At 42.3% G+C, this 72,089-nt stretch overlaps 1 protein-coding gene across 1 annotated transcript; it reads left to right on the top strand.

The window, feature by feature from the left end:
- Window positions 1-22,268: 22,268 nt before the first annotated feature.
- Window positions 22,269-41,645, top strand: LOC126473814 (uncharacterized). The gene is made up of 3 exons (XM_050101123.1): window positions 22,269-23,089; window positions 37,626-37,961; window positions 40,778-41,645. The coding sequence occupies exons 1-3, from the start codon at window positions 22,450-22,452 to the stop codon at window positions 40,927-40,929; spliced, it is 1,128 nt and encodes a 375-aa protein (XP_049957080.1). The 5' UTR covers window positions 22,269-22,449; the 3' UTR covers window positions 40,930-41,645.
- The last annotated feature ends 30,444 nt before the right edge of the window (window positions 41,646-72,089 follow it).

The following is a 72,089-nucleotide window of genomic DNA, read 5'->3' as shown; positions in this document are numbered from 1 at the left end:
GAATCGGACAGTGCGCGGTTCCAGTATATTCCAAAAAGCCGCGCGTTAATGAGACTTTTCAGGTATTCATCTCTCGGGTTCTATTGACCACAGAGATAAAAGGTCAAGTGTTTTTGATGACCTCGTTCTAGGGGGACGACATGTGTGTGTGTCGGAAGAACGGACATATTGTAGTTATGCTGTAGTACAGGGTCAAAATTTAAACATTACACTCTTCCTCTACCTCAGGCAAATTGACAGCTCAGTTGGTTCGTTTGCATTTGGTGTGGCCTAGGGTGGACATTAGGCATCTTATAAGAGCACCAAATGTTTATGGGCAGCTCGTGAGAAAACCTCAGAGCCCATGATTTTTGGGTTCGAAACTTACCAAGTGTGGGGATAGACACACAGTTTCTATTCTTGGCAAATCGTCGAAATTTTTATCATATCTGGTACTGAGATTGACCGTACTTATCCACGTAAAACATGCTCTAAATAATCAGTTTTAACCAACGTAGTGAACGCATGTGGAGGGTTATACGGGTATAACATGGGTTCTGAGGTCATCAAACTACGACTTCAGTAACCATATTTTCAATAATAAACTTTTACGATTCGCTGTCTCTGTATAATATTCGCTTTACCCCTGTACATCCACGCCCAAAGTGGTACTTCAGTGACAAGCAATGGGCTACAAAAGGCCTTAAAGCCTTAACAAGCCCTAAAAGAGTTTAAAATGACTGCCAAAAATTACATAAGACTGGAAAGACTACAAATTCAGTAAAGTATTTCCAATAAAACTTTTATTCTTTTAAGATACAAAACATAAGCCTGGCGTTTTTGATGAACCGCCATCGATTAGCAAAGTGTCCAGAAAAATGTAAAGCAAACGATCTCGCCTTAGCCTTATATTATGCGTAATAATTTTTTGTTTATATGTGTCACAGTATATAAATAAATTGTCAAAACTTTACTGACCTACAGGGGAAGAAGGAAACCAGCGGGAAAGCTCTGCTTTCGAACCACAAGAAAGATGAATACACTCTTTTATAAAAGATTTTCATAGAAAAATGTGAACTACCTGCCTCAAACATCATTCCGCTTCCCTCACCAAAAATTTGGGTATGCGAACGTATTCGTGCTTTTCTGTGCTGAAACAGATTAGCAGAGAAACAGTGACGGTGAAAAAGAGAGAAAACAGTGTCAATACGAGATAAACAGAAAAGACAGTAATGGTGGGAGAGAGTAGGTAGCAGTAAGAGAAAAGTTAGATGGATCGAGACAGAAGCACTGAGATCAAAAGAGAGAGGAGACGTAGGAAATGAAAGATACAGATGAGTGGAGGCCATACACCGGCTTGGGGCGTTGGGGCTAGACCTTCCCAGATTGGGAAACTTGAACGCAACGAACAGACGAGGGAACGTTTGGGACGTAAATTTTAAATACGTTGTTACTGCGGAAAAAGTAATTTCTACCTCCCAGAAGTTTTAGCTTTCGAGATATGGTGAAAACAATAGCAGTGGGAAAGAAAGACTAAAGGAGGCAGTGTGACTGAAAAACGAGACAGTGGAGCTGGATATCTGCAGCCGCTTGACTACTCTGCAACTCACTCTTTAGTGCCTGTCAGAGGGTTCACTGGATCACCTTTAAAATAATTCCCCATCATTCCACTCACGAACAGCGCAATGATAAAACGAACACAAATTTTTCCGTTCGAGCTCTCGTTTCCCTTACTTTGTTATTACGATCGTTTCTCCCTGTGTAGATCGACGTCAACAAAATATTTTCATATTTGGAGGAGAAATTTGGTGATTGAAATTTTCTGAGAAATCCTGCCGCAACGAGGAACGCCGTTGTTTTAATGATGTGCACCCCAAATCCAATAACATATCCGTGACACTCTCTCCTCTATTTCTCGATACTGCAAAACGTGCTGCCCTTCTTGAACTTTCTCGATGTACTCCGTTTATCCTGCATGGTAATGGTCCCAAAGCACCCAGCAGTACTACAAAAGAGGACGGACAAACGTAGTGTAGGCAGTCTCTTTAGTAGGACTGCTGCATCTTCTAAGTGTTCAGCCTGTAAAACATAGTCTGTTGTTCACCTTCTCCACAACATTTTCCATTTTTTACTGTTTAGGTTGTTCGTAATTGTGATTCATAGGTAATTCTTTCAGTTTATGGCCTTTAGATTTGACTGATTTATCGTGTAACCGAAGTTTAAAGGATTCCTTTTAACTCTCATGTGGATGACCTCACACTTTTCATTATTTAGCGTTAGTTGTCAATTCTCGCACCACACAGATATCTTTTCTAAATCGTATTGGAATTGGTTTTGATCTTATTACAACTTTACTAGAAGATGAAAGACAGTCTCCTCCTCAAACAACTGAAGACGGCTGCTCGTATTATGTCCTAAATTGTTTATGCAGATAAGGAACAACAGATGGCCTATAAAGCTACTTTGGGGAACGGCAAAAATCACTTCTGTTTTACACTGTGACTTTCCCTCAATTGTTACGAACTGTGACCTCTCTGACAGGAAATCATGAATCCAGTCACGTAACTGAGATGACATTCCATAATCACGATCTGTAAAAGATCTTAAATCTCGGGGACTGTGCCTTCATTTCAATTTTTCATGTTTTCTACGTTGTTTCTGCAACAGTGCTTCGTCCTTTTTTGTGAGCCATGGGAGATCAGCTCCGTCGTTTGTTAATTTATTTGATATACACCTCTCAGTTGCTGTCGATACTGTTTCTCTGAATTCCATCCACATTTGGTCTACACTTACTTTAATTTAGTAAGAGTGGAGATTGTCTCTAACAGTCAACTGAATTTTTACCTGCTTTTTGAACCGATACATTATTCGTTTACTTCTGGGGGTTTGGAAGTTACGGTACTCAATCTCGCACCGACAACCCTGTGTTCACTAGTCCCTGAATCCGTTTCAATGCACGTTATTAGCTCAGTTCATGTGTGGTTCTACAACCGCTTGCTATTCGACTGGGTTCATAAAGTAATTGATCGAAATAATTTTCAGAGAATGCCTTTAGCACAGTTTCGGGTGATATTTTATGCGTAACTCTGGATCGAAACAGTTTTTTTCGCTAACATATCGAGGGTAAATTGAAGTTACCACCAACGATAACTGTATGAGTCTGGTACATGTCTAACATTAGAGTCAAGTTTTCTTTGAACCTTTCAGCAATTATATCATCTGAGTTGGGAGGTCGGCAAAAGGATCCAATCATTATTTTATTCCGGTTGCGAAAAGCGGCCTGCAGCCATGCTAACTCAAAGGAATTATCTATTTCAATTTCGACACAAGATAAACTACTTCTAACAGCAACAAACACGTCACCGTTAACTGCATTTGGCCTGTCCTTTCTGAACGGCCTTAGGTCCTCAGCAAAAATTTCGGCTGAATTTATTTCAAGCTCTAGTCAGCTTTCAGTGCCTATAACGATTTGAGTGTCAGTGATTTCTATTAGTGCTTGGAGCTTAGTTACTTACCCAACACTTCTACGACAATTTACAACTGTTATACCGATGGTTCCTAGGTCTACTTTTTTCCTTTGTTCCACCTGCACCTTTTAGGACCGAAGAACTTTTTGTTTCCCCGAGACCCCCTTACCTAAAAAAATCCAACCACTCCACATTGCATATCCCTCACAAGCCATGTAACCACCTCCTGCTTGCAGAGGGCTCCTGACCTATCTCGCGGAGACCAAAACCCAACCAACCACCTTATGGCGCAAGTCGAGAACCTGCAACCTACACTCGGCTCTCTACCAGAGGTCTGGCATCGATCCTCTAGACTGTGCTGCATATGGTGAACTCTGCTTTCATCTCGCGCGCAAGACTATCAGCCTTTACCACTTCTTATAGCCTCTCGAAAAAAGAGAGAATCCCTTCCTATCCAAAGTGACACATATCATTGGTAACGACGTGAACCATCATCTGCGGTTGGCTACACCCTGTCTTCTGCATACCATCCGGAAGAAGTCGTTTCACGTCTTTAATGACTCCACCAGATGTGCACACGGAGTGCACACTGACCTTCCCGTCTTGTTAGCCATGTCCCTAATGGGCTCCATAACACGCCTAACGTTGTAGTTCCCAACTGCAAATAGTCCCACCCTCTGTGATTGCCCATATCTTGCAGAATAATTGGTTTGCTCAGAAACAGGACAAGCGACCAGCATCTGACTGAGAGACAGTGTCAGCAACGGACAGCACCTGGGACCTGTTTGTCAGACTAACGTGGGAGGCCTTACGTTGCCCCCTCCCTCCACCCTCCCCCCTTCCCAGGAAGTTTTTCGCAGCTTGCCACGACTGCAGATGAGGGGTCAACTTCAGTGTGAACAGTATCTGGTCTGGCCACCGGTGTGGAACGATCGACGGACTCGTGGTCGTGCTGGACGTGAATTGCATCCCTGTGGCCGGACCACAACAGTGATGTCCGTCCACTGGAGCCTCAAGTTGTGTAACTGAAGCCAGCACAGCCTGGAGCTGAGAGCAAAGTGTCACCAACACAGCTTGCATTCGCATACAGCAATAACAGTCTCAATGCATATTAAAGACCGTGAAACACTATGCAGACGAACAAATGACTATCGAAACGGACTCTGCTGTAGACACTGACGAAAACTCAAGAATTGTGTCTAATAAATTGGATTAACACGCAGAGATTCAAAAACTAAACAAGCAAAGCACAAGGTGAGACTAAATAATTCGCTCCTGTTTAGGAATCTGCAAAAGTCACAAAATCGGTTACTTTCGGGCACAAACGGAAACACGAGAGCAATATCTATTAAATATTAAATTAACACACATGAAACTATATAATTCATTTCTAGTCATTGCTGTTGTTTCTCGGCTGGTTGCTGCTGCCTGACGCAGAGATTCAAAAACTAAACAAGCAAAGCACAAGGTGAGACTAAATAATTCGCTCCTGTTTAGGAATCTGCAAAAGTCACAAAATCGGTTACTTTCGGGCACAAACGGAAACACGAGAGCAATATCTATTAAATATTAAATTAACACACATGAAACTATATAATTCATTTCTAGTCATTGCTGTTGTTTCTCGGCTGGTTGCTGCTGCCTGACTGACCTGTAATTCAGTGGGAGAAAATGATATAGTGGAGCAGAGATATACACATAGTAGGAGTGATAGGAAAATGATAAGTATGAAGGATTATCTACAGAGAGACTGGGTAAATGGAATGTTCTGCGATAAGAACGCGAATATGTTAGCATACCAAAATTTTGGTGAGGTTGATAGAATGTGGATTAAGACTGCTGATTCCCCACTTTTCCATCAGAGTCTTTTAAAGAAGAACATTCGCCTATTTTGTGCTCCGGTAGGAGTATTTTATTGCTGGTTTTTAATTTAACTGATTTTATAGTAAATGATCTCAGTTAGTGTTTCTAATAACATGCATGTGAGTAGTAAAAACACAATGCAGACTTTCATAACTGATGAGTACATCCTTGTTGATTTCTACTTTATGGGTCTCAGGCTCTGCTCTAAGGCATTTCTCAGGACCTAACTTTTCGAATCTTGATGCTGGACACATCCTCAGTGTCATAATGAAAAACTGCTGTAATTACTTGATTTTCGTACTTAAACAAGTTCAGGAAGCTGTTTGCTTTTCTTCTACATCTTAATCATCAGTATTCTGTTGTGAGGTGGCGGACAGTTTCAGGCCTCTCTGCTCACGTTTTGAACTATTTGCATACTGGTTTTGTGTACAAGATTTGTGAACTTCCCACATTTATTGTGTGCTGATTACGTAAGGGGCTCCGGGATAGCGTGTAGCAATGCAGATAATCCATCCCTCTGTACCTAATCTAACATTTCATTCTTGTAGTAGATTTTTCCATTAGATGCGTCTGGTCTTGAGTATGGGGTCGAATACGGGAGGAAATTTCGCACTTTCTGGAAGAACTGTTGGCCATTTAGAGTGCAGGGTCTCATGCTAGTTGGTCGCATGGACAGTCAGACGACCCTTTGGAGGGATTATCCTCCTGGCCCCGTTTCCGCGGACAATGAGTGGTGTTCTCAGTCCGGTGAGAACTTTGCTTTGTTAGCAAATTTCGGTTCGGATCCTCAGCTGTCCACTACTCATTATGCTGCTGTATGATGTTTCCTCAAACAAATATATAGCCAATCGTGTGTATGTAAATTTCCAAACCGATTTGCAAAAGCTCAATAAAAGTTCCAGAATTTGCGACAAACAATTCTGTATGCGGAAATGGGGCTATGCTAGTTTCCAATTTCCATACGCACGTATCTCTTTAACGGATACGATATAACTTTGCAGTGGTAGTTAGTGAAGGGCTTACAGATCCCTCACTGGAAGAGCGCTTATCCCGCTTGTGGGACTGGCTAGGAAAGTTTGTGCTCGGTACCTTTCCAAGAACTGAAGGAAGGCTATCAAAATTCTGAGAGGCAATCGGATTCGGATGGGTCCTCTGATTAGAACTTCGACTTGGTGGTGCTACGCTGGACTCCGCACTCGAGCATTTTCCTCTTGACTTCGGTTTCCTGCCAAGTCTTTGACGTTACAAACTAAACGTACGCGCATTCGCGACGAGCTATGAGCACGATGACAAGATTCGGGATTCACACTCCCATCACATCGACTCACCCAAGCAACAGTTCGGGACACTGCGACTTGCGCCAGCCTCCTCTCCAACAGTCACGATATACAGCATTTGCGACGCGCATTCCCAACTTCGGAAATCACGATATAGTGGAGGACGAGGAGTTCATTCCCGCTTGCTAAGCTTTAGTCTCATTGGCTTGATCCAGATACTTCACGCACTAGTATGCCGCCTTTTCTACAACGTAATTCCTGCCTCTAAGGGGATTTTTTTCGGAACCACTCAGTTTTAGTCTCATTATCGAGTTAATTCATTGGAATTTAGTCACCTAGTGATGTTTCTTTCTGATTCTTCGTTCCTTCATGGATAGTTGTGAGCTCTGTTCGGATTTATACCGTTTTGTATACTTACATTGTTTTTCAACCATGTTCGAATAGTAAATTTTGGTCCTTTATGTGTCTGGGAACTATTTCAGTCTTAATTTTCCAGAATCATGCTGGTGGCGGCGCTAACAACCATTCACTTCCCTGTCATTGTTGTATTTTAATTATGTAAATTCAATCTCAAATTTTTTATTACCTCGACGTTTATGCCTTAGGGTAGTTTTTACTAACTGTTTGAATAAATATTATTTTACCAAATCACAACTCTGTCATTCAGCAACCATGAAATTCAATTACTCTATTGAAACGCCCTGGGCCGCCAACCGTAAGCAATAGGTGAGGCCTCTGGCACGTTTCCTGATGTGCGGGGCAACTGGATTTTTCAAGTAGCCTATTAGCTACATGGGGGAAATCTATCATTTTAAATGATCTATGGTGATAGATTCAGCATCAATCTAATGTCTGTACCCAGAAGCATGACAAGCAAGAGACAGTGTTCACAGCACTCAGCTCCCATGACCCCTGTTACAACCGTGCTCACGAAGCTGCTCCTGACCATCGATCAAGGTTCAGGCATCCAGACACGTTAAATCATCCGGCCTTAAACTCACAGGATAGGTATGGAACTATCTGGGGTACCAATCAATGTTCCCTCAGTTTGGCAAATCTACGGGATCCAGTTATCAATGAAAGGTTACGGTAAACTTGAAGACATTTATGAACTATCTTCTTCTCTGAACTGAGGCCGTTATTAGGGCACAATGTTATACGGAGCCGGCCGGGGTGGCCGAGCGGTTCTAGGCGCTACAGTCTGGAACCGGGCGACCGCTATGGTCGCAGGTTCGAATCCTGACCCGGGCATGGATGTTTGTGATGTCCTTATGTTAGTTAGGTTTAAGTAGTTCTAGGGGACTGATGACCTCAGCAGTTACGTTCCATGGCGCTCAGAGCCATTTGACCCTTTTTTTTTTTTTTTGCTATACGGAACTAGCGCGATAGCTCCTGAGGGTGACCAGTTTTTTGTCCAGTATAGTTCATGCAGCCAACTGAATCCAGTCTCGCAGAAACAGCAGAATGTACGAATGGCGATGGAGGGCCGTAGGCAGCAGCAGCAAAGACTAGTCTTGGTGCACGCATCTTTCAACTTCTCCTTGCAAAGCCAACTTGCACCGCTTTTCATTAGACCTGCCTGTACTAATGTTTCCATCATTTGTGTGAATATCGCTCGTGAGAAACAATCGGCTGGAGGTAGACTAATTGGTGGTATGTGTAGTCGTAAAACTATAACTGTTACCAATTTTTTATCTGTCTCTGAAGGTTCTCGTAACTATCTATTGTTACTGACATTTTTACATAGAATAGCAAATACTGTTCTCTCAAAAGCATTTGCTGGACACCTGCTTAGCTTCAGCCAGCCAGGCTGAGCGAAATATGGAGATGCATCCGTTTTGAGACTAGCGTCGCTGTAGTGAGGTAGGTCAGTCATCGTACTGTATTTTCACCGACAGGTGGTGACCTCTCTCTGCATTCACAGCCTCATTCCCCAACACTCAGCACCACGTATCCGCTAACAGATCTTCTCCACGTCTAGCAAACACTTGTCCGCGCGCGAGAAACACTCCTAAGACACGCGCAGAAAGCAAAAGGTGCGATAGCAGGTTACCCGTTAAGAAAACCACTTATTCTCTCGCCTCCAGAATGGGTACAGATGTCATGCTCTGAGAACACCATACTTTACTTCTCAAACAGGTATGGACTGCAAACACTATTGCTTAGCACGTCTGAGACTAATTACTTAATCGGTGCCGGCCGGAGTAGCCGAGCGGTTCTAGGTGCTACAGTCTGGAACTGCGCGACCGCTACCGTCGCAGGTTCGAATCCTGCCTTGGGCATGGATGTGTCTGATGTCCTTAGGTTAGTTAGGTTTAAGTATTTCTAAGTTCTAGGGGACTGATGACCTCAGAAGTTAAGTCCCATAGTGCTCAGCGCCATTTGAACCATTTGAACTTAATCGGTGCAGCAACTGCACTCACGTCTCATTTTGATACTCTCTGAAATCAGGATCTTAGTCGTACTACAATTAACAAACGCTTTCCCTTACAGGCTGTATACCGTGGGTTAACAGCGATGAACATACGCAAAAGGAGGGCGCATTTTTCCGGCTTCTTGTCGTAATGAAATACATAAATTCGAACTGACAGTTGTACTTTGCACCTTTTAACAGGTTCTGGATAATATAAAATAACACATTTTATGTTAACGAAGTTATTTTGAACCATGTATGAAACAAAATACTGCAAATTAGTACGTGCAGAGCGCGCGGAGATGTCGTGGCATGAATGACAAGTCCTATACACATAGAAATCATTCGGATGATTTCCTTACAGGGAGCGTTAGCTTCTGATCTAAATTCCTGTGACAAAGAGCGGGTTATCATCGTCTGGCAGTTGTACCATGTACATCGACAGGTATGTCTGATGTACGATCCTCAATAAGGCTGAAAAGAAGCCGTATTTGGCATTTCATGCAGAAACAAAATCGTTTTTCTCTACACAACCTCAAATATGCTCAATGCGTTTTTTTCCAAATTCTTTGCATTCTTATAAATGAAATTTGTTTCCAGTAGTCATTACAGCACAGATTATCTCTCTATTCTGCCCAACTTATTTTTCTCTCAGCTAACGGAGATACGTGTAGAAGTCAAGATCGAGCGTCGTCATAATGACCTACGTTCCAGCAGCTACAGTGTCCTGACGTAAGACAAAATTTAATCCTACTAGCCTTACTTCACTACACAAGTCGTGTGTGCGTGTGTGTGTGTGTGTGTGTGTGTGTGTGTGTGTGTGTGTGTGCATCCGCGTGCGTGTTTATAACCTGGCTAAATGTGCTTTATCAGAATGAATTTACCATGGATATCACGAGGCAGTGCAGTGGAAGTCATCTAAAACATAACGATCTTAACGACCTTTTCGTTGGATAAACATTTCGCTAGCTAGTTTTGCGTTATTTCCGACAGCAGCCCGATGCTATTAGACACAGACCGGATAATGTTACTACAAAATCTCCATCTAATGTTGTACCTGCATTGGCTTCGCCCAACCAAGTGACAGTACACTGAATCGTATCAAAATCCAAAAAACCGAGTGGTTGCGTATGACAACCACATAATCATCAACGAACGTATTACTCCGGTTATTTTGCAAGAAGAATTCATTACCATTTCGAAATGCTTTGCTCGAGCATTGTTAGTTTAACTTCTCCGAAAAGTTAATTTCTACCTTTTCAGAATATTGTTGATGATGAATTTACCTGCTATAAACTTATGTAGCTCGTTTAAGAAGCCATACAACATCTGTTTGTATCCCATGGGTCCTTGCTTTCCGAATAGCCCTCGTCCATTAAAATTAAATAGCCGTATGATTGGCTTGCATTACAGAAGAGGCGCTGGACTAGCAGAACATTACATCTTCCCAGCATTCAGTCTCACTACCCAGGAAGACGTTGTGCAGTTCACAGCTAGCGGAGACTTGTTGGCTCTGGCTTCTCATGATGGCTTGGTAGACTGAAGCAGGCAGAGTGGTATGCAATCTTGATAAATGGTAGCGGCATTGAAATATGATACTGGTCGCTAAATACATTTATGTTTCTATTACAATTGTGAGATTTTTGTGAGAAGAGAGCCATGTGCCTATTAACGGTACTCTAAAAGCAATGTGGATGTTAAAATAATTTAATCAGAGCTTACACTTCTTTTTAGTAGAAGCGTATGTTGAAATTTAGTTTTCTGGTCTCAGATGTGTCTATCGGAAGCTGCTATTTCTCTCTTTCAACAGTTAGTTCTTATTATGGTGCGTTTAATTATCTCTGCTCTGTGATTTGCTGAGACAGAATTTGGTGGGTATCCTCCGCTAACCCCCCCACCTCCCCTGAGAGGACGTTAATTGTCCTTGTCGTTCGCGGAAGAAACCCTGCATCAATGTTCTGGCCTTCGAGATGGTCATTTCCAAGAATATACAGTGAGTTTGATCTGCAATTGGCCCCAATAGCTACTCGCCGAGACCATTACAGAAAGCCCAACGCACACAGTCTGTCTAGCTTCTTTAAGGCGTTCTGATAACCGCCCGAGTATACTGTACGTTACACTATTTGTATGAAATGCATAGCCTCTCCACAATCTACGATGGGTCTTCGGAGCAGTCAGCCGTCGATTAAACAATGACATTGACAACTACGATTCCAGCGATTACAAGAGATGAGTGAATCCATCATGGAAAATGAAAACTTTACATCGAGTTACACTTATTATTGCGCCACGTGAACTGTCGTGTCAGGATACACTACATTAAAACAGAGTACCCACTCTGTTCATTAATAGTGAGACGTGACAATCAAATAATGACTGTATTATGTTATGGGGCGCATCCAGCCGAACATCTGAAGGAGAGGCGCAACTGGATAAGCTCCCAAAGCACAATTACTACTGTGGTTTCAGGAACACGGTGGCCTCCAAATTTAGTGGTTCTTATTAACAATTATGGCCATATCAGATTGAAGAAACTGGACTCAAGCGGACAACTTACGCTTCCATCTACTCCATAGCCAAGTATCCAGAATTCGGAGATTCTATACGACGACGCAGTACAGCTGGTCAGCAAGGTGAAGGGAAACTAAGATGCCATTATTAACATGGTCATATGATTTTCAAGTCTGCAAAATAGACATAAAAATTTTAAAGTTTAAGTAAATATTTATCGTGGAACACACAGTAAGTATCGTTATCATTGTAACTATTCACTCAGCATGTAGTTCTTTCGACATATGCTTATAGTTATGATTTTATATGATCTGTGAATATTCTGGAAATACTGTAGGATAATGAGTACTCTGAGAAACTAATGACACATAGTTCATCAGACAAGATGTGGAAATTACTAACGTCCTCAGTTAAGCATAAGCAAGAAAAGAGAGGATATTCCTCTAGAAAAATGCGTAAAACATACGAAAGTTCGTGAAAGGATACAAAATAATGTATAATCACTGGACAAGTAACAAACGACCATGACTATAACACATATTTCGAGAGTTCTGCCTTCAGATATTGGTACTGGAAAACCTCTTTCTCAACAGTAAAACCTTTAACTACTACACAGACGTAGTGACGCATCCATCTCAAGGTTTTGATGAGCCCTTGATGAATTATGGCCTGCCGTTCGTCCGACCTTGCCGGTGACCTTGAAGGCCAGTACATGCGGCAGATTCCTCCATTAGAGGAGAGCACCCGCATTGGTATTATCGTCTCTGAAAGGGACCAACTCTCGTAAACTGACTTACGGCCGGGAGAGCGGTGTGCTGACCACATGCCCCTCCATATCCGCATCCAGTGACGTCTGTGGGCTGAGGACGGCATGGCGGATGGTCGGTACCATTAGGCCTTCATAGCCTGTTCGGGAGGGCTTTCGTTTTAGTTTAGAAAGGGGCCAACGTGGTAGCTCATCTTTGTGCATCTGGGCGTTCTTCAGACCACAAATAAAGGCATAACGTTCCATACATCCGTTTAGAATAATGATGTCCTAGACGACCACGAAACCGAACGGTGATTGAACCTGCTAAAAATTTCCATCCGCTCTGCCGACCAACGAACATTAACCTGTTATCTTTGTGTATTTGTACTGTAAACTCAGCAGCTAACGGGCTCGTTTGTGCACTGATGTGTGGACAACTGTCCAGCTACTTTTGTCATCTGATGTTCATTTTATTGGGTAACAACAAAGCCACGAAGAAGCTATATGGTTGGATATATCTGCAATGGCTGTAAAGTGCTTACTCTTTATTGACCTTACTTTGGATCATTACGGTCTTTTCATGTTTCTAGAATTCGTTAGCATAGTTAATAGTTAATGGTTGATATAATCACAGTCTTTGGCCGACCAGTTTCAAGTGTTACGAAGACTCTACTCTGCTAAACAGATTCTTGAGGTGTAAACATGACTGACACTTTATTGGCCCTTTTTGACATTACTGTACTATCAAAGCACACGAGCACTCTCCAGAAGCTGAACCGAAGGGCAAATATCGTAATGTTCTTCGAGTACCTTCAAGTGAGACAAGCACCCATCAAGAGAGATTTGCTTCACATTTTTCACCCAACCTTGAAGAAATTATGGTGAATACCCGGCAGCCGCTCTATATCTCACACACTGCGCAACTTTCTTCTACTTGCCCTATGCCCACTACGCCAGCATTAATGCTCAAGTGACGGCATATGGCTGTACGAGCGGTAATTGCAATAGATACCTAAAAAATATTTGAATAAGTTGACGTTGGTGGACCTTTGAAGTTCGTTTATCAGCAGAATTCCTGGTGATGTAAACTCCTGACCTACGTCGAGGCAGATAAGTCAGTGACTGTTCAGTCGTCTCACGTGAAAACGTGTTATGAGTTGCCGTGACGCACGTTTCTGTGGAACTTTTTCGTGGGAGCTGAAATCTTCGATCCTGTGGAAAATAAAATTTAAGGTGTTCACCGTTCACACAGTAATTAAATCTACGTCTGCTTTCCACAGATAACTTCGCAGTTCTTGGCAGAGCACTGTCATTACCTACCTTGCATGCTTCGTTTGCGAATGATACGTGGCAAGTTCGACAGTCAGTAAGCCTCTGAATGAGCTCTACTTTCTTTGATTTTACCTCTATGTCATTTTGCGATACATATATCAGAAAAATAATATATTTCTTTACGTTCCTTGGTATGTGCATTCTCAGAATGTTACTAAAATTCTCCGTGGTTCACAGTTCTTCGGTTGTAGCGTCTGCGACTGGAGTTAGATTACGTTCTCATATATACTCCTAACGGAAACCATTTACTTAGGATTTGTTCACTGAGTCATAGTTTGACTAGTGTCTTTCTATAACTCTGTAGCCCCTGCACTTAAAATTGGATAGTTTTATAAATTTACGTTTCTGTCTGTTTTCGGTTTTTCCTCACCTCTCGTGTTGCGGAATGACAGTGGGTATTTCCATCTGTTTGTGTCCAGTAAGGCACAGTCCTGCCACGCCATCTGCCATTCTCTGCCCAAAGCGTTCTTGTCTACAACGTACAATGGCATTTTGTGAATTTATATTCAGCGTCTTTGCTCTGAGATAATACACTCCTGGAAATGGAAAAAAGAACACATTGACACCGGTGTGTCAGACCCACCATACTTGCTCCGGACACTGCGAGAGGGCTGTACAAGCAATGATCACACGCACGGCACAGCGGACACACCAGGAACCGCGGTGTTGCCGTCGAATGGCGCTAGCTGCGCAGCATTTGTGCACCGCCGCCGTCAGTGTCAGCCAGTTTGCCGTGGCATACGGAGCTCCATCGCAGTCTTTAACACTGGTAGCATGCCGCGACAGCGTGGACGTGAACCGTATGTGCAGTTGACGGACTTTGAGCGAGGGCGTATAGTGGGCATGCGGGAGGCCGGGTGGACGTACCGCCGAATTGCTCAACACGTGGGGCGTGAGGTCTCCACAGTACATCGATGTTGTCGCCAGTGGTCGGCGGAAGGTGCACGTGCCCGTCGACCTGGGACCGGACCGCAGCGACGCACGGATGCACGCCAAGACCGTAGGATCCTACGCAGTGCTGTAGGGGACCGCACCGCCACTTCCCAGCAAATTAGGGACACTGTTGCTCCTGGGGTATCGGCGAGGACCATTCGCAACCGTCTCCATGAAGCTGGGCTACGGTCCCGCACACCGTTAGGCCGTCTTCCGCTCACGCCCCAACATCGTGCAGCCCGCCTCCAGTGGTGTCGCGACAGGCGTGAATGGAGGGACGAATGGAGACGTGTCGTCTTCAGCGATGAGAGTCGCTTCTGCCTTGGTGCCAATGATGGTCGTATGCGTGTTTGGCGCCGTGCAGGTGAGCGCCACAATCAGGACTGCATACGACCGAGGCACACAGGGCCAACACCCGGCATCATGGTGTGGGGAGCGATCTCCTACACTGGCCGTACACCACTGGTGATCGTCGAGGGGACACTGAATAGTGCACGGTACATCCAAACCGTCATCGAACCCATCGTTCTACCATTCTTAGACCGGCAAGGGAACTTGCTGTTCCAACAGGACAATGCACGTCCGCATGTATCCCGTGCCACCCAACGTGCTCTAGAAGGTGTAAGTCAACTACCCTGGCCAGCAAGATCTCCGGATCTGTCCCCCATTGAGCATGTTTGGGACTGGATGAAGCGTCGTCTCACGCGGTCTTCACGTCCAGCACGAACGCTGGTCCAACTGAGGCGCCAGGTGGAAATGGCATGGCAAGCCGTTCCACAGGACTACATCCAGCATCTCTACGATCGTCTCCATGGGAGAATAGCAGCCTGAATTGCTGCGAAAGGTGGATATACACTGTACTAGTGCCGACATTGTGCATGCTCTGTTGCCTGTGTCTATGTGCCTGTGGTTCTGTCAGTGTGATCATGTGATGTATCTGACCCCAGGAATGTGTCAATAAAGTTTCCCCTTCCTGGGACAATGAATTCACGGTGTTCTTATTTCAATTTCCAGGAGTGTATTTGGTAAGTGTGTTCAGATAATTTCATATATGCTTCGTGTTAAACAGAAATATTTCCTACCTTACTCAATATTCCTTTAAATATTGCAGCCATTGATTTCTCTAGCTAGGTTACAGAGGTAGGTTTCGGATAAAATATTCAATACATCACAGACTTGACTCAACTTGTCATCGACTCTAATTATGTGAAGATCCAGTCTATAGTCGGTAATTTAAAATCATGTATAATCATAGTACGATCCGGAAATACTCGACATTATCAGATCGTACCTAGTACCCCAAAGTGGTCCTTCAACCCAGATACAATCGTAGGGACATTATTTTATTGACACTATTCGGCATCTTGGAACTTCTAGTGTAATAGTAAAACGAAATGGGGTTCACTTTTCCCCTCTCTCGAGATTCTGTACGAGACCATTCACATTGTTATAAAGGACGTAAAATGTAGATTTTATATCGTGTTACTTTAATTGTTCATATTAAATACGAAAAATTGAAGATAAGACCTATTTGACGAGCAAAATAAAATTTATGTCAGTGGTCAATTTCAAGTGCGCTATCTGTTAGGAGACTTAACGAGAACTATCCAATTAACTTTTTACGAGGTGTAGCTATATAATAAAAGGGAATATTGCTATTAAATATTTCATTTCAGAAACATAAATATTTAGTTATTGTCGCCCTCAATACAGTGCCCTCCTCTATCCTTACAAGGCTCCATGCGAATTTTCCGTTGATGGAAACAGCGTGGAAATCTATCGTTGATGACACATGATGCTTTTTCTTTCGCTGCCACCACGAACTGAAATCTTTTCCCTTTTAATGCAGATTTGACCTTGGGCAATGGATAAGTCTCGTGGTGGTCTGACACTGGGATGCTCTACTTCGTTAGAAACCTCTTAATACGCAATCTCATATGAGCCGGTTCGTTGTTTTGATGCAGAATCCATGACGGATTCTTCCACAATTCGGGTCGGTTTTTTCTTAGTTTCTCACGAAGTTGAGCAAGAATATAAATCCTATAATGTTGATTAACAGTTTGTCCTTCGGGAACCCATTGAAAATACACAGTCTTGAACGGTTGGAAGCTTGATTTACTCATTCGACCGGTTTTAGCTCTCGGTGAAGTTGGGTGCATTCCAGTTTATCGATTGTCGTTTAGTATCTGGTTCATAAGTGAAAACCAAAGATTCATCAGATTTTTTAGCTCTATGCAAGAAACCAGGATCATATTCATTGGTCTTCAAAGTGTCAGTACAAACAGTTTCACAAACTTCTTTTGGTTCGAGCGTGAGAATTGCGCCGCGTTTCTCACAGGCTTTTCTCATGTTGAACTGGCTGCGTAAAATTTGCTTTACGCATTCTTTTGTCAGTTCCTAGAGTTTCAGCAATCATTCCAAACTTAGACGACGATCAGATCGAATCAGATTACCTACTTTCATTCGTTTTTTATGCTGAGGGGCGTCCCAGGCATGAGTCGTTGTCAGCGTCCTCTTTATCATCTTGGAAACTCTTGAACGACTCTAAAACTCACGTACGTGATAAAGAAAAGTAGACTTCTTTTAGTAATAGTTAGATTTTAATAGCAGTTTTCCCAAGATTCACGTGAAACTTCACTTCATTTTGTAACTCTATTGTTAACTGAACATTTTTCCTGAAAACAAAATAACAGCTCTTGCACAAAGAAAAGCCACGGGTACACTGATTTCTTTGTACATCCCAGGGACGTCGCATTCAACATGGCGCATTCGACTGAAAACGCTTCACGTTTCACAGCTATTGGTCGTTCATCTTTGGCACATACGTATTTACTATGTGACAGGATCAGTTGCGTTATGCTATAGCCATACCTCTTATGTTGTCATGTACTTGCACGAACATGACTCGAATATATCGGATGCTAACAAAAATATCCTGGTACAAAGGCGCTTCGAAGCTCAATTCTGCATTGGCATAAATTCCTTATGCAGTACTAATATACAAGGAAGGCTAAAAATTCGAGGTGATTAGGTGTTTACTTACCAGAAAAGAATGGTTTTGACATACGCAAATACAAACTCGGCACTACATTATCTATAGTAGGCAGCGGAGTTATCGGATTTCTCGAAAGTTGAAATATGTAGATGCCCCAATATTTCACGCGCTCACGGTATGTATGCCACCTATTACGAGTTTTTAGCGCAAAGCGTAATCATGTAAGTGTTTCTCATTCCTTTCGAAAGCTGCATCTCCACGGAATTCTGTGACTTAACCTACTATTTGTGTTTCACTGTCTCCTGTGGGAAAAGGGACAGATTTTTACTGGGCACGTTCTGCGACGATGCTCAGGTAAGCGTGGCAGTGAAAGCATTGGTTACAAGAACGGCGTACTTTTCTTATGGCCTTGTCCTTCGTGAGAACTGGATCGGAAACTTAGAGGACGAAGTGTGACTAAACTGAATAGAAAGCAGAATATTTATAGTTTTGTAGTGGCGTGCAGCATTTATTTTATTAAACGTTTACTCACATCGTCGCATTATTAGTTCTTCTAAAACATATTTATTTAGGCAACTTCTGTAATTCCACTGGTAAAACGGCAAACAAGCGTATCTCAGAAGTTCTCCTCCCACTATACTACAGTATATTACAAGAAGTTACTTTGTGCTTAGTATTTCAACAAATTGTAATGTAACACAGACACTGTCGCGTCCTTTTAACCTGCGTGTAGGATCTTATAGAGAGCAGTGAAAATAAAGAGCTTATAGATGAAGTGGCATCGGAAATATCGCCGATAACTATAATAAATCAACGTACAAAATCGTTATGAAAAATCTGATGCAGTTGTTAATATACTGCAGTCATATTCGTGCAGTTCTGCGAAACGTGACAAACAAAAACATTAAAGGTACAAAACAAAATATTTTGTGTGAACCCACATTGCAAATAAACAGGTTTTAAAAAATATCAACATTCCACATCTTCGGATCAATTTTCGAGCATGTAGCAAGGAACGCCATACATTTACTATCCGATACTGCTTATTACTTTACAACCATTAAGTAATGCGAGTCGGAGACCTTTTCTTAGTGCAGTTCATACATAAATATTCTGTGAGATGGAGAGAACATGTGACTCAAAAGTATGGAGTAATATTTAAGAATCAAGCATACATTCGTAGCTGCAACTACAGCACCACGGTCATAGAAAAACTTTAGTGTCTTTATAAGACCTATATTAGAAACGAAATTCCACAAATATCTAATACAAAGAAGAACAGATCCACTAGATAGAAGCTGAACGACGGTAGCAATTGCCAATCGGCTAGCAGCTGTATTGCTTTTGGCAGGCATGAGAAAGGCGAGCACCAGAGCATTTCAGCAGAAACTTCTTTAAGAGGAAATAAAAAAAGGAAATTTAATTAATTACCTACCTATAAACTTTCATCTCCGTTACGTAGGGTGTCTGATAATGCCTGGACACACACACACACACACACACACACACACACACACACACACACACACACACACATACATACATTCAAACTCGCGCATGCAAACGTAACAGAAAAACTCGTCACTGTACTAAAGAATTATTTGTCCTTGTACGATGTGATTGCTTGATGGTGTTACAAACTTTCAGGGATATTGGAGAAGGGTAAATGTATCACTCTGAGGTAAGAGATCCTAGTCCTGACTCGAAAGTTATTAGCCAGAGCTGTTCTAATACCTCTCGCAGTGGATCTCTTCTGTCACAGGCACTTTGCTCTCCATATTTTGGACGAGGCAGTATGAACCAAAACAAGATATAATTGTCCAGTAAAGATGGGCTTAAAGATGGGCTCTAAAATGTTCACTTTAAGAGTCATGAGCACTCGTTCAAGAGAAAATACGTATTACACAGTAGCAAAGGTGAACAAGTGCTCATAGTTCTTAAGGTATGCAGTTTGGGGCCCATGTTTACTGGACAATTTTTTTCTTGTTTTGGTCCTGACTACCTCCTCCAAAAATATGAAAAGCAAAGAGCTTGAAGCAGAAGAGGGTCACTGCCAGAGGTATTATAATTATTTTCGCTTGTAACTTTCGACCCGTTTTTCCAGACCAGGTCCCTTCAGATTGATACATTTCGCCTACTCCATCATCCGTGAAAGTTTATAACAGCATCACTGTATCACCCAGTATATTAGTTCCGATCTGGAATGCCCGAAAGTTTATTCGAAGTCTCAAACAAAGGAAACATCGACGTTGTGTATTCAAAAGTTCGCAGATTGTACTGTTGTTAAACAGCAATCTATCTGCGTCCGTACCAACCTATAGGCAGTGGCTCCACGACCAACAAGATGCCTACGTGCAGTTTCAAGTAAAGTCTGGAAGCACTTACTTTTCAGCCGTGGAACAAGTGGTTTCTGGTGATATGGTCCTCAATTGTCACTGAGAAGCTCGATTTTGCCAAAATGTGTCTGCATAAAACACAGTTAAATGCAGAAAAGTACTTGCGCGCTATTATACCACAACGAACACTTCCTTAGTAAGGCGACCAGCCTCGTTTAATTTGCGTCGAGGAGCTATTTCCACTGATTCCTTGACCTCCGTGTACTATGGCTGTGGAAATGATATGAATTTTAATGACTCTGGTGTATGGAAATACAGCCGACTCTCGATAGTTCGAAGTTCACGAGACCTCAGAAAAGTTCAGAATAATTCAGAGATCAAGTTAACCAGAGTTCAAATGAGCGAGGCCTCATCAGGAGGAAGTAAAAATCAGAGTTTAACCAAAAAATGCAAATACATTAGTTTAGTTAGTATTTGTTTGCAAAGGGACGCATGAAGTGGCATTTAGATAGCAATGAAAAGAATTTAGATTTTTATATGATTCAATAACTTTTATCTAACCATTTTTGACTAATGATATCTACAGATTTACTAAAATACACGAGAAAGGTTCAGTTTCAATTTTCAGTGAAATCAGAGATCTGTCCCTGCTTCTGCGACGTCCTTGTTCAGGTGCACTACTGCGACCAAAGCTGGAATAGACCGTCGCCTACTTTCGTTCAAAGGGTATACCGTATATCCTCTTTTGTTTCGTCTTCGTTCTTTTCACAAACATGCAAAATTTCAGTCAAGGCACCACAAACTTGCTTGTCAAGACATACGAGATCATCATCGAGTCATAAAATAGGTCCGAATCTATTTCTTCGCACTAATATTGTTGCTGCTGATTCTGTGGTTTCTTGATGAAACAGTTCGAAATCGTTCTTCCATTTGTTATCAGTCATGGTCATCGTTGCAAAAACTTACGTTGGGCGTAGGACTATTTTCAGAGTCATCCATTATCACAGTCACAATTTCTTTTTGACAAAACGTATAAAAGTAAGCATATAACCATCGACAGATTTTTCCCGCTAGGTTGACTAACCAATTTCAATAAATATTACAGAAGGCGTGAGAACTCATCGTATACGCTTCCTCCCTTTGTATGATCACTTTTCAGCAATACAGTATTTCTGCTTCGGGGTGGTCAACAACGTCGATGGAGGGATCCCAAACGTTTTCGCGGTGTCCTTTCTTTTTCAGTCCGTATTATGCGACCTCAAGAATCTGTCTCTTTCTGCGACCACCAAAGCAAATGTCCTTCGTTGAAGCCACTTTTTCAACTGATTTATGTATTTTGATACATAATGACGATGAGTAAACGAAGAAATTTCTCAAGAAATTAAATGACTAAACAATTAGCGAAACAAATGACAAAGTAATTCGAGTTACCGACAGTTGTAACCACCGCCGGGTGGTCTGTTTTGACAATCGCTTCAATTGGTCTAGTTCCCCAAGATACGTAGGATATCTTCGATGGAAATGTTTCCAGGGGAGCACGCAACTAGTTCGATTGATTTATTGAGATTGAGACGACTGTAACCTCAAGTGTTTACATTTTACAGACTGTATTGTGTCTCACGCGTTTGTGCAGAGTAAGATGGCAGAAACATCTAATCTCTTCATTAATAAGTCTGCTTGTTGCCTATGTATAATAACTTATCGTTTGACGTTTTATAGGCCTTATTTGATACTTTCAGCCACTCCATTGTCTGGTTGCATCCTAAAGTGAATGTCCAATGAAGGTGAAATGATGTATTTCGGTGACAGAAGAGCAGCCGCTAATTGGCGACAATCTTCACCAACATTCTGATTCTGCCATTCCGCCAAAGACAGCGACAGTATTGTGGGGGAAGGGAGCGGGGAGGGGGCAGTGACAAACGGCGGCGGGGCGGCCGTGAAAGGCTCCGGGTTATTTTCGCCAGCCCTTTCTTTCTTGCGCCGCAGTCATGCTCCACTAAGAGCTGTGACGGGCAGTAGCCGGTCAGCCCCTCTCGCCGTTTGCCGCCTAATGACCGCCGACGCCAGCAGCAGCAGTCGCCTAGACGAAGGTTTTTCACCTCGCGCCGCCGCCTATTGTATGGACGCGGCAACGAGCCCCTCTCTCTCTCTCTCTCTTTCTCTCTCCCCCTACCACTGAGACCATAGCTTCAGAGTCCACCTCCTCCGCTGCGAAGAGTCTTGCCTTTTACTTTGCGCAAGATGCCAACTCACGGTACTCTATTTCGCGTGCCCCAGATAATAATGCAGACTGACTAGCGTCACTTTATTATTGTCCTTTTTGTTACCTTTCCCCGCCCCCTCTCCCAACAGGAACAGAGTTCTTGTACGCGAGCCACGCCGTTGGCAGTGAATCGGCGCGAGGGGTACAAAAGAGCAGGTGCCGACCACCGAACATCGCAGTGCACCGTCCTTCTCCACTGAGAACGGACGGCCTCTCGCATTAAGGACCCAGCGGCGCTGATAACATACAGCTGTGTCTTGTCGTTCCGTCTAGTGAAGGGAGCAACAGTGTTCGTTAAACAGTGAATTTAACCGTCTTGTGTAAGTAAATCAATGGAAGGTACCAACAGCGCGTTGCGACGACCTGTGTGGTTACTCCTGGTGTTACTGTCCCCGGCGCTACGTGCCGATGTCGCCGGCAGCACCGCAGCTACCTCTCCGTCTAGCGTGGCGACTCCAGCCGCCGCTGCTACCGTCGCTTCACTGCTACTCCCCAGACACGCCCGACAGTTCCCGCACTCGTCCGTCAACCAGATTCCCTCCGGCGATGACACCCTATCAGCGGCGCCGTCCACTCCCCGCAAGGCTATCAACAAGGGATGCACCGGAGCGCAGCGCTTCACTCTGACGTGCCTCAAGTTGGACGTGGCAGCTCTGGTGGAGCGCATGTCCTCTGCCAGGGAGTACCAGCTGATGCCCGGCGTGTCCGTGGTGCGCACTAACGGATCCGATGGGGACGGCGCGGCAGCTGAGGGCACGACCTCCACCCCAGACCTGGTGGCATCCGTCGCCAGGGACTTCCCGCACGACTCGGAGGCTCGCGTCGACGCCTACCTGGCGCGCCGCGTCGCCCGCTACCTGCAGACGCACGCCATCAGCGTCAAGCTCCTGGACGCCGACAGCCTGGCGGCGGCTCGCCAGCTCAGCCACGAGGTGTTCGGCCTACCCGCCGCCGAGGGTTCTCAGGAGACAGGTCAGTATCGCGAACACGCCTTCGGCACTGCGAAAATCAGGAAAAGCAGGTGGAACGCTGAGACTCACAGGAAGAATCCTAAGGAGAGGTAACTCTTCCACGGACGAAATTGTTTATAAGGCGCATGTTCGACCTTAGTATTGTTCATCAATGTGGGATACTTACCACGTATGGTTGATAGAAGAGATAGAGAAGATCCGACAAATAGCCATTCGTCTCGCCACGGAATCGTGTAGGCTGTGCGAGAGCGTTATCGAAATGTTCAACAAACTCCACAGGCAGACGTTACAAGAGAGGCGTTGTGCATCACGGAGGGCGAGCATTTTCCGTGAAGAGTCGAACAACTTTACTTCCTCCCATATACATCTCACGGAATGGCCACAACGAGAAAATTCGAGACATGGAGCCAATGAAGGGGCCTGCCAACAATCATTCTTTCCACGCGCCATTGACGACTGAATAGGATAGGGTGGATCAGTCAGTGGTATCAGAGGTACCCTCCACCACAGGCCGTTGGATTGCTTGCGGAGTGTGATGTACATAGATGTAGATGTTGCATCATTGCCTCTAACAGCGTACCCAGGAGCCGGGGTAGAAACGAGGGCGGGGTTGCACATTAGTTTCACAGTGAATGGCGAAATACTCTTGAATGTGATTTTACGATAATGCTTAGTATGCCTGTCTTTGTAGAAGATGGCTGGATGTCGGCTGGTCAGTTTGAAATAAACAGCAGTGCACCTTCACCCGTAAATTTTGAACGCTTTTTTAAGCCATCGGTTTCTATGTTACATGTTACATGTCATCATGCCCCTTAAGAAAAAGAGATCGGATATAATCCGCTTGTATGTTGTCATTGTAGGACCCGTAATAAGATAACCGGTGTCCTCAGATCTCTACTCTTGTCAAGGGGCCTGAGGATGATCTAACATCGAGACCTGCTACTTGATAAAGAGTACAAAATTTATGGTGGAAATTGTAATGCTGTTTTCTTCACTTTAACGACATATTATTCTGCGTTAATTTGCTAGCAGTCAGTACACATTACATTTTTCGCCTTTCTTCAGGTTGGTATCAAAATCGTTTTGCGGATTCCGTACCTCGATCAGTGAAAACGATATACTCATAGCGTCGTTTTGTTGTTCGAGTGTCTGCCTGTACATCCGTCTGTTAAAACTCCTTTTTCTCAGGAACGGTTGCATTTATTGAGTAGAAATTCATGTCAAGTATTAACGTGTACAGTCCGCTGCTGAAATAAAAAATTTAAGCGTGTAATTCAATGCAGTCAAAAGATAGGGTCATTTATGCCACACATTTCGATAAACTCGCCCATCAAAACCTAGAAACGCATGATGTACGTGCATGCTGGTTCTCGTCGTCTAATAGGAAAGCAAATGCCTAGAAAAGCGAAAGGTCGCAGGATCGAATCTCGCTCTGACCACGGATTTTTGAGTCCTCATGTCACCCTGCCTTCAACATCAAACGATGTGAGGAGCCACCAGAAACAACACATAGGTCAGATTCCAAGTTAAACAGTAGCTTCCTTTCACCTTTTCGGTATTTGTGGTAGGTTAGGTACACGCATGTCGCAGGAGTGTCAACTAATAGAAAGGCAGTACGAGGCAATTGAGCCCACGAAATTGCTATTATTGTTGTCTATATACGTAATTAAGTTTGTATGGAACTTCCAGAGCCCGAGTCCTACTCGCACTCGTCCGGTTCATTTCTAAAGGGGTTTGTGTACGCCTGTTATGTCCTCTTTCAATGGTAGCTTCTGGCGGGAGGCAGTTTGAAGTAGATACATGACAGATAGTGAATTGGTTAGCTTATTATTTGGACGTGGATGGCTGACGTCTCCCTCGAGATATATTCCCATGGTCTGGACGGAACGTTAGGAAGGCTAATGACACAAATATTATCACGAGGCATTTATTACCATGCAAGACACCTTACGGAGAATAGGGCAGGGCACTTCTAGTACCATTACCAGTTTATCTTCTCTGCTCCATTTGCCAGTGGTGCGTGGGAAAATGGAATCGCTAAGTTTCCCTTTGAGCTCTGAGTTCTCTGATTTCCTTGTAGTGGCCATTTCGTGATAAATATGTGAGAGGAAGTAATACGTTGCCAGACTATTGATGGATGATTATTACTTGCTGGACTGTCCCATGACAAAACGTGCCGCTCTTCGATTGATCTGATCTGTTCTCCTTATCCAGCCTGATACGTGTCAACGGTGTTGCAAATGTGTTTTATAAACCATTTCTTTCGTAGGTGAATTACATTTCCTTAACATAATCCCAACGAATCCCAGCCAACCATCAGCTTTTGCTCTAATCACTATCAAGTGGTATTTCCAATTTAGGTCTCTCCAGACGTTTACTCCTCTCTATCTTTTGAATTTTACTGTTGCAACTTGTTTGTCTCAAAATAAACGTCGAAAAGTAATGGGTCTCTTCGGATGTACCTGTGCAAAACGTTACATGAAATTATGCTGCCTGTCCTTATCACAGAACCGCCGTAGGACTTCCAGCTTTTCGTTAGTCTTCTTGCGTTTCACGCTCCGTCTACACAACTGTATCGTCTGCGGACAGCCCCACGTAGGTTCAGACATCCACTAGATTATTCACGTGTCTCCGTAACTCAGTGCTCAGAGCATGTAATTGTTCTGCGGAAGAAACGTGTCCAACACCGGACTTATTAAGGACTTTCTTTTGGCTGGAGGACTAGAATGTCATCCCATTAGTTCTGTGTCAAGTTGAAATACTTTTTTCTATTTCGAACGCCTACCTTAGCTTTCAGAGAACCAGAGGGTCTGACCGTCAGTACTGCCATTCATGCCCTTCAATCCCACCAGAGGGTCAAAACGGCGTTACTAGAAGAAGAGGTAGTCGAGACGGCCTAATTATCCAGAGGATTTAAATTGACGTAGAAATCTTGAGGAATGTAGGCATGAATCTGCGGTATTTCTTCTATGGACTAGTTTTTTGAGTGGTTTTAGTATTAAATTCATCCTATATGTTCACAGGATAAAAACTACAAATATTTTCAGCGATCTGGAATGCATTTATAATGAGCTCCATCACTTTTATATAAAATGGTGTGTGGGTCTTCATCAATTATATTGTCATTGAATTATTGAATTGCTGCCAGGGAGGAATTATAGATATTTTCACTTTTTATACAGTCTGATGTCTTTAAAACCATTCGCTAGGTTTCGTGAAATATATAGTGCCAATAAGTGCAGGATGCCGGCTCAGAACTGTAACAGTAAATTTACGCACTAGCATATGAAATATCACACTCACCTGAAGGGACTGTAACACGAGTTTTTTCACAGTAAGAATCTACTTTTTTAAACAAACATTTTAATGAATCCTCCATCTTCAAAAATAAATAAATCTGAACAAAAGTATATTCCGCTACCTTTTGTTGTTAAATTAATAAAACAAAACATTTTCCAGTTCATGACGGGGTTTGTACAGTAATCAGTATGTTTAATATGAAGAAACAAACAGTCTTGGTTGCAGTGTTAACATTTCTCATTATTTCCCAATTACGGATTCCACCTTCATTTAGACGATCTTCGGATTTTATGATATTTGGTAGCGATGGATACATGGGATACCATGCCTAAAATATGCCAGCAGGCAAACGCCCTTCTCAAAGATTTAAAAAACATAATGGCATGTAGCTCAGTCCAAACCACCAGTTGGTATAGACCTGTAGCAAATTTTTCTATCATGATGTAGTCTCGTAGCTACAAAGCGATCGCTCTTAACGAGTTCTATCAGCTCCACTATCATACTATACTGTTCTATATTATGCTACAATATATAAAAGTGGAACTCCTACTTCCATCAAGACTGGCTACTCTGTAACTACGAGAAAGATGCAAAGATCACTTACAGGCCATATCCCATTTGATTTGCATTTGACTGCGCCACATGTCCTTATAAGGACACTGCACAGAGTTTTTAAATCTCTGACAAGGGGCATTTACTTTCTGGGATATTTTATACATGATATCCCATATACCCATCGCTGCGAAATATCTGCCGCTGCGAAGATGCCTTAATAAATGCGGTACGCGTCATTGGAAAATAACAAAATATTTTAACACTGTAGCCAATACTGCTTGTTTCTTCACAATAATACAAAGTAAATGTAGCCTGGTGGAATGACATCCTTCTCCAGATTTATCGAGGCTGTGACCCCCTTGAAAAGAAAATGATATTGACAGATTAGAGAAGTACAAGTACCAGACCTGAAAGAAACTGACAACATATTAATTCGCTTAACTTGCATGGTATTCCTGAACTTAAGCAGAACTGTAAGTTATGTTCTTGTATTAGTAAAACTGGTGCTAGATTTATATTGCAGTACAACGGTTTGCAAACATTTTTATTCCTTTCGTTAATCGCCGGTGCTGAACAATATTAACTGTAACACCTTCTGTCATAATTGACATACTTGTCACCATGAAGTGATCCGCGATCACTATTTCTAGATAGTTCGCATGTTTGCCGTCTGTCGATAGCTCTTTCACTTTCGGGAAAGTGTCTGCAAACTACAAATCACTATCGTAGCTACAAAGTAACCGGTCTTAAAGAGCACTGTTAGTTCCACTGACATACTATTCCGCTTTATATTATGCTACAGTATATGAAAATGTCCCCCCCCCCCCCAATGAACCATGGACCTTGCCGTTGGTGGGGAGGCTTGTGTGCCTCAACGATACAGATAGCCGTACCGTAGGTACAACCACAACGGAGGGGTATCTGTTGAGAGGCCAGGCAAACGTGTGGTTCCTGAAGAGGGGCAGCAGCCTTTTCAGTAGTTGCAGGGGAAACAGTCTGGATGATTGACTGATCTGGCCCTGCAACACTAACCAAAACTGCCTTGCTGTTGTGGTACTACGAACGGCTGAAAGCAAAGGGAAACTACAGCCCTAATTTTTTCCCGAGGGCATGCAGCTTTACTGTATGATTAAATGATGATGGCGTCCTCTTGGGTAAAATATTCCGGAGGTAAAATAGTCCCCCATTCGGATCTCCGAGCGGAGACTACTCAGGAGGACGTCGTTATCAAGAGAAAGAAAACTGGCGTTCTACGAATCGCGAATCGGAGCGTGGAATGTCAGGTCCCTTAATCGGGCAGGTAGGTTAGAAAATTTAAAAAGGGAAATGGATAGGTTAAAGTTAGATATAGTGGGAATTAGTGAAGTTCGCTGGCAGGAGGGGGGGGGGGGTTGGGTTGTTTGGGAAGGAGACCAGACAGCGAGGTCATCGGTCTCATCGGATTAGGGAAGGACTGGGAAGGAAGTCGGCCGTGCCCTTTCAAAGGAACCATCCCAGCATTTGCCTGGAGCGATTTAGGGAAATCACGGAAAACCTAAATCAGGATGGCTGGACGTGGGATTGAACCGTCGTCCTCCCGAATGCGAGTCCAGTGTTTAACCACTACGCCACCTCGCTCGGTCGGTGGCAGGAGGAACAAGACTTTTGGTCAGGTCAATACAGGGTTTTAAATACAAAATCAAATAGGGGTAATGCAGGAGTTGGTTTAATAATTTAAAAAAAATAGGAGTGCGGGTAAGCTACTACAAACAGCATAGTGAACGCATTATTGTGGCCAAGATAGACACGAAACCCATGCCTACTACGGTAGTACAAGTTTATATGCCAACTAGCTCTGCAGGTGATGAAGAAACTGATGAAATGTATGATGAGATAAAAGAAATTATTCAGGTAGTGAAGGGAGACGAAAATTTAATAGTCGTGGGTGACTGGAATTCGACAGTATGAAAAGGAAGAGAAGGAAACGTAGTAGGTGAATATGCATTGGGGCTAAGAAACGAAAGAGGAAGTCGCCTGGTAGAATTTTGCACAGAGCATAACTTAATCATAGCTAACACTTGGTTCAAGAATCATGAAAGAAGGTTGTACACATGGAAGAATCCTGGAGATACTAAAAGGTTTCAGATAGGTTATATAATGGTAAGACAGAGATTTAGGAACCAGATTTTAAACTGTAAGACATTTTCAGGGGCAGATGTGGACTCTGACCACAATCTATTAGTTATGAACTGTAGATTAAAACTGAAGAAACTGCAAAAAGGTCGGAATTTAAGGAGATGGGACCTGGATAAACTGAAAGAACCAGAGGTTGTACAGAGTTTCAGGGAGAGCATAAGCGAACAATTGACAGGCATGGGGGAAATAAATACAGTAGAAGAAGAATGGGTAGCTTTGAGGAATGAAGTAGTGAAGGTAGCAGAGGATCAAGTAGGTAAAAAGATGAGGGCTAGTAGAAATCTTTGGATAACAGAAGAGATACTGAATTTAATCGATGAAAGGAGAAAAAACAAAAATGCAGTAAGTGAAGCAGGCAAAAAGGAATACAAACGTCTCAAAAATAAGATCGACAGGAAGAGCAAAACGGCTAAGAAGGGATGGCTAGAGGACAAATGTAAGGATTCAGAGGCTTATCTCACGAGGGGTAAGATAGATATAAAGGGTCTATACAGGGGCGATGTTCTTGAGGACAATTTTATGGGAATGGAAGAGGAGGTAGATGAAGATGAAATGGGGGATATGATACTGCGTGAAGAGTTTGACAGAGCACTCAAAGACCTAAGTCGAAACAAGGCCCCGGCAGTAGACAACATTCCATTAGAGCTATTGACAGTCTTGGGAGAGCCAGGCCTAACAAAACTCTACCATCTGGTGAGCAAGATGTATGAGACAGGCGAAATTCCCCCAGACTTCAAGAAGAATATAGTAAATCCAATCCAAAAAAAGAGCAGGTGTTGACAGATGTGAAAATTACCGAACTATCAGTTTAATAAGTCACAGCTGCAAAATACTAACGCGAATACTTTACAGACGAATGGAAAAACAGGTAGAAGCTGACCTCGGTGAATATCAGTTTGGATTCCGCAGAAATGTTGGAACACGTGAGGCAATACTGACCCTACGACTTATCTTGGAAGAAAGATTAAGGAAAGGTAAACCTACATTTCTAGCATTTGTAGACTTATAGAAGACTTTTGACAATGTTGACTGGAATACTCTCTTTCAAATTCTAAAGGTGGCAGGGGTAAAATACGGGAAGCGAAAGGCTATTTACAATTTGTACAGAAACCAGATGGCAGTTATAAGAGTAGAGGGACATGAAAGGGAAGCAGTGGTTTGGAAGGGAGTGAGACAGGGTTGTAACCTCTCCCCTATGCTATTCAATCTGTATATTGGGCAAGCCGTAAAGGAAACAAAAGAAAAGTTCGGAGTAGGAATCAAAATCCATGGAGAAGAAATAAAAACGTTCAGGTTCGCCGATGACATTGTAATTCTGTCAGAGACTGCAAAGGACTTGGAAGAGCAGTTGAATGGAATGGACAGTGTCTTGAAAGGAGGATATAAGATGAACATCAACAAAAGCAAAACGACGATAATGGAATGTAAACGAAGTAAGTCGGGTGATGCTGAGGGAATTAGATTAGGAAATGAGACACGTAAAGTAGTAAAGGAGTTTTGCTATTTGGGGAGCAAAATAACTGATGATGGTCGAAGTAGAGAGGATATAAAATGTAGACTGGCAATGGCAAGGAAAGCGTTTCTGACGACGAGAAATTTGTTAACATCGAGTATTGATTTAAGTGTCAGGAAGTCGTTTCTGAAAGTATTTGTATGGAGTGTAGCCATGTATGGAATTGAAACATGAACGATAAATAGTTTAGACAAGAAGAGAATAGAAGCTTTCGAAATGTGGTGCTACAGAAGAATGCTGAAGATTAGGTGGGTAGATCACATAACTAATGAGGAGGTAGTGAATAGAATTGGGGAGAAGAGGAGTTTGTAGCACAACTTGACTAGAAGAAGGGATCGGTTGGTAGGACATGTTCTGAGGCATCAAGGGATCACCAATTTGGTACTGGAGGGCAGCGTGGAGGGTAAAAATCGTAGAGGGAGACCAAGAGATGAATACACTAAGCAGATTCAGAAGGATGTAGGCTGGAGTAGGTACTGGGAGATGAAGAAACTTGCACAGGATAGAGTAGCATGGAGAGCTGCATCAAACCAGTCTCAGGACTGAAGACCACAACAACAACAACATATGAAAATGAAAATCATTCTGTTTCCGTTAAGACTCGTTACTCTGCAGCTATGATAATGATCTGCAGATGGGTGACACTGTCCGAAACCGGTAATTTTCAGTGAATTAAACAACAATGTACCAAAAATAACTGACAAACGGCGTGATATACAGGCAAACGTAGAAGGATAGACGAACATAGAAGACATTACGATAATGCGATTCCTAAATCACTAGAGAAAATACAGAATGGGAAGAGGTTCATCATAAGTAATATAAGAGACAGAAAAATATTAGAGAAAAACCTCCGTTTTCAGTTCTGGGTTAGTAATGAGAGGCAGTGGAAAAATCAGTGCTATGCTGTTTAGAAATAATTAAAAAATACTTTTGTTGGCGCTGAAGGCACGAAGAGAGCTGTTCTTCAAAACCCGATATGGAGAATCATGTTGCTAAAGGAACCGAAATTCACGAGTACTTGGGCGTAGAACATTTCAAATATATCTGGGATCTATAGGAACAAAGGGACAGAAGTAATCAAATGCGCTCTCTGCGCAGTAGAATTACCTGAAGAATAAGCGTGAGAAGATATCAAAAGTCAACAAAATTTGTTAAATGCAATACGATATTCAATTTAAACCTCAGAATTGATAATGACAGTTACTGAGGCTGTCAACGGGTACCAGTACGATCAGTTTGTTCCGTCTACGCAGCCTTTATGACTTGATCTGAAAAGAGCGCATTACTTCAGTATTGCACTTGTGGAAGAGGTTCAAATGGTTCAAATGGCTCTGAGCACTATGGGACTCAACTGCTGTGGTCATAAGTCCCCTAGGACTTAGAACTACTTAAACCTAACTAACCTAAGGACAGCACACAACACCCAGCCATCACGAGGCAGAGAAAATCCCTGACCCCGCCGGGAATCGAACCCGGGAACCCGGGCGTGGGAAGCGAGAACGCTACCGCACGACCACGAGATGCGGGCTGTGGAAGAGGTGAAGTTAGATAAAAGACTATGTCCTCTCAGGAACTAGTACAGTTCACTTCTGTTCCGACAGGATGCACAATGAAAGTGCAAAGTCATGATGTTACAGACTACTTCACCCACTTGGAAAGGAGGCCTGTAGTAATAATTAATTATCATGCTCCGTAACTACAAACGCAATTTGCAGAAATACACGTCACGCATGTGAGCACCACGTATAGGGGCACAACTGTGACAGAATCCCAATTAAAGGAAGATCTTTTAAGAAGCACTCGCAGCTAATGGCATCCGTTTGGAGGCTGCAGAGTCATCTCACGGCCTGCACTCGTGCGAGCTGGTTGCAGCTGCAGTCCACCAGCACAAAATCACAAACAAACAGTACGCTGCGTAAAAGACGAGTGGTTATTGGACGGTGAATCAAGAAACTTGTTTTAAAATGTATTATTGAGGTTATACATTTATGATCTACTTAACATTGTTACTGCGTCCTATGCTTAACTTAAAGTAACGGCACACGACCCAAATTTCAGTGTAAAGTATAAACACTGTTTCGACATGACATTGCCTTCTTTTACTGTTTTCGCTGCCTATTCAGTAAGTAACAGTCTTCGTGAACACAAACAATATATCCGAACTCGGCAGGGTAGCCGTGCTTGTTAGAACGTCGCTTGCAAGAACGGGGAGATGCGCCAGTGCCAGATGGAATCCGCACGGCGGCTCACAGGCAAGGACTGGTGCACTGGCCAGACTGGAAGTGCATTTTAGTCGGTTTCCCGCATCCCACTAGATGATTACTGGGCTGGTTAAAAAAAATGGCTCTGAGCACTATGGGACTTAACATCTTTGGTCATCAGTCCCCTAGAACTTAGAACTACTTAAACCTAACTAACCTAAGGACATCACACACATCCATGCCCGAGGCAGGATTCGAACCGGCGACCGTAGCAGCCCCGCGGTTCCGGACTGCAACGCTAGAACCGAACGGCCACCGCGGCCGGCAATACTGGGCTGGTATCCAAGGCCCTCCTCAGTTACGCGATTCGCAATTTGAAACTTTTCCCTCACTTTCATGTAAATAACAGTACACGCGAACAGTTGAGGGTCACATATTCCGCCCCTGCGGGGTGTGGGGGATGGCGGGAATGGGGGCGTGAGGGGTGGGGGGAGACTGACGACAGGGACGGCATCGGCCACCCCTTACATTAACCAAGCCAAATGCTGAAATAACCACGCTGACAATGCGTCGATGCAGGGCAAAAATACAAGAAACAGAAGAAGAAATCAATGGGCAATGTGGAATTTCTGCAGTTGTGGTGGTACTGGAACAGTAGGCTTTTACGCTGGGTCCGATTTATTGAGTTGCAAATAGGGTGAAATTTTGTACGTATATTTTGTACAATAAATTTGGAAAACAGTTTTCAGACGTGAAATTCACTTGATATCAAACAATCAAAAACTTAGGCCCAGCTATACCCAAAACGTCTCACAAACAACAACGTAACACTCATCACCCACTGTAAAAGCTAGTATGACTAACAATTTCTGAGAAGTTAGCAATTATGAGAAGACCATACTTAAAAATCAGAGTACCTTCAAAAAACAGCTTAATGACAGCAAATGTAACATCTCAACAAGAGTACGAAAGTATTATAACATAAAAGTAATATGATTAGGAACAGCATTTCCCTTCCATAGTTATTCACTGACACCGATGCTATTAAACCTGGTTTCATTACTCATGTAGGCCGCTAAACACTCAATCCTTTTCAGTATTCTTAGTTTCACATCATAATTAACCACTGAAATGTTAATCTGAAAAAATTTAGTATTAGCCACAAGATAGAGCAACATGTTACATCAGCTTAAATCGACTCGAATAATACCCGATCTGAAAGGCTAAACCATTAAATTTGTAAGGCAGCCTGCCAGTATATAAAAAAAACAAGTTACGTCGGTTTCCGTGTAACAAAAATGACAAAACAGCTGCCAATAAGCGAGGGCAAAATAAACAAAACATAGGCTTGCAGTACTTGACAAGAGCACTATCTCTCTAGGCGTATGATAAACACATTTATTTGCAGGAAGTACAAGAAGCTAGCTAATTCAACGTGTCAGAAATCACGACCTCAACTGCCCGCACAACACCGGCGAGCCACACATTCCACAACGCAGCCATTGGCACAAAAATGACGAGGGAAATAACGAACCTATATTCCACAGGACGAGTAATCATCATTTCTTCAAAATGGGCATCGTAACTCGAAGACGGTTCCAGATATCGCAGGTGGCGCCTTTCAGCCGTTACACCATATCAGAAAAATTCGAGTTTCTGCCTCATTTCTGCCTTAGATTCAAAGCACGCAACTCACAGGTATTGTACAATCCACGTAAAGCTGGCAGATGTATCCCCCCCGTCACTTCTCTTCTACTTTTCAGTTTTTTTCTCCTAATAGAAAATCAGATGACTCTCCACATACATATTGTTAAGTGACTTAAAGGACTACAAAAAACTATGTCGAGCACACAACATCTTTTAAATGTAATGGTGGCAATGCCTAGAAACTAAAAAATAGTTGCAGTGTCTAGAAACTGCCTTGAAAATGCAACAAAGTTAAAAGTGTTCCACACGTTGTATGCATGCCTTTCACTTTTTGCATTTTTCCTGAATGTTTTTAGACGAATTTTCAGACAAATTTGAACAAACAGACTGTTAAAAACCTACCCCAGCAAAACAGTGCTGTAAGTTAGCGACAAATTCTGTCAGTAAGTCAGTAAGAGCTTTCAGAAGTTTTCGAATGCCGAAATCCTGAGAAACGATCTTTATGGCTGCGTTATCACTGGATATAGAGACACCTCGAGTGACATCGTTTTGTTTAGATGTCCTTCAGTTTTTATTAAATTCGTCTGTCATACCCTAGAATTACTCGGTAATAATTCAACGTTTTAACAGCAAAGGTAAGTTGAAGGTCAACCTTTCATCGACGTAGAGGCAATTGGAGACGTTGAATTAAACATATAAGGAAGGCCTTGTCCTTTCTTTTATGTTTCCTTTGAATCCAAGTTTCTAGTCAGAGATCAAGAGCCGTAGTTGCAAGTATTTAGTGGATTACAAACTCTAGTTTATTTAACGGAAACCGCACCAGAAGTTCTAAGTCATTGTATGTTATGGTAAAGAATTCATACGACATGTACCGTAATGTCATATTCAAAATCCACAACCAAATCGCATTAAGAGGTAGCTAAGCGGCCTTGAGTCATACCTGAACAAGTGATACTGCAGGTTACCTCAATCGTCGTGAGTCTGTATCTTTTTTGGAACAATATGTTGGTATACAAAAACAGAATGGAAGAGGTTAATCACTGACGATTAATTTGTGAACTTCGAAACTACAATTGGTGAGATTGTGTAATGCCTAACCCACATCAGAGTAGCATTTTCAGTGTTCTTCTGTAGCTCTTTCAGTGTGTGAGGATTATTTTAGCCAATTTGACCCTTCTATTTGCCCCACAGGTAAAAATCACACGGAGAGAGATCAGGCGCTCAAGGTAACCAGGAGATTGCATTACCTCTGCTGATTGTCCTCTCCTCACCGAACACCTCATGCATTCGTGACAATATTGTCAAGGCGCTATACTCTTGCTACGTCTTGCTGAAAATATCCATGCTACTGTTACTTAATCCACTGCTTGGGATTAAACAGTTTCTGGAAAAGTCGGTTAGCATTTGAAGTTTGTTGAAAGAACCGTGCTACGATGCGGACATCAAACACTGTGTAACAGTCACCATTCCGAGATTATACAACGGCTCTCCAGAGCAGTAACGCCGATTTTCTGATTCATAATGGCGCCTGTTCTGTTAGTTCTCGTACCCTGACAGACTGAATCAGACCCCATCTGAAGAAATGAAAAACTGAGGACTCACTTCACTCAGAAACCACTGGCAGAATACAACACGTGACAGTTCGTCTGTATTCTCAACAATATATTTGTAAGGCTACCGGCGAAGGCCTTCCCTGATAATGTTTCGACATGATCTCTTAATTCCCACTTGCACAGCTAAATGTCGTTGAGGTTTCGTCAGATTTCATTTGAGCCATATTTTCTGGTGTTCGAACTCTTTTCGGATATGATTTTTACTTGGTAAAGGTCCCGTTTCACGTCATTTTGCCACTAAGTTTTGACTGTAGACTTTGCTGGACGTTTCGCAACACTCCCACGCAAAGAAGTCAGTAAACATTCTCCACAAATTGTGCTTCGGGCAACGCTCACAACGAACACGTTTTGTTTTATCATGAGCACCATTTTGTGGTATAACCATCTGGTTGATCCTCTTACTCAAACGCGATGACACAGCGAAGTACTCAGGTCACGGCATGCGGGAGATGCACATATGCAGGCATGTGACAGCAACCCATTGGTGCATAGAAATCGGTTTCCAGCATTTTATGTAATGAGCAGTTATCTTATCATTAAGAAGCATTAACTCCATGTCAGTGCCATAAATATTTTCCGGGCCATTTTTAGTTTGCTCCCCTCCCCATCACCTGTGTACTCAAATATCCTCCTTATCAAATGGTTCAAATGTCTCTGAGCACTATGTGACTTAACAGCTGTGGTCATCAGTCCCCCACAACTTAGAACTACTTGAACCTAACTAACCTAAGGACATCACACACATCCATGCCCGAGGCAGGATTCTAACCTGCGACAGTAGCGGTCGCGCGGTTCCAGACTGTAGCGCCTAGAACCGCTCGGCCACCACGGCCGGCTCCTCCTTATCACACAGGCTTATGTTTCCTGTGGTTTCTTTAGTTTAGGCTAATTTTTGAACTGCCACTAAATGTTTGTCATAGTTCTTGTTCTACTTACCAAACTGCTATAACGGAATGGACAAAGAAGGTTCAACGAATAGTAGCACGTTTCGTAATGTGTTTATTCAGTCAGCACGAAAATGATGCTGAAATACTCATCAAACTGTACTAGACCACAAAACAGTACGACTTGGACATCTTGCGTCGTAATGTGTTACCCCTCATGCGGCTATATTATGCTGCCAGTTTTCAACAGGACGACTTCGTCCACACACGTAACAATTGTCTGTAAACAGTTTATGTGGTGCTGAGGTACTCTAGTGGCCAGGAACGTCCTCAGACCCGCCCCCAACACAACATGTGTGGGATAAGCTCCTTCGTCAGTTGAGTCTCAGTGACAGTACCCAGGATATCAGGGACCGGTCGCAACCCTTGTGGGACGGCTTGTCTCAGCAGGTGGTGCAACTTTTTTCATTCTCTTTTTCCTTTGTGCAGTGTAGCCGCTCGTGTGTCAAAACAAAAGTGCCACTAACGGCGCTGCACGAGTATCGATACCGGTGATTCGTAGCATATGAGTTGAATCTTGAGGTGTGTTGTTCAGGGTCATTTGAATATAACATTGTCATTGATTCAAATTTGCACCTTGCGATAGGTCGCAAGGGAGGTGGCGGCCTGGGCGGCAAGAAGGGCGGCGGCGGCCAGCTGCTGCTGATGATGATGATGATGAAGGCGATGATGGGCGCGGGCGCGGGCGGCCTGCTCTTCCTGCTGGCGGGCAAGGCGCTCATCACGGCGCTGCTGGCGCTCATGCTGGCCGCCATCGTCGGGCTGAAGAGCCTGGCCGGCGGCGGCGGCGGCAAGTCCGTCACCTACGAGATCGTCAGCAAGCCCGTCTACTCGCACGAGCACACGCACTCCTCAGAGGTGCAGCACGGCCACGGCTACGGCCACTCCTCCTACGGGCGCAGCTTCAGCGTCGACCCCGTCGGTCAGTATCCACCAGAACCCGCAGCGGCCCATCCCGACGACGCTCTCCTGTGTTACCGTTTCAAACATAACTTGTTTTCTTCTTACTATTCCAGCGTGTATCTGTTTCGGATGTAGGAGACCATCACAGCTATCGATTGGTTATAATTAAAATTCAGCTACTCGCACAGGTCCAGTATGGTCTATAATAATCATATGGCAGCAAAACTCGGTAAATATTCTAATGCGTTAATGGGGAACCGATTTACGATATAAAATTAATTAGTTCTCATTTTAGATATGAGCATAGAATCTAATTTCTTCCCTCTACAAGATAAGCTCAACATCTGCTCAATGAATACCTTAGGTAATCCAATAGTGTTGGTAATTATCGCCTACCATGAATTGGTGGGTAATTATTCCTCTCAAGTAATTTATCATTTAAGCATGAAATTGATGTAAGGACCAATAGACGAAGTCCTTGTTTGAAAATGTATTGCGTTGTACTCTTTCTAAGTATAAAAAGTTTAAGGATCGGATAATTGCAACGCCAATTGTTAGCAGGTGATGGAGTGGTTTGTCGTAGAAGTTCGTATGTTCTACAGTAGATTTATCCCATCAGGGATTCGTTTGATTTTCTCAATATTTTGGTTGATCGACTGAGCAGTCAACATCCATATCATTTGGTAATCGTCCCTTCCTCTTGCCAACGATCCTTAGCGGGATATCTCTTCTGGGTTGCTGCCGCTATCAGTATGGAGCAAAAAATTTTTTACACATGCTCAAGTTAGTAAGTTAGGCGTCGGGATACAACCAATTGGCGTCCACAGCAACAGTCTGAGGTTTTCTTGCTTAATAATACAACATGTCACACAAAATGTTAGTAAATCTAGGATACAAATCCCAATAAAAAGTAATAGGATGCTAGCGTTTCCCACCAATTTACGACATTATGACTAACGTTTCATGTGTGAACAGTTCATCAGCTGGTTACTAATAAATATGGGATATTCAGATTGCGTACCCGTGAGCGTTATTGCCTCCATTAGAAAATGTTTCTTGCTATTCCTATTGAACTGCACAGATCTGAACTGCGAGATGCATCAGCGCCACCAGAAAACCAATGAAACATAGGAAGTTATTTCAACGAATAATGAAACTCATTACGGAGAATTTGAAGTATTACCTTCGAAAGCAGCTACTGCTAAACTCAGGATTTTATGTTTGTGCCGCTCTTGGTGCTCCTGTTGTGCTCTCTAGAGGCTGTGCGGTAGAAGCTGATGTGGATGTGGGATTTAAGTGTCTGAAGAGGCGGGCATCACATCGGGCTCTGGGCTAGGACATGTTGTCGGTTCCACATCAATGTATTTTTCAAGGGAAGAAAATGTAAGGTGTTCTATAACGTTCTCGAGCTTTCGCAATTATTTTAGAATGTTTGATGAATATTTTTCTAACCTTCTAGAACATTCTCGAGTGACATAAAATATAACTTTGGAATCGAACATATCGCACTAAATCGTTTTAACAGATGATTTCAACTTACTGAAAACAGAAGAACAACTAATCAAAAAATTATATCTGCTTAAATGATAAAGCACATTAACAAATAAATTTTGTAGTTCACCAAACAAAAAGAGAATACAGAAAATGCGTCCAGTGGGAAGAAAAAATATTTCAGTCTACTGGTACAGTAATTAGCGAAAATGAAAGTTTAAATTTCCCAACATAATTCCTCATTTCGCTCAGTGTTACCGTTGTGTCCTCATAAAGAAGCTTTTAAATATCACAGATGCGGAAACAGTAACCAGAAAGGAAAAAGACGGTATTCAAATACATTTCAGTTTACTAAGCATTCAGCTTTGAAGTGCTCTAGCTTCCGGTATGACAAGTGTGTAGTATGACTATCAATAACAAACATTCGAAATATAAAATTCATTCATATTTGCACCAGAAAGCAAAATGCCAAATGTAGTTTATAACAATATACTTTGCATAAACTAGAGTGTGCTTTTGTTTTCAACTCGGAAAATGAATGCAAAGAAAGACCAAACGAGTTGGGAACTTTTCATTTTGTAAGAGAAAGTTTTTGGTATAAAAAATCATCCACACTGTCTGAAATTGTAGTTTTCATATTGTTTGCAATTAATCACAAACCCGTACGCGATATCTCCTTCACACAGACAAAAAACCACAGGTTGGGGTGTTTTTATTTTCTAATTTTTTTCCTATGCCCTAAAGGATACAATTTATCGAAAACAATGTTCTTGTGTTACGACTCTGCAATTTTTCACTACTGTCAGTCCGCCAGTTTTGCCCAAATATGTGTCATTATTGAGCAAAGTTTTATGCTGTACCGTTTTGGATATTGCAGCTTCGTTCTTGATTCTATCAACATTTTGTCTTAATAGACATTAATTGTAAATTGGATAAGCTGAAATTCTTAGTAGTTCAAAAAGAAAAAGTTACCAATCCTTCAACAACAATATTTCTCTAAGAACAAAGTACGCCGGTACCTTAAAATAATCAGTGGAAAAGAGTACTGTTTCAGATATCTGGTGAAACGTGGAAACTAGATACCATGCTAAAATTAATCTCCATTTTACTTTCAAAGAGGGTGAAACTATGTTAAAGAAGAATATTGCAATAACAACTTTGGGTGCATTTCAATTGTGGTTTATTCATAAACAAATGTAAATACTCAACATAACATCATTGCTGAAAATTCACTTGTAGCACAGTCTTCATATTAAAATATTGTAGTATATGGTATTTCAGGCTAGATGAAGTTAGCATTATAGTGGTAGCATCCAGCATGTCACGTACTATGTCTGTTTGCAGAGGCGATCAACAAGTCAGCGACAGAGTACGACTCCACTGGTGGTTCTTCCTACGTACCAGGCGGGATCCCTTACTACAGTAGCAACTCAGACGCGCAGCCAATGGCGTACCGGGCCTACAGCAGCATCGTGGACAACACCCGTGGGGCATAACGACAGCGAGCACACAACAACGACACCACGAACACGTAACGATTGCAGACAGCGACCACTGGCCCAGCACCGACGACTGCTCGACCACTGCTATACGACTGGTAGACGACTGCTAGACGACCGGTAGACGACTGCTAGGCAACTGGTAGACGACTGGTAGGCGACTACGACCCAGAGCTCTAGGGCTAATACCCTCGTGGCTTTCAGCGACGCTCAGTACTGACGTATAGAAACACGCATTACAATTAAGTGGCCTGTTGTAGACGTACTCAGTGACTGACAGAGTACAGTGACTATACATGCCGATACACCTATTCGCGAAAGACGGTTATGACTACTCTGACTGTAAATGAATGACCTTACTGTGACAATTTACACGCATACCGCTAAGACAGTTACATAATAAGAGCAGACCAGTTACATAATGAGACGATAAGAACACAATGACGAATGACTTATTTACCTACTATCGTTTGCGACAACATGCACTGGAGACAGAAAATAGCGGTAGAGAGGGAAAACGACCACATCGCGATAACAATTCTAAGCCACCATCAACAAGACGACAACGGAGATATATTACAAAACTGACACTTACACGGACACGTGCTGTATTATTTGTATTTATTTATTTATTTATGATGTATAGACTTTTAATTTATTTGTTCTTATATCTGTTTACAATATATGTTCTTTCATAATTATTAAAGCATACCTGAGCAATGAAAAATTTTACGAATTTTAATTGACTACCAATTTCCTACTTTTGTAACTGTGGAACTTTCACTAGAGTTCAACAGTGAGATATACCCACAAGAATTGCAGAGTTGTATCTGGATCGACAGATGCTTAACACTCAAGGGGACTCCAGCGTTCGGCTGAAGATAGCGCAACGTTCCATCAGGAGAATTGTCTACTAATTACATTCTAAAGCAGTCAGTCTTAAAATCATCACCTTTTGCATTAGATACATAATAGGGTCCATACACAACTTCAGCCCAATTATGCGTCAGCTGGATACTTCAGAGTTCAGGAAAGCCACTGTCCATCTTTGCCGTTAGTGTCAAAAGCAAATGTAACTGGCTGATAGGAGGAAAAACCAGGAAGTTTATTGTGCATCGTGAAATGATGCCACTATCTTTGGACTAAAAGCCGAACTATTTAAAAAGTTAAAATCGAGATTCTAATTCCCGTGTCAGGTTTCATTTTTCTTGCTTAAGCATTTCAACAGGTCGGACATGTATCCGTATTTATTCTTAACAAAACGAAAACAATAAAATGAAAGAATCTCTTTCCGCTACTTTCTGAAATAAATGAACGCGGCAAAAGGCAACTAACTATGTAAGTGTACCAGTAATGTTAAGAAATCATAAAGTTAGCCTCACCAAAGCACGGAACAATTGAGATCTTTACAGAGCACATGTTTTTGCTGTTTAACGGGACAAACATATTTGCGACAAATTTTAATTTCGTCCCTCAGCCGGACTCGATCCAGAGTTCATGCTTTTCTTTGGTATTTCATTCACACACCAACTGTGCAAGTCTTCGACTCAAATTAAAGGTTTTTTATTCACTTGTCTAGATACCTTCCTAGCTTTATAGATGCTTTGTGCCGCTTTGCACTTGGAAGAGATCATACAGTTCAGAGGGTTTATGGACATGACATGTTTCTACCCTGCAGCCGTCGTTGTCTTACATGCACAGATTAGGCGAACGGTTCTTCCTTACTCACAAGGATTACGTCCGTTGTTTCCTTGGTCAACCTGTGTGTCACCTTATTTTCGGACGCAATTCAGATTTTCTAGGGTAGTCTGATATCTCACATTCTGTTCACATGGTGACACCACCTCTTCCTTTTCCTGGTTTTTTCCTCATTTCTCATAGTCTACACTCAGCTAATTTCTAACGTCTTCACTCTTCATTAAATTTCTTCTAGCAGATTCCTTCTCTCTCTCCTCAGTAACCTCATCTCTGCAGCTTGTGTTTTCTGTCATGTTCATGTTTATTTATCTAACTCCAACTTCTTTACATAGTCACGATATCATCACAGTTTTGCAAAATCTTTTTATTTTAAAAATAAGGCCACTATCCTAACGTTCTTTCCTAATTTTTGAACTTCTTGGGGAAATGCTTCAGCTAGAAATGTTATTCTGTTGTTCAACAACCGTGAGTAGATATTGTATGCAACATCCTACAGATTAATGCCTCTATATGTTTTATCTGGATAGCGAATGTAAACATTAGTAGATAGGAGTCCGAACGACTGTCACATCCTCTATGAACGTGTGCATCTTGAACAAGATGCTTTACATTTTCTGTTTGCGATTATATAGTCTGTGACTGAATTCCGCCCACTCGCCCTCCTGCTGTATTTATGATAATCTTATTTCCAGAAGAAAGTACCAGTTAATTTTAATTTGTTGGGTGTTGTGATCTATCTGAGCTCTTCTGATCTGTCGTTCATTCGACTTTCCTCAAGGCTCCCACCATTCTAGGATTGGCACCCTTATCCTTTCATTTAAGTAGATATAGCTCATTATTTTTCTTTTTGATTTGAGTGTAACTATTCCACAACAATCTCTTCTGTTTTACGGTACTCTGTTTCAAATCACAGTACCGTCTAAGTCTAGATCATTAGACCCTTTTAACTTTTTCTGTGTTTCAGCTGTAACACCAATGATTATACACGGTGATTCAGCTACTATTACCGGTGTTGTTTTATACAACCCTCAATGTTTTTTCCTGGCCTTCAAAAACAAAGCCTTAGATTTTTTTATTCTCTCACTTTCTAAGTACAAATTATTAGTCCCACAGAAAAAAAATGAAAAGGACTTTTCTATAGGAAATTTTACGTAGTTAAATTTTCTACTGGGATACGTTTCTATTGGAGACCACGGTTTTCGAGTTATTCAAGAAAAACGTACAAAAATGACCTTCAAACGTATCTCCAACCATACACTCATCCCTCGCCAGTCACGATTACCAGTATGTTCTTTGGGGCACTCGCTCCTCCACTGTACAAAAATTTCTAACTGCACCTGCGGTTTCGGATATTCGACCATCTTTGACGGCTACTGATTGGGCTATTACGTCATCACCAAAGTCGCTTACTTTGTTAGCGTTACTGATGTAAACGGGCCCTCGACAGTAATTAAAGAAAAACGACTTTTGTACACGCTACGCTGAACTAATTACGTTGACAATTCGGTGCAAACTTAATCCTTAGAAGCACAATAGTTTCGCAGTTAAAAGCCCTGACGAATACAAAGATGTAATTATTTTGTGCTATTAAAATTCACAAAATTGTTTGGTAAAGCTCACACAAACGTCAATTTTGCTATTTGTAAATGGTCGACTTAGCCGGTGGCGTAAAAAGGCCAGTCAATAAAGACCAAAAGAGTCGATTGCCGAAAGTAATTCGCGCAATCACAAAATTTTGCAAGGTTGTAGGAGGGAATGCCACGAACAACACTACTAGAAATTCTGACGAGTGGGGGCTGAGTGTGCGAATGGGGATGCGTTTGAAGGTCACTTTGGTGCGATTTTCTCGAATAACTTGAAAATTACGACCTCTAGCGAAAACGTATCCCAGTTCAAAATTTAACTACACTGAATTTCCTTGGAAAGGGTTTTGTTCGTTTCTAGTGTAGAACTAATGGTGGTTTTTAAAGGCCAGATAGGACATTACATGTTGCATAAAACGACGTCGGTAGGGGCAACTCAGTCATCCTGTATTTGCTTCTTCATTATCTTACTGAGTTCTAATTTTTAAATTTGTTATGTCGTACATTCCATCTACCTAGTACAATCTTGTTTTTTATGCCCTGCCTGGTTCGACCATCCGGTATCCGTTGGTTTTTACTATTTGAATAAAAAGATGTCCTTCCAATATGGAATACCAATTCATAGCTGGGTTAGTCAACTGGTGAGGTTGTCAGCTGGCAGGGGTGCCATCTTGAGGCCTACGAATCCACCGGTTTTTCTCTCAGGATTGTGTCCCTTAGCCGAAAAGCTCCAGTTTCAAAGTGTCAGGGTGGCATATTTCACTGCCTCCAGTACCTTCCACTGAGAGGGAGTGCATTGTCTATGGACTATGGTGTGGACATGAGATACGGATTTGATAATTCACGAGGTATAAATGGAATTTTGCGGCAACACAGGCTGCAGCGTGCAGGTCGCTCACGGTTGTGAATGCGCGATAGTAATACAGAAGTGATACCGTTTATTGACAACATACTGTTGAACATAGTTCCTAAACTGTTTACAATCATTCTCTTAAAACAGTTACTTTAATAAGAGTAGGATAATATAACCAAACGCCGGCCACTGAGGCTGAGCGGTTCTAGGCGCTTCAGTCTGGAACCGAGGGACCAATTCGGTCGCAGGTTCGAATCCTGCCTCTGGCATGGATGTGTGTGATATCCTTAGGTTAGTTCGGTTTAAGTAGTTCTATGTTCTAGTGGCTGATGACCTCAGATGTTAAGTCCCATAGTGCTCCGAGCCATTTGAACCATATAACCAAAAACTTCCTGGTTCGAGGTCAATAATGCAATACCCAAAATAAAAACACCATTTTTTTCAGTAAGAGGAAGAAATAACGTTGTCAGTACTTCACTAACAATAGAACTAAATCACTCAGCACAAGTCACAATTCATAAAGAGATTTGACTCAATAATACTCGAAACCATCAGTCACTGTCCAGTTGAAAAGACAGCGCTAACGGCATAAAATAATGCTACTTCTTTACGGAAATGCCGTGTGGCTAGGGCCTCCCGTCGGATAGACCGTTCGCCTGGTGCAAGTCTTTCGAGTTGACGCCATTTCGGTGACTTGCGTCTCCATGGGGATAAAATGCTGATGATAAGGACAACACAACACCCATTCCCTGAGCGGAGAAAATCTCCGACTCCGCCGGGAATCGAATACGGGCCGTTAGATATGACATTCCGTCGTGCTGACCACTCAGCTGCTAGGGCGAGCCATTTTCTTATAACTTAAGGAAATGGAAACAAAAACAACGTAATCAATCAGGTATACCATACTGCTACCTTATGCCAAAATTTTCTTAAGTAAGTCAGCACTGCTGTTCTGGCCACAGATGAGCCAATCGGGAACAACAGACCGCCGTGTCATCCTATGCCGATGGAGTCATTTGTATGTGATATGCGGCAGTGGAAGTCAGCGCAACAATCTCCCTACCGTTGTCGGTTTTGCAGACCTGGTGTCGCTACTGCCTGTTGAGATAGTTCCTCAGCTGGCATCACGAGGCTGAGTGCACCAATTCCAGTCTTCCCAACCAAGGAAAAATGGTGGTACCAGTAACCGAACACGTCTCTCCCGCACGGCAGTCAGCCTCGCTGACCACTCAGGCACAGAGAAGGACAAGCCAAAATATTACACTAACTAAACATTTTCCTTGCGTCACTCATGTCATCCGAAAATGTGAGTAACATCAGATCGTAGGAGTATGTAACATACCGAATCCTCAGTCCTGATAACTGGGGGAGACCGGGTCATGTTTACGCACGTTGCACGTTTACGCAGAGGACTTTCCTCGGGAGTCATTCTTGTTACAGCGATACGGACAATGGGATACTATTACCGGCGCCTACTGGGACCTCTCACAAACATAACGGGACCAGCTGAGTGAGCGTCTTAGCGCCAACCAAATATTTTCGTTTTTGTGCTAGGTGACTACATTTTGTAAATCAAATATTAAAGTTCCCAGGAAGCATAGCATCTACAATTGAGAACAGATAAACGGATGTTCGTTTATAAAAGATTACTCTACTTTACAGAGCACATTTTATAACCTGAAAGCCTGACAGATACCACAGTAATTTCGAAAGTAATTCAAACGTGATGATGGGGCATGTTTGCGGAATTGTCTTAAGCAGTCAATGAAACATTAAGACAACAACAGTTGTAAAATGAATCTAAAAAATGAAGACAAAGAGAATAAATGGTAGAAACTGCTCAAAGCTATTTCAACCTAATAAACCTCAAACAGAAATAATTTATTCAATGGGAGCAAGGATTGATAAATGATAGAAATTTCCAAAAACTAGAAGATGGAAGAAATGGAGAGGTCTACTTGTGAAGTCATCATTAGCGTTCTGCCCAAAGGCAGGTTTTCACATGGGAACTCTCCATGCTCTTCCGTGTTCTACCATCCTCTTCAGGCCCGCGCAATCCGCGCTCCCCTTCACGCTATTTATCATCTTGTATCTCCTCATTTCACTCCATCTCGTTTCACTGACAAGTCCTTCCAAAGCGTCTGTTAGCAACGAATGTCCTTCAGTTCTTCTTCTCTTATAACCTGCAGCAGTCTGATGAAGAAGACGAATATTGTCTTTGTGTTTGCTGCTTGAAACCAATCAAAAACATGAGTTCACTGCGAGGGATGTAAAGGATAGGCTCTGGAATGTGCCATGGGAAACATCTTATTTTTTTAATTTTTGTATGTGGGTACATTGTAACTCGTACGAGGGTTGGAACTTTAATGGTGGCAACTATTTATTTACAGCTCGTACAGAATAGATACGTGTTTCAAAGTTTTACTGACCTTCAAAGTAGTCACGAGCATTGTGTATAACCCGTTGCCGGCGATATGGAAATCGTAGGATGTAACCTCCCCACAGAAATATTTAAATTATAATATGAACCAAGTGTAACCTCCCCACACAAATAATAATTAAATGAATTTAAAATATTGTATCCTCTGAACAAAATTGGTTCCCATTTATAATCTCCGTGCAGAAATGCATTCACATTTGATGTACCCACAAAATTCTTTTCCTAAACCCCGAAATAATAAAAAAATTTCAGTATCCTGGTAAATTTTAGGACAACAGCAGCGCTGCGCCTCGGCCCTGTATTCTGAATAAAAAAAGCAAAAATTCTTACCTCAATAAAAACTGCGAATATATCTGCTCTTACCTAAAAATTTTTTCGGCACAGCTCCGTGCAATGCTGGCCTATGCTTTGTGATTCGTGAAAGGAATAATTATTCATTGAATAAAATCTTTAAATTGAAATGATTGCCTTTTATTAAAAAAATATTACTTATATTATAAAAATTATTATTGGGGCATTTTTTGAAAGAAATTGGATGACAGTTAACATACATTACTAGATCTGCGCAAGGCTGCTTCTTTACCTTCTACAATAATACTCATCCTCTAGAGTCCCGACCAGAGCAGACTGCCGACACGCGCAGACACGCGCAGACTACCGCACACTACTGCCGACTCACGCAGACTACTGCAGACTACTACAAGCAACAACTAACTACATACTGCTCTCTGGTCAGAGACTCTCCTAAGTCTTGCTTGTTGCAGGCAGCTCATACATCGCATACCTCTTACAAGGATACTCTTGGTAGTGCCACTTGCGTTGACAGTTCTAGCGACACGGTCTGTTGCGCGACGAATTTGTCGCAGTTCTGAAGCGATTGCCATGGAGTGTTTCCTTCAGTTTAGAAATCGAGTTGAACTCAACGAGGGCGTAAGTCAGGGGAGTGCAGTAAGTGCAATAGCACCACTGCTTACTATACCCTCTTTAATTTAATGGCTTTTACAGTCTGGTTTGAGACTATCAGACAACAGACAAATAGTAATAGATAATGATAATAGTACGCGATTAGGGTATAGATTTCTAACGGTGCGTAATAAAAAATTTGAGCACTTGACAATGGATTTTTGAGTAATGTCCGTTCATTGTAAGTTTGACTGTAAGTGACTCTTCTAAAAATACTTATTTATCGGACTTCATAGACTGAATAATCTCAAAGCGTTAGCTCGTGCTGAGCCATTCATAATACTTGTAACACGGAACCTTTAGCCAAGCCAAGACGCGGTTTAATTGGAACAATAGCTGGCAACATAAATGGAATACAAGATTAAATAAAATCACTGTATTCACAAAATATTACACTAAATTAAATTACATAGACATATTAATTTCGTTGCTGTGTGCAACTGTGAGTACCCCCTAGTGAGATTGCATCTCAGTAAAACAGTGTGCCAAATAATTATCTTTGGTGATGGCAGATATGCGTCCGATTTGGACCGCTATGAGTACAAAAAATGTGCCGTCTTCTCGGTAAGAGAATTGAACTGCGTAACTATTCTAATGTTTCAGCGGTTTCACGGCACAATCAATAGAACCGCCTGTGCTAATCAATATCTTAAGTAATCCTTTATTTATATTGTCAAATTACATCTAGATTTTTGCAGTACAGTATATTAACATCCATCCTGCAAATGTGACTTTAAATTGCCCCTGGTTTGCGAGGTGAAAGGACGCTCCTGCAAACGAGCAATTCACCCTAAAACTCATTCAGTAATATATTTATATACATATTCAAATACAATTCATGGTCTACAATATTTTAATGAGGCGCGTGCGCCCAGAACATTCCAATGTTGGTATTGCGATTGCTGCGCATGCGCAGTCGCGTGCATTTCAGTGTCGCGGTAGCCTTTACAGTTTTAGTCGAATTCGCGACATGGTGATCACAGATTATATATAGTTCGTATGTTCATCACTCATTCCATGAAGTTTTTACAAAAAATATAAACTAACATTAAAACTGGTACAATAATGTGAAAACCACTACATATGTTAAAGCAAAATACACTTCATTATTGGGCATTGTATCTCATGGACAGTATTGCATTTAAAATGTCTCTGTTTCACATCAGCTGTCTTCGCATGACGTGTGGTCGTTTGCAGTTCATGTTCACAATAGGTACAATAACAACGCAAAGGTAAGCTTTGTTTCGGTAGTTTGCATAGCAACGACACTGTTCACAGATTTGATAACCGATGTGTGGGAATGTTCACCCGTTGCACTGTTTATTTTCACTGATAGCACTGTTTTTCCTAGCTCGAGCGTAGCGTGATTGAAGGCCAGTGGATTTCTATGCCACAACATAAGTACCGTGAAGGCGTGGCTGCAAGGCTTCAGACTCCAAAATGATGACATCGATCCTCGATTTGTCCAGGTGAGAGTGGCCGTCGTATTCCGAGAACATTACATTCCGTGAAGTCCCATCCAAAATTCCTCCCATAGTGCTCAGAGCCATTTGAACTATTGAGTGATTTTGGAATTCCTGCTCGCCGCTGCCTATGGAGCTGCCTTTGTGTTGTTTTTGGTGCTGACAGGGTTCGCGTGTGAGACTTCAGTTCTGGAGTGACTTCAACAACTGTCGTCCTCTTATTTCTCGTCATAAATCTATGCAACGACCATCTATAAAAACAGACCTTCATCCACGTTGTGACTTAATTAACAATGTTTTCCCACTTTCCCTGTAAGTGGTATAAATCTTTGATACAGTGCCTCTCCCGGCAGCTGTGGCCGATCGGTTCTAGGAGTTTCAGTCCGGAACCGCGCTGCTGCGGTTCGAATCCTGCTTCAAGCATGGATGTGTGTGATGTCCTTAGGTTAGTTAGGCTTAAGTAGTTCTAAGTCTCGGGAACTGATGACCTCAGATGTTAAGTCCCATAGTGCTCAGAATCATTTGAACCATACAGCGCCTCTTGAAACACCACTTCATCTACCTAGGTCACGGAAGCACCCACCATACTAACACAAAATATTTGCCTGTCTTCGAATTCCCCCAGCTCCATCATAATACACTCACCGCACCGAGCGAGGTGGCGCAGTGGTTAGACACTGGACTCGCATTCGGGAGGACGACGGTTCAATCCCGCGTCCGGCCATCCTGATTTAGGTTTTCCGTGATTTCCCTAAATCACTCTAGGCAAATGCCGGGATGGTTCCTCTGAAAGGGCACGGCCGACTTCCTTCCCCATCCTTCCCTAATCCGATGAGACCGATGACCACGCTGTCTGGTCTCCTTCCCCAAAACACAACCAACGCAACCAACACAACTCACCGCTACATAGGACATGTTCTAACCCTGACCGACACTTGTGCTGTATTGAGGACATTGCACAGCGTCTTTAGCTTGCATGCTTGCATGCTGTGTTTATGTTGAAGCATACATTTCACACAGCGAGTCCATATTTTTGTCCAGCTGCCGTAGTTCTGCGCCTACATCTGGCGTAGCTGGTTCACACACATTTCTTCAGATAATTGCAGAGTTTGCAAGCTAATTCCATAAAATGGTCCATAGTTTCTTGTAGAATCTGTACGCAAATGGCTGCAGTTTAGACGCTTGTCTAGAGAATGCGGGATTCTGTAACCAACATACTTCGAATTTTTAAACGTTTGCTCGTGAAGATAGTTGCACTGGCATATCAAGTAGTTTAACAGTTTGTAGGAAGTCCTCTGCAGAGATTGTATGATCATCTAATACCACTGATGAAGTCTGAGCACGAGTGCTAAATATGGCAGCAATTTGTGCTGATGTATTGCATACATGAAGTCACTCATCCAGTGCTAATAAGACTTTCGTATCACTATATCAAGGATTTTCGAGAGCCACCACTGGGTAGAAATAAGGATCTGATATCATGTCCACACTAACGCAATTTACTGTCACATTTTAACAGTATGTTGAATTAAACAGGATTATTTCACATTATGTGGTCGTGATGGCTTTGCCTCATCTGCAGGAAAAGAAAATATCAATAGTGAGTCACACATAATTACATACAACTACATTCTACCACCATCATCACCATTGTCATTATTACTTAAGTGAAGGCTGCACTGAGAAAAGAAGCTGCTTTCCTGCAGCACGTTTTGACATGTTCACTCTTTGACAGTTCTGATGCAACTTAGAGGAAGCATTTTTAGATGTTGTTAACATATAACACGCACAGGAATGTATGGAACTTGAAGGCAAATAATATGTAGCTATACCACCTCTGCTTTGGATATAAAAGAAACATACAACTGGCTCTACAACCAATTCATCTCTATCACTCATACCAGCTCTGACTTGTGGGGTAAGGCAAATAAAAATGTTCCACACAAGTGGATAACATTTGTGACAGTATTAATAAAGGAGACAAGACATTCAGTTACTTCCAACAAGATGGAGCAACTGCCGATACAGCCACCAAACCTTGGAGCATATTTACAGAATCATCATCCTGGCAGAGTTGTCAGCAAAGGTCAGTCTGGTTGCGACCCTAGCTGGTCACCCATGGCACCTGATATGTCAGTGGCGATAACCCCATGTGGGGAACCCTCAAGTTTAAGGTGTATTCCAACAAGCCACATAGTTTTCAAGAACTGCAGCAGAATATTTTGAGCGAGACTGCAGGAATTCCAGTAGTTCAGCTTTGACCAGCCTTCAGCAACTTTCTAACCAAGGCCCAAAATTGCCAAGAGATGTGGTTAATCACTTTCACCGTCAGCTATAGGTTTCATCTGCTGTTTTTATATGTACCCTGGAACTCTGTATCCAGGCCACTTTTATTTGCTCCACCCACTATAAGGTAGTGTTGATTTCTGATCCACTGCATCAGGTACCACTGTGTTGTGGGAGAAATAATAGTAAATGACTGTGTGTGTGTGTTTGTGTGTGTGAGTGTGTGTGTGTGTGTGTGCATTTTGTTTATTTTGTCTTATTTTTGTCTGGAGGTGGTAGATGCCTGCCAGTGCTTCATGATGATCAGTATGATCGACCTTCCCTAGTATGCCCAGATGCCAGTGGAGTGAAGGGGTTATGGTATGTGACTGCAGAATCTCAGAAACTGGAACAACTATTTTTTTTAGTGATGGGAGGTGATAGGGGTATTAAATTATGTTAATTAAGGTAAGGGTGATACGAACATAGAGGTTCCGTCTTGGTACTGGCAACTATAATAAAATGAGAAATAAGTTAAATGCTAAATAAACACCAACATCAACCCTCCAACCATTAGGATAACTTCACGAGGTCATAAATTTGATCGTAAATGAAGGCAGGATAACAGCCCAACCGGCCAACTAGGTGAGAGGGAGGGGGAGGGGGGCAGAGGGGTGTGGAGCAGGAAGGAAAAGCGGCGGCAGGCGAGAGGTGGGAGGGGTGACGGGTGCGATTTGTTTACATAAAAGTGATAAATCACCGGTCTCGTGCCTCCACAGCGACCCTACTCATGTCTACGATCGGCTCATGTTGTACCATCCACTCTACATCTACATCTACATCCAAACTCCGCAAGCTACTAGACGGTGTGTGGCGGAGGGTACCTTGAGTACCACTATCGGTTCTCCTTCTATTCCAGTCTCGTATTGTTCGTGGAAAGAAGGATTGTCGGTATGCCTCTGTGTGGGCTCTAATCCCTCTGATTTTATCCTCATGGTCTCTTCGCGAGATATACGTAGGAGGGAGCAATATACTGCTTGACTCCTCGGTGAAGGTATGTTCTCGAAACTTCAACAAAAGCCCGTACCGAGCTACTGAGCGTCTCTCCTGCAGAGTCTTCCACTGAAGGTTATCTATCATCTGCGTAACGCTTTCGCGATTACTAAATGATCCTGTAACGAAGCGCGCTGCTCTCCGTTGGATCTTCTCTATCTCTTCTATCAACCCTATCTGGTACGGATCCCACACTGCTGAGCATATTCAAGCAGTGGGCGAACAAGCGTACTGTAACCTTCTTCCTTTGTTTTCGGATTGCATTTCCTTAGGATTCTTCCAATGAATCTCAGTCTGGCATCTGCTTTACCGACGATCAAATTTATATGATGATTCCATTTTAAGTCACTCCTAATGCGTACTCCCAGATAATTAATGGAATTAACTGCTTCCAGTTGCTGACCTGCTATATTGTAGCTAAATGATAAAAGATCTTTCTTTCTATGTATTCGCAGCACATTACACTTGTCAACATTGAGATTCAATCGACATTCCCTGCACCATGCGCCAATTCGCTGCAGATCCTCCTGCATTTCAGTATAAATTTCCATTGTTACAGCCTCTCGATATACCACAGCATCATCCGCAAAAAGCCTCAGTGAACTTCCGATGTCATCCACAAGGTCATTTATGTATATTGTGAATAGCAACGGTCCTACGACACTCCACTGCGGCACACCTGAAATCACTGTTACTTCGGAAGACTTCTCTGCATTGAGAATGACATGCTGCGTTCTGTTATCTAGAAACTCTTCAATCCAATCACACAATTGGTCTGATCGTCATTATGCTCTTACTTTGTTCATGAAACGACTGTGAGGAACTGTGTCGAACGCCTTGCGGAAGTCAAGAAACACGGCATCTACCTGGGAACCCGTGTCTATGGCCCTCTGAGTCTCGTGGACGAATAGCGCGAGCTGGGTTTCACACGACCGTCTCTTTCGAAACCCATGCTGATTCCTACAGAGTAGATATCTAGTCTGCAGAAAAGTAATTATACTCGAACATATTACGTGTTCCAAAATTCTACAACTGATCGACGTTAGAGATATAGGTCTGTAGTTCTGCATATCTATTCGACGTCCCTTCTTGAAAACGGGGATAACCTGTGCCCTTTTCCGATCCTTTGGAACGCTACGTTCTTCTAGAGACCTACGGTACACCGCTGCAAGAAGGGGGGCAAGTTTCATCGCGTACTCTGTGTAAAATCGAACTGGTATCCCATCAAGTCCAGCGGCATTTCCTCTTTTGTGCGATTTTCATTGTTTCTCTATCCGTCTGTCATCAATTTCGATATCTACCATTTTGTCATCTGTGCGACAATCTAGAGTAGGAACTACAGTGCAGTCTTTCTCTCTGAAACAGCTTTGGAAAAAGACATTTAGTATTTCGGCCATTAGTCTGTCATCCTCTGTTTCAGTACCATTTTGGTCACCGAGTGTCTGGATTTTTTTTTTTTTTTTTTTTGATCCACCTACCGCTTTGACACAAGACCAAAATTTCTTAGGATTTTCTGCCAAATCAGTACATAGTACTTAACTTTCAATTTCACTGAACGCCTCTCGCATAGCCCTCCTCACACTACATTTTGCTTCGGGTAATTTTTGTTTGTCTGCAAGGCTTTGGCTATGTTTATGTTTGCTGTGAAGTTCCCTTTGCTCCGCAGCATTTTTCTAACTCTGTTGTTGTACCACGGTGGTTCTTTTCCATCTCTCACGATCTTGCTTGGCACTTGGCACATACTCATCTAACGCCTATTGTACGATGGTTTTGAACTTTGTCCACTGATCCTCAACACTATCTGTACTAGAGACAAAACTTTTGTGTTGAGCCGTCAGGTACTCTGAAATCTGCTTTTTATCACTTCTGCTAAACAGAAAAATCTTCCTACCATTTTTAACATTTCTATTTACGGCTGAAATCATTGATGCAGTAACCGCTTGATGATCGCTGATTCCCTGTTCTGCGTTAACTGTTTCAAATAGTTCGGGTCTGTTTGTCATCAGAAGGTCTAATATGTTATCGCCACGAGTCGGTTCTCTGTTTAACTGCTCAAGGTAGTATTCAAATAAAGCATTTAAAAAATTTCTCTGGATTCTTTGTGCCTGCCACTCGTTATGAAGCTTTGAGTCTCCAAGTCTATATCCGGGAAATTAAAATCTCCACCCAGAACTACAACATGGTGGGGAAATCTACTCGAAATATTTTCCAAATTGTCCTTCAGGTACTAAGCCATAACAGCTGCTGAGCCAGGGGGCCTATAGAGACATCCAATTACCATGTCTGAGCCTGCTTTAACCGTGACCTTCACCCAAATTATTTCACATTTCGGATCTCCGTCAATTTCCTTGGATACTATTGCACTTCTTATCGCTATAAACACGCCTCCCCCTTCACCGTCCAGCCTGTCTCTGCGGTATACATTCCAATCTGAGTTTAGAATTTCATTACTGTTTACATCTGGTTTCAGCCAACTTTCTGTCCCTAGTACTATGTGGGCATTGTGACCGTTTATTAATGAGAGCAGTTCTGGGACCTTTCTATAGACGCTCCTGCAGTTTATTATTACCACATTAATATTGTTATTACCTGTTGCATTTTGCCTACTCCTACCTTGGCGCGTCTCAGAAGGCGTCTTTTCGGGCCTAGGGAGGGAATTCTATAACCTAAAAAACCCACATGTGCACTCCACAAGTACTCCGCTACCCTTGTAGACGCTTCCTGCATGTAGTGCACGCCTGACCTATTCAGGGGGACCCTACATTTCTCCAACCGAAAGCGGAGGTCGAGAAATTTGCACCCCAGATCTCCGCAGAATCGTCTGAGCCTCTGGTTTAAGCCTTCCACTCGGCTCCAAACCAGGGGACCGCGATCGGTTCTGGGAAAGATACTAGAAACAGTTATCTCAGATTCCACCCCGCGAGCGAGGCTTTCCGCCTTCACCAACTCCGCCAACCCCCTGTATGAACTGAGGATGACCTCTGAAGCCAGAAGGCAGGAGTCATTGGTGCCGACATGAGCAACAATTTGCAGTCGGGTGCACCCAGTGCTCTCTATCGCCGCCGGCAGGGCCTCCTCCACATCTCGGATGAGACCCCCCCGGCAAGCAGAGAGAGTGAACACGGGCCTTCTTCCCTGACCTTTCCGCTATTTCCCTAAGGGGCTCTATCACCCGCCGAACGTTGGAGCTCCCAATCATTAATAAACCCCTCCCCCCGTGTGCCTGCCCGGACCTTGCTGAAGGAGCGGCCACATGTCCACTCACAGGCAGAGCGGGAGATGCCACAAGGCCAGCCTCCACATTGACCCTCCGCCTCGTGCGCCGCGAACGCCGCTGAACCCACCACTCCCCTTGGGGAGAGGGTGGCCTAACCGCGCCCCGTACCCGCGAAGATGTCTCGACAGCAGGGACAGTGGGTGAAACATGTAACACCTGGGGTGTACCATGCGATGCACCAGATTCCCCACTGCCGCTACATTCCGAGGCAGCAGCCTGAAGACGGCTGACTGCGGCCATCAACACATTCAGCTGTTCACGAACAGTGGCCAGCGCCTCCTGCGTCCGTACACAGCAGTCACACATCCTATCCATCCTAAGAAATCAATTTACTGTTGAGAGTTTATCAACTTTTAACTAGACTGCTAATTCACTAAAGGCGGCTGATAGTTGACTAAACTGGGGTTACTAGACACTTCTTGTAGAAAACAATGAGAATAGCACTATCTTCTCTGGACTGTATTCAAAACAATTACTAGCACTACTGACTGCTAAAGGGACTCTGACTGTATTCAAAACAAACACGAAATCTATGGAACACTATTACTAGCACTCGACAATTAAAGCTTCCTAAAAGCAAAAACAAACGGAAGAAGAAGTGACAAGTAAGAAAAATACAGTTAATACTTGAATTAACGTAGCTCGCTGCACAGCAGACGTGAGGCAGACGGCAGTTACGATGACACTGCCTGCCTCTGTAGAAATCGCCTTTGCGTCACCGGTCCCAGCAGTGCTGTGTATACGCTTTAGCCGTGACAATTCCGGCTTTATGTTCCGCTGATCGGTTGGTGGCAGCGTGACGCTTTGTGTACACTCCAGCTGTAAACGCGACGCCGAACGTAAGTTCGCGATTTCTGCAGCTCGTGAGGTGCGGCCCTTGAAAGTGCAAAGTAAATTTATTGCTGGAGTCTCAATTGTGAACTGGGCGTACAGAGGAACGTCGAATAGGTGGATAGGTGACAGGGATGCAATGAGGGCGTCTGTGATGGGAAGAAACTGCCTGCTGACATGGTAGAAGAACGGATAGGTACCGGTATTGGAAGGCATCAGTGATTAGATGCAAAGTCAGAGACAACTTTGGAACGCTTGCTTGAGGAAAGGTAGACAACGTTCCTTAAAAAGTTCAGAAATCGTTGTGAGAAGCGGCAACCAAATGATTTTTCAAGCTAGTGTGCAGGATATGTGAAAATGTAGGGCTTTCGAAGGAATATCATTTGCTTATCTCGATAACAGCAAAGGCAGATAAATTCAGCTTAAGAGCTCATCATCCGAGTTCCTGATAAGAATAGAACGCTTAAGAATGGAAAAACATAATTACGGACCTGTCAGATGACGGTCCATTTTACATTAAGAATGATAAATGCATCAGAAAGGCAAATTTGATGTTATGTTTCACAAGGAAAGCAAGACTTAACAACAACCAAGGTACTTTCATACGATTTGACAAGCTATAAAAAACGTCTAACAATGTCTGAAATTCTCAGATAGGAGTTGTAGGCTGTTGTGGAAGATGAATAGGGGAAGGGAGGGTAAGGTGACGACAGCACACTCTCGAAATTTTTTACCCTCATTTCAACTACTGATTTTATAATTTTTCGAAATCTACATTTATGGCAATTTTTTCAACGTTTGTAAAATGATGTCAAATTCGTCATCTTGCCCTCGGGGAAGTCGCATACGTATGCTTTTACGCTTTGCTTCCGCAGCAGTGATCCCAGTACAAGCAGCATGGGCCCATTTGTGGCAGCAGGAACAACCATATCAAGTCTGATTTTTCATAGTTATTGCAGATGGTACAAAGTTTTTCTCCGACGAAATCAATATCGTCGTCATCTTCATTGTAAGTGAGTGATATCGAGGAAACTGAAGAGTCTTCCAAAAAGTGCTCCTTATCACATTTATTTTTTCTTTTACTCTTAGCCATTTTTTGGCATTCTGGTTTTCATCTCTTTTTCTTTTGATTTTCTTGTTTCTTATTTCCTTTGGCTTTCTGCTCAGATTCTTTATTTTGTAAAGCTCTTTTGACAGGGCTGCTTGTGATGTGGGATGAGGGCAATTCTTTCCTCTGTTTCCTTTCTTTGCTGACAGCATTAGGTAAAAAAAGCGGTATAAAGTGGGATTATTGTACACAAGATGGTCCAGGCTTTGCAGTTTCATCAGTGCTAACTTCAGGAGCACAAGTCGGTTCAGCTAGGCCTACTGTGGCGTCATCTGAGTTACTGCAGAGGCATCAAATGGTCCAGCTACTTCTTTTTCATCCAGCCTAACCATTGAGACATTGTGTGTCTCTATTGGCTCAAAATCAGATAATCATCATCATCATCTTTTAAGACTGATTATGCCTTTCAGCTTTCAGTCTGGAGCATAGTCGCCCTTATAAAATTCCTCCATGATCCGCTATTCAGTGCTAACATTGGTGCCTCTTCTGATGATAAGCCTATTACTTCAAAATCATTCTTAACCGAATCCAGGTACCTTCTCAGAATCACTGAATATTTGGGAATTCACTGGAACCAAGTCATCTTCTTTAAAGCCGTTTACGACGTTGCTTATTGCAGCAACCTTGCGGTATGCTACTTTAAATAACCCAGCAACGTCTTTAATAGTTATTACTTGTTCTGATTGTCCCATTAACGTATTATCAGAACCCCTGATGTAGGCAGTTTTAAATGGGCTATAGAAAGCCGCATCCAGCGGTGCATACGATGGCTGGTATTCGGGGGGAAACCCAGTAAACTTATATGATTTTTTCGACGTAAATTGACAGCATTTAATGTAACATGTGGTGTGTGGTTATCCATCAACAACTGAACTGGGTTTTCCTTGTTTGGCCTTACGCTGTGTATGAAATGTTCTAACCACAGGATAAGGGTTGCAGTGCTCATCCACGCATATTTATTATAAACACCTACAGAACCGGGCGTTGAATTGTTGTTGAAGTGCTGCTGCATCCGCACCCTGGGAAATATGAAGAAAGGTGAGACATGATGGTAAACACTTTTCAGAAAAACACAATTTGATAACCCTACGATTTCCTTTTCGGTTTAAGACGCTGTGCTCCACGGGATAGCCACAGGGTTTTGGCGACTTGTCACGGTTCGCGCGGCTCTCCCCGTCGGTGGTTCGAGTTCTCACTCGGGTATGGGTGTGTGTGTTGTCCTTACCGTAAGTTAGTTTAACTAGTGTGTAAGCCTAGGGACCGATGATCTCAGCAATTTGGTCCCATAACCTTACCACAAAATTGTCCAGTTTAAGACACTCAAACTTTAGTGGGAACAGTTCAGCAGCCAGTCTCATCTACATTATAAGTTTTATGACGCCCATACCTTTTCTCAGTTGCAATCTGTGAGTAGAGACTAAAGAACGCCTCAACGCTAGTTATGTTAAAAACTGCCAGTCCTGCAGCAAATGTAGCTTCTGGTTTTCCGAGCGAAGAGTTGAATTTGTCCTTAAAGCTCTGGATGAAGTCTTCACCCACTTTCTTTTTTGCTTTGTTGAAGCGGTGTGGAATCTGCAGTGTTCTAGCGTAGATTTGCATACCGTTCCCTAGTTAAGCCGAAAGCTCTTCTGTGCAAGTCCTGGATATATTCCTAAGGTTTTGTAACTGCTCATCAGTGAATGTGCATCGAAGCCGTCCGGCGCTGGTCGGCGTAGTCTGGAAAATAAATAAAATTTAATTTTTTCGAACGTAATACATTAATTAAAGACCATTATATTTAGCTCCTGTGCAGCCTCCAACTTAAACGCTAGGTATTAAATTTTAAATACTTACTTCTTTCGTGTGTTCTTTGGCGTAACGCCGCAATGTAGATTCTGGAAGATTGTACTTTTCCGCCGTTACATGCACTGCCGTACCCTTCTTTACCTGTTGCACAGCTGGGGTCAGAGATTCCTGTGGCCATTGCTGTCTACGGGTATTTGTTTTCTATTTGTTAGCCATGTTGAATGCTGCAAATGAAACTGAAAATCTTACTAAAATAATTCACAAAATGTTCTGGTAAGTGACGAATTCGTCATCTGGTCCGACAAGTAAATTCGTCAACTTACCCGAAGTGACCATTTATAATCTAAACACAAAAACAACAAAAAATGGTTCAAATCACTCTGAGCACAGTGGGCTTAACTTCTGAGGTGATTAGTCCCCTAGAACTTAGAACTACTTAAACCTAACTAACCTAAGGACATCACACACATCCATGCCCGAGGCAGGATTCGAACCTGCGACCGTAGCAGCAGCGCGGTTCCGGACGTAAGCTCCTAGAACCGCTCGGTCACCACGGCCGGCGATAAAGGTGATTACTATTTACATTAAAGGAACAGCATAGTTCATAGTTTACGAAAAAATGAAACGAGGATGGAGAAACTTACCACTTGTAGTCCGGATGTTATTTCGATGCACTGAAATACTACAACGAACATGCGTGTAATGGTGTCTCATAGCTAAATGGGGGCAGTTACCTTTAGTGCAAATGGCTCTGAGCACTATGGGACTTAACTGCTGAGGTCATCATTCACCTAGAACTTAGAACCACTTAAACCTAACTAACCTAAGGACATCACACACATCCATGCCTGAGGCAGGATTCGAACCTGCAACCGTAGCGGTCGCGCGGTTCCAGACTGTAGCGCCTAGAACCGCTCGGCCACTCCAGCCGACACTTTTAGTTCCTATTGTACCACAGGTGGAGCGCTACCATCTTACAAGGAAAATCTTTCACGTGCTGCTCTCTCTCGGCAATTCCATTAAATTAAATATTCGTCATCTTAGACTCCTCGTCATCTTAGTCTTCCTTACTCAAATATATGTACATGAAACAAAATGAAACAGTAATAATGTAAACCTGTGGCAGAAGTGTTCAGATTAGACAGGCCACAAGGGAGGGACACTGTCTTCGCCTCGACTGCTCAACTAGTATATCGCACAGATAATGACATAAATAAAAGATGAAGAGTGCCGATTAACATTCAGGGTGAATGAATATCAGTGATATGGTACGTTAATGCCATTGCGATCCGCAGTAAGGGTGTAAAAGACTTACAGAAGTTGTCAGTGGAATTAATATGGAAATGAGGTTTTAATTTGTGACTGAGAGTACGCCAAATAAAGGCGAAAGCAATGTTAAATATCAGAAATGAGAGCCTTAAACTTAACTGTAAATTCGGGACTATGTACATAGAAGGTGAATCGAAATAACTAGATTTCATTGGAAGCAGAACAATAGACAACGGATGAAGGAAATTGTACATAAAGAAGTAGACTATCAGAGGCAATAAGGACATTCTTCGTTATAAGTCTATTAATATCAAACTTAGACCTTAAAACAAGGAAGAAATTGCTGAAAATGTACGTCTGGAGGGCAGCATTGTAATGGCAATCAGTCATGGACTGTGAGGAAACTGGCAACAAATAGAATCATAGCGTTTAAGATGTGGTGTTACAGAGGGATGCTGACTATGAAGTCGATTGATAAGAATTTAGGAGCCTCTATGCTGAATCGGCAGTGCAAGTATATTACGGAAAATGCTACTAGAAAAAGGGAGAGAATAATAGGACACGTATTCAGACATCAGGCAATAGCCTCTCAGTCTACTAGAAAGTTTCCTAGGGGTTGCCTTGTTGCGTATCTCAAGTGATCGAAATGTTAATCGACATTTGGCAATGTTAGTGGCAGAGGCTAGCCGAATGCCCTTTCTGTCGACGCCCCTTTCCCATGCCACGGAAATCATGCACCCATCTGTCTGCATCTAATATCATCCAATGTGAAACAAATTTCGGAGAGTTTGAGAATTGTTTAATACGGGACGTAGGCACCTGTAGGTTGTTGGAAACCGTTTAAAAATGACATCCAGGCTGCGGGACCGGCACACCGGCCCTCGTCGTTAATCCAACGAGCGAATTCGAGCCAACGCCGCCGCGCCTCACCGAATCCCAGAAGCGGCGAGCAAACGCGTGTTTATCTGGCCAGGTGAAAACTGTAAGGAATATATACAAAAAAAAATTAAAACGTTAGTTCTAGGTGCTACTCTGAGATGAAGAGTTTGACACAGTGAGAAATTCGTGGCCGCGTTCATCAAACCAGTCAGGAGACTGATGCAAACGCATCGGATGTGTGTGTGTGCGTGTGTGTGTGTGTGTGTGTGTGTGTGTGTGTGTGTGCGTGTGTGTGCGTGATTTCGCGCGATTTTTAATTTCGGTCTTGATATCTCCAATTACTCGCCAACAGTTTGTATGTAACTGGTGGCGCATCTCGAGATGAATGAAATGAGAAAAGCACGGCCTTTTCTTTACGAATCCGACCACGTCGTCAGCATCTGCTCAGGAAAGGTGCAGCAACGCAGGCGTAACCACTGAGGCTGAAACGAGCTAGACCGTTGAATGAGAGCCATTGTTTGTAGACAATGCTTTCTGTCTTTGTGATGTATCGTCACTTTGTGCTTCAAGCTTTAACCCATTGGCTTCGGGTTTTGCTCTCGCCAATTCATTTAACAAAACTTTTCATCTTTAATGAACCGCTGAAACCTCTGCGAACCGTCCATTGATGACGCTCGAGAACAAAAGCGCGATTTATCGACAGACAACATGGCTCGTGCTCTCGCGATGGGCCATCCGTGTGTTGGCGTATTGTGTCCCCTGCCGCCGGGACGACGAAGTTTCACATTGGTTCTTACTAGTACTGACATGTGCATGCTCCTCACAATGAACATCTCACAAGGAAACCCTAAGACTGTTCCCACACTCTCCCACACTGTTCTCGAAACATTAACCAATCAATTAGTACTGTAATGAAGATCGCCTCGTCCCTGTGTCCGGTACTTCTTCAGCAGCTCGTTAACAGTCTACTGAACCAGGTATCACGCAGCCTGTATGGCCTGTTTCCACTTATAGGAGGAAGAAAATCCATACATACCGCGACAGTTTCTAAACTAATTGTAAACATTTTACGGAAGAAGTGGATTATATTTATCTAACGACAGCTTTATGTACGTTAAGTGTCAGTATGAACGCAGAAATTGTGGTTACGGTGTACTTCTTTTACTTCCGTGTTTATTTGGTTTACTGAAGATCATATAAAATACATTATTACATTTCATTTCCTACGCAAACGTGCAACATTAAGCCGATGCACCATTGTGAATCGTAAGTTGTGACAAGAACTGATTCATAATAACGTTTCTTCTTTCAGAACTTGCAGTCGTTAGCGATACTCCTGGTGAAAAATCGCACGTGAAGAGTCATTTCGGAAGTACGTCGCTTCCAAGGTTGGAAATATTCTTATTACATACAAGTGAAGAGACGAGTCGTTGGAACCAAATACTAGTATCGGAAACATGTTTGATCTATTCACTTCTTTACTGTTGATTTTTAACACCAGAAAAAAGTCGTAGTAATTCAAACTGACAAGGATATCTGATATACGCGCAGTAATTCTGCTTATCCGAATATGTCATTTGATTTACTAAGTTAGTTACTTCCATGTTCCATGGCACATTCACACGATAAATAGTAATGATGTGAAACGATTCCTTTTATAATCACGTCACAAATTGTTTTCTAATAATGCCTACATAGTAGAGATTCGGATCTCCGGGCGGGGACTACTCAAGAGGATGTAGTTATCAGGAGAAAGAAAACTGGCGTTCTACGGATCGGAGCGTGGAATGTCAGATCCCTTAATCGGGCAGGTAGGTTAGAAAATTTAAAAAGGGAAATGAATAGAGTGAAGTTAGATATAGTGGGAATTAGTGAAGTTCGGTGGCAGGAGGAACAAGACTTCTGGTCAGGTGACTACAGGGTTATAAACACAAAATCAAATAGGGGTAATGCAGGAGTAGGTTTAATAATGAATAGGAAAATAGGAATGCGGGTAAGCTACTACAAACAGCATAGTGACGCATTATTGTGGCCAAGATAGATACGAAGCCCACACCTACTACAGTAGTACAAGTTTATATGCCAAGTAGCTCTGCAGATGACGAAGAAATTGAAGAAATGTATGATGAAATAAAAGAAATTATTCAGATTGTGAAGGGAGACGAAAATTTAATAGTCATGGGTGACTGGAATTCGAGTGTAGGAAAAGGGAGAGAAGGAAACGTAGTAGGTGAATATGCATTGGGGCTAAGAAATGAAAGAGGAAGCCGCCTGGTAGAATTTTGCACAGAGCACAACATAATCATAACTAACACTTGGTTTAAGAATCATGAAGGTTCGCAGGAGAGCTTCTGTAAAGTTTGGAAGGTAGGAGACGAGATACTGGCAGAAGTAAAGCTGTGAGTACCGGGCGTGAGTCGTGCTTCGGTAGCTCAGATGGTAGAGCACTTGCCCGCGAAAGGCAAAGGTCCCGAGTTCGAGTCTCGGTCGGGCACACAGTTTTAATCTGCCAGGAAGTTTCATATCATGAAAGAAGGTTGTATACATGGAAGAATCCTGGAGATACTAAAAGGTATCAGATAGATTATATAATGGTAAGACAGAGATTTAGGAACCAAGTTTTAAATTGTAAGACATTTCCAGGGGCAGATGTGGACTCTGACCACAATCTATTGGTTATGACCTGTAGATTAAAACTGAAGAAACTGCAAAAAGGTGGGAATTTAAGGAGATGGGACCTGGATAAACTGAAAGAACCAGAGGTTGTACAGAGTTTCAGAGAGAGCATAAGGGAACAATTGACAGGAATGGGGGAAAGAAATACAGTAGAAGAAGAATGGGTAGCTTTGAGGGACGAAGTAGCGAAGGCAGCAGAGGATCAAGTAGGTAAAAAGACGAGGGCTAGTAGAAATCCTTGGGTAACAGAAGAAATATTGAATTTAATTGATGAAAGGAGAAAATACAAAAACGCAGTTAATGAAGCAGGCAAAAAGGAATACAAACGTCTCAAAAATGAGATCGACAGGAAGTGCAAAATGGCTAAGCAGGGTAGGCTAGAGGACAAATGTAAGGATTTAGAGGCCTATGTCACTAGGGGTAAGATAGATACTGCCTACAGGAAAATTAAAGAGACCTTTGGAGATAAGAGAACGACTTGTATGAATATCAAGAGCTCAGATGGAAACCCAGTTCTAAGCAAAGAAGGGAAAGCAGAAAGGTGGAAGGAGTATATAGTGGGTCTATACAAGGGCGATGTACTTGAGGACAATATTATGGAAATGGAAGAGGATGTAGATGAAGATGAAATGGGAGATATGATACTGCGTGAAGAGTTTGACAGAGCACTGAAAGACCTGAGTCGAAACAAGGCCCCCGGAGTAAACAACATTCCGTTGGAACTACTGACGGCCTTGGGAGAGCCAGTCCTGACAAAACTCTACCATCTGGTGAGCAAGATGTATGAAACAGGCGAAATACCCTCAGACTTCAAGAAGAATATAATAATTCCAATCCCAAAGAAAGCAGGTGTTGGCAGATGTGAAAATTACAGAACTATCAGTTTAATAAGTCACAGCTGCAAAATACTAACACGAATTCTTTACAGACGAATGGAAAAACTAGTAGAAGCCAACCTCGGGGAAGATCAGTTTGGATTCCGTAGAAACACTGGAACACGTGAGGCAATACTGACCTTACGAATTATCTTAGAAGAAAGATTAAGGAAAGGCAAACCTACGTTTCTAGCATTTGTAGACTTAGAGAAAGCTTTTGACAATGTTGACTGGAATACTCTCTTTCAAATTCTAAAGGTGGCAGGGGTAAAATACAAGGAGCGAAAGGCTATTTACAATTTGTACAGAAACCAGATGGCAGTTATAAGAGTCGAGGGACATGAAAGGGAAGCAGTGGTTGGGATGGGAGTAAGACAGGGTTGTAGCCTCTCCCCGATGTTGTTCAATCTGTATATTGAGCAAGCAGTAAAGGAAACAAAAGAAAAATTCGGAGTAGGTATTGAAATTCATGGAGAAGAAATAAAAACTTTGAGGTTCGTCGATGACATTGTAATTCTGTCAGAGACAGCAAAGGACTTGGAAGAGCAGTTGAATGGAATGGACAGTGTCTTGAAAGGAGGATATAAGATGAACATCAACAAAAGCCAAACAAGGATAATGGAATGTAGTCTAATTAAGTCGGGTGATGCTGAGGGAATTAGATTAGGAAATGAGACACTTAAAGTAGTAAAGGAGTTTTGCTATTTGGGGAGCAAAATGACATGATGGTCGAAGTAGAGAGGATATAAAATGTAGGCTGGCAATGGCAAGGAAAGCGTTTCTGAAGATGAGTAATTTGTTAACATCCAGTATTGATTTAAGTGTCAGGAAGTAATTTCTGAAAGTATTCGCATGGAGTGTAGCCATGTATGGAAGTGAAACATGGACGATAAATAGTTTGGACAAGAAGAGAATAGAAGTTTTAGAAATGTGGTGCTACAGAAGAATGCTGGAGATTAGATAGGTAGATCACATAACTAATGAGGAAGTATTGAATAGGATTGGGGAGAAGAGACGTTTGTGGCACAACTTGACCAGAAGAAGGGATCGGTTGGTAGGACATGTTCTGAGGCATCAAGGGATCACCTATTTAGTACTGGAGGGTAAAAATCGTAGAGGGAGACCAAGAGATGAATACACTAAGCAGATTCAGAAGAATGTAGGTTGCAGTAGGTACTGGGAGATGAAAAAGCTTGCACAGGATAGAGTAGCATGGAAAGCTGCATCTAACCAGTCTCAGGACTGAAGACCACAACAACAACAACAACAGTAGAGATTTCTGATAAGCGCAATAAGATGATCAGGAACGTCCATTTCTGCTACTACGTTCCATAGTTCTTCGCATCGAGCATAGTCGAAAGCCTTGGTGTAGGCCAAGAATCAAATAACTAATGGAGTACATAATTATCTACATTTTTCAATTAACCGTCTAACATTCAGAATCTAGTCTCGTGTTCCTCTGTTGTGCTCAAACCGATCTTGCTCTGGTAGAATTTCTTTTTCTAAGTAAATTCGCAAGAGTTCATGCATGACAATTAGAAGAGTCTTGCTGGAATGTTAAATTAATGGAACGGTCCTGTAGTTTTCACAACGCTGAGTACTCCATTTCTTATGTAACGGAATCATTATCAACATTGTCCAGTGTACCATTCACGTTCCGTTACTCCATATGCTGTTACATATTTGACACATGATTTTCAAACAAAAATCTCCAGATGCTTTGATCGTTTCGGCATTAATAAGGTAAGGTCCTAATGCTTTGTTATTTTCAATTTAGCTATAGCTTTTCGGACTTCTTATTTTAAGATATTACCTTCTTTCTCCGCTGGAATGTTTGCACGACCAAGTTATCCGCTTTTATCCACGTACGACTTGCAGTATGTTCTGCACTGATGAGCAGTTAGTGCTGTTTTGGTTAGAGATGCGCCATTTTCGTCTACCATAACCCTGTCCTTGGTTTGAGGGGTGGTGTCTCTGGTCTCAGTGCAATCCTGGAGTTTCGCTATGCTCTTACATGTTTCATTCATGTAATTATTTTCGTCTCTTCGGCAGCTTCTCTGTATTAACGCCGATAACTTGCAACACTACTGAGTTCCCTGCAATCCTCTCATCTTCAGGACTTTCCAGTCTTCAATGATTTGTATGGTTTAGTTAGTAAGCCAGTTATTTTTATTCTTCACCTTTTTGCTATCTTTGAAGACTTACTCAGCGGTTTCACTAATGTCTCCTTCCGCGAATTCCATTTCTCTGCAGATGTCATGTTATCTGACTGTTGTGTCAAGCGTTTCCTGGACTCGATTCCTAAAAATATCAATTTCATCCTTCTGCTCTGATCTTCTTGCTTTTGGTTGGCCGTGATCCTTTACATTTTAACGGTTTCATTCTCAGTTCAAGACATAGAAGCTGATGGTCAGAACCACAATCGGCACCAGGAAGAGTCTTAATGTTTTTAATGGACTACCTCCTCTTAAGCCAGTCAGTGAACAATCTACCAGGTTACAGTATGTTCTAGGCGCCTCAGTCCGGAACCGCGAGACTAACACGGTCGCAGGTCCGAATTCTGCCTCGGGCATGGATGTGTGTAATGTTCTTAGGTTAGTCAGGTTTAAGAAGTTCCAAGTTTTAGGAGACAGATGACCTCAGATGTTAAGTTCCATATTGCTCAGAGGCATTTGAACCATATTTTGAACAGTATATTCCACTTGGTGAGCTCCAGGTGGAACAGTATGTTCCACCTGGTGTGCTCCAGGTGCGAAGTCTTCGTGGATAGTGATGGAAGCGGGTGCTGGTTATAACAAACTTATTTTCCTCACAGAACTGAGTCAGTCGGTGTCCTCGATCTTTTTTTTTTCTTTTTTTTGTCCAAACCATGGCAGCCAAGTAGTTCGTTTGATGAGTCTCAGTTTCTTACCTTAGCATTGAAATCCCCTTGCGCTACAGTAACTTCCTTCTTGGGTACGGATTGTAGGCAGCTGGAAACAGACTCAAAAAATTCTTCTAACTCTTCATCATCAGCTGTTGAAGTTGGTGTATTACATTTAGCTTCAAGGACTAGTGCTGAATTTAACTACTATTATTCGGTCACTGCCAACCTAGTATACAGTCACTGCAGAATTCCGTCCCTTGTGTTGTAACAAGGCAAGACCATTGATGGGGTTATTTGATCTGCCAGAAAAAATATACCGTATTGCCTTTAGCTGTTATGATTGTACATTCCAAATCGCAGTCTTGTGTATATTCCTTCGGATGTTCATACTTTTGCTTTCAGCTGTCCCCTCCATAGAACCGACTGGGGGACTGTTTATTTCCCGCACTGTTTGACAGCAGGCAAATCCATGACGGGTTTACTTGGTAACAAAAACATTAGGATGGTTTCTTGTTGCCTTTCCCTGTCGGATGGAATTATAGAGGAAAATAAGATCATGGTACAAACTGGATATAAAGGTAGGACAAACCAAGAACCAGCGTAGGCAGGGTCTTTAAATCTATGAAATAGGTGTATTCTTCACTGGGATTGTGAAGGAGTTCCTGCCCGCTACCTGGGGCTATTTTGTTCCTTAACTCTTGCAACATTTGGTGATTGAACGTGTAAATGCCAAGCTCAGTAGTGGAAACCCTTTTGAAATTCGAAGTGTAATTTACTGATGATGTTATTGTTGCTCAGGTGAGATACTGTTCCGGAATACACGTCCTTCTCTGTATCAGCAGTGACACGCGTCTGCACTTATTGACATCTCTACTGTCACCTTTCTTATGACGGGGTTTAACAATGAAGTATTTCAGTCTCTCTGGAGTTAGTGATGCATAACATATTTCAGATAAAACAGGGCTTACTATATGGTGACAAATCTTTAGTTTACTATTGGAAACATCATCTAATCCGGATGAGCTTTTATTTTACAGAAAATATGTAACTATATTAATTTCAGAAGGAGAAGTTGGAGATACATTCACATGACTGAATTTTATGAAAGCTGCTTTTCAACATATTGCTATGATTTCTCTCCTGAACTGTTTGTCCCTATACTTTGTACTATATTCAAGAAATGGTTATGAAATATATTTGTTACTTATGACTCATCAGTTACAGCCGTTCCTTTCAGTTCAGTAGTGATGTTATCCCTTTCTGTAGTTGGTTGTCCTTTCTCTCGTTTCACTACATTCCGTACAGACTTCAGTCTGTTCTCGTAAGCCGGCCGGTGTGGCCGTGCGTTTCTAGGCGCTTCAGTCTGGAACCGTGTGACCGCTACGGTCGCAGGTTCGAATCCTGCCTCGGGCATGGATGTGTGTGATGTCCTTAGGTTAGTTAGGTTTAAGTAGTTCTAAGTTCTAGGGGACCGATGACCACAGATGTTAAGTCCCATAGTGCTCAGAGCCATTTGAACCATTTTTGTTCTCGTAACTGCCATTTTATGTGCATGTTTCTTGAATTTTTAATAACGTTTCGTTGTAATTTTGAGTAATTTTTGTAGTGCGCAACTACTTCAGGATCTCTACTTGTTCTTGCCAACAGATACATTTTCCTTTTCCTTTCATAAGATACTTCAATCCCTGTAGTGATCCTTCGGTTTTTACATGGTTGTTTGTTGTCCTTTCTGATTAGCTTACGCGGAAAGCTATTTGCAAATAATGATATGAACGTATCATGGAATGGATTACATTTCATTTCGTCATTTGAGTCATTGTAAATTTCGTCTCGTATCCTCTCTTGTAAACTATTCTCAAAAACATTTGTTCTGGAGTCATTAAAATGCAATTTAACTGTGAGTCATGACTTTTTACTGAGTATATAGCTACCTTCTTCCTTTCGGCTTCAGCAAAGAAAACATTATCAATTAGGATCCTACAGTCTTTATCTACTCATGTCGGAAAATTAATACATTAGCTTGATATAGTGATCGATTTGGAATAGAAGACTGAGAAAATGAAAGATTAGTCGCAGCAGATGACTAGGAAAATCTAGATTTTTAAATACAGAGGAAACAGAATCAAAATGGTAATAAGAATTAATAAATGTCGGGTACAGTCAAAGAATTAGAAAACTGAGTCATCTGTAGCGTACAGGTAACGATGTCTCGAAACGGGAGCCCAGAAGACGTACACTGCTTTTGGTCGGAGCTACTTGTCGGAAAATATCTGTATACTGAGACCGGTACTGGAGGTTTGAAAAGGATATATAATGGCGCAAATAGAATGATAAAATAAAAATAGTGTAATAATACTTTTCTGAATATTTTAAACAGGATATAATAGCCTCACGTTGCACACGGGCTTGGTGTAGTCCCTGTCCTCTGCAGTAGATAAACGTATTCATTTCAACTGTTTTCAAAATTTAGGGGACTATTGCTTACAAAATATATATTTTGTATGAATTAGGAAAGCTACTTTTCTAGTAGGTGCCTCTTTGTTCACAGCACGACACTTGTCACTATTATAGTTGTATATATTACATGAAACACAGACATTCGTAGCTTGGACTAGGAGAATATCCTTTAATTCTGTTTTTTCACTATCGTCCATTACCTATACATGTTTTGTGTGTGGTATAATCCGTCATTTTCATCACCCATATGCATGTTAACAATATATAATATACATCAGATTTCATTGCAACCCAAATATGTATATCACAGAATCAGACAAAAAACTTGAAAGTGGTTACATAGCTAAGGATATTCTAATTCCAACTATGACTACCATTGTGTAAGATTACTGTCATTCAAGACATTGCTTCCCGCTGTGGACTCCGTTGCAACTAAAATAGTGACAGATAACCAATCCTAAAATTACAAAAATTAAAAAAAAACTTTCTGTAAGACTTTTAAAACTTCCAAAATTTTTCTATATGTTGTCTAAATCGCATTTAGGATTAAAAAATTATTTACAACGTAATGATCAGTTTCGGTAGCTTAACTACCATCTTCAGATCATATGTAGTATTATAATTGCAGTCGCAGTGCACAAAACCGTTGTATCGTCCACAACATTTAAATCTCCAGCCAAAATGTGCTATGTATAACCACGATATCTACGACAGCAGTTGGCACAAGAAGCCTTCACAGCGTCGTAAAGGCTTTTTTTTATACATTGAAGCGTCCATGTAATTATTTCCGTTACGGTCAGTAACTTCAAGCACAGA

This window comes from Schistocerca serialis, chromosome 4 (genome assembly GCF_023864345.2).
Source record: "Schistocerca serialis cubense isolate TAMUIC-IGC-003099 chromosome 4, iqSchSeri2.2, whole genome shotgun sequence".
Lineage (NCBI taxonomy): Eukaryota > Metazoa > Arthropoda > Insecta > Orthoptera > Acrididae > Schistocerca > Schistocerca serialis.
Note: the sequence above shows the minus strand (reverse complement) of the source record. Positions and strands in the feature narration are given on the sequence as shown.

Coding starts and splice junctions, on each gene's coding strand:
- LOC126473814 (XM_050101123.1), top strand. CDS start 22,450: ATGGAAGGTACCAACAGCGCGTTGCGACGACCTGTGTGGTTACTCCTG. Junction 23,090..37,625: donor CGAGGGTTCTCAGGAGACAG/GTCAGTATCGCG, acceptor ACCTTGCGATAG/GTCGCAAGGGAGGTGGCGGC. Junction 37,962..40,777: donor CTTCAGCGTCGACCCCGTCG/GTCAGTATCCAC, acceptor GTCTGTTTGCAG/AGGCGATCAACAAGTCAGCG.